At 37.7% G+C, this 57914-nt stretch overlaps 1 protein-coding gene across 1 annotated transcript; it reads right to left on the reverse strand.

The window, feature by feature from the left end:
- Positions 1-3714: 3714 nt before the first annotated feature.
- On the reverse strand, positions 3715-38920 carry LOC103718385 (pleiotropic drug resistance protein 2-like). The gene is made up of 21 exons (XM_039116559.1): positions 38741-38920; positions 38221-38598; positions 37967-38087; positions 37429-37517; positions 36675-36759; positions 36265-36555; positions 36070-36160; positions 29893-30793; positions 29586-29746; positions 29277-29380; positions 28937-29102; positions 28717-28851; positions 27872-28020; positions 26765-27097; positions 25113-25403; positions 24931-25014; positions 23564-23697; positions 23254-23481; positions 22356-22527; positions 4451-4705; positions 3715-4367 (listed from the first exon to the last, which is right to left on the reverse strand). Exons 2-21 carry the CDS (start codon positions 38574-38576, stop codon positions 4098-4100), a joined length of 4416 nt encoding a protein of 1471 aa, XP_038972487.1. The 5' UTR covers positions 38577-38598; positions 38741-38920; the 3' UTR covers positions 3715-4097.
- Positions 38921-57914: the final 18994 nt, after the last annotated feature.

The raw sequence follows: 57914 nt of genomic DNA on the forward strand, positions 1-57914 counted from the left end.
GTAAATGTTAACCTTCGGGTAAAAAAGCTCAGCTCAAGTCCAGCCCCACTTGGCCAGCCAACCCTTCATAGAACATTTCATGGGCCTAATGAGCAGCTCTACTATTAGTTCCACTCCTTATCCCGTTCTCCTTAAAGAGGCACCTCATGAACTTGAGTCAAGCCTCACCATCGTGCCACATATATTATCGCCATTTATGGTGATCTCATTATATATAATTAGTGAAACTAAAACTATGCAATAATTACAGGCAATTAAAAGGGTGCTGAAGACTTAATTTTTAAAAATCTTGCATGTCCTTGAAAACTGAAATCAAACCCTATATACAAGCAAAAAGGTCTAAAACTTCCATAATGTTTTCTTAAACATATTAATGAAATTGCAAGACTAGAATTGCATATTAAACAGCTTAAAAGGGATGCCCCAAAAGCGTTTCTTTCTCCCCTGAGAGAGAAAATGAGCCAGAGCACAAAGATTCATTTAAATAATTAAAGGATTTTTTACATGTATATCGTCCTAAATATATAAAATTGCATAAATATTCTTGTAAAATTACTATTAACATGTATATCTTTTTTTTTTTTACTTTTTATATATGTACTCATACCATCTAACGTTGTTAAAAAATAAATGGCTTAAAAACTAAAATAACTGAAATACCTTTACTGGTAGATATGCAAAAAAAAAAGTTATAAGGGTATACACGTAAATAGCAATTTTACGATAATATTCATGTAATTTCTCATATTTAAAAGAGTGTACACTCAAAAAATTTATCGAAAAAAAAACAAAATCCGGCTAGAACTTGCTACGTCTTTTATAATTGAGTTGGATCGACAAGTGAAAAAAATTGAGCTACATTGTCAATTTTCTTTTTTAATATCATAACTCGGTCAAGTTAGAATATTAGGTGATCATTTTGGTAATGTTATTCTCTATTTAATTTTGATATAATTATCATTATTGAATTTATAACATCTATATATTCTTCATTATTTTTAAAAGATTAAAGCATATCAAATTTAAATTAATTATAGATGCTTAGATTAGTAAAATATTTTTTAGTGATTTATAAATGTTGAGTTGTTTGTTTTTGAGGCAAGAATTTTATAAAAGTAATATAATTCATTCTATAAGAGTTAATATTAACATGGGATCATGTGATATGATAATATTAATCTTTTTTTCTATTTTTTATTAAAAACAACTAAATTATTATTACTGAATTTTGATCATTTTTTTATTGAATTTTTTTAAGTGTATACCCTCCTAAATATGCATAATTGCATAAATACTCTTGCAAAGATGCTATTTGCATGTATATATTTAGAAAGTTTGCCTTTTGCGACCTATCTGTAAGGGTATTTCAGTCATTTCAAATTTAAATTATTTATTTTTTAACGGCGTTAGTTGGTATAGGCATATATATATATAAAAAAAAGAAATATATGGGTATACATGCAAAATAAGTATTTTATGAGAGTATATGTGCAAATAGTAATTTTACGAAGGTATTGATACAATTTTTTATATTTCGGAGGGTATACATAAAAAAGAACTCATAATAAAATGTGCATCCTCTAGACCAGAGGGTACATCCCATAATAAACCGATCAACATTACAAAAGATTCATCTAGATAAAAAATAGTTAACGGCTGCTCTCTGACCTTCTAAGAGCAGATGATGTCCAGTCTTTCATGAGGAAAAGGGCATTGAGTAAGAGGTCTTCATGCCAAGAATATTTATTAGAGACTATCCTACAGTTGGGTTCTAACCAGATCCATAGTCTTTGCTTCTGCACTGTAGAGGCAGCGTGATGTAGGACTTATGCACTCCATCTTTTTGAGATTTTCTCCTATAAGAATTCCATCCTTAATGGTGAGCTAAACAAAGATTAAAATTTTTGTAGGCAAGGGGCATTTCCATAAAAATTGTGTACCAAAGTTATCCTGCCGTTGTTAAACATCTTGTAAGCACAGGTACAATCACCAACCACCTAGTATGTTCAATGTTGTCTCTTGTAGAAATTATTTTAGAAAGCTAGGAATCTGCTCAAAGCTATACGAGATGATTTAAGGTGAGTGATCTGCCTCGCAAAATACAATCGTCATATTTTAGACTTTTCAAACATGTTTGGTTGGGAGGAGTTGAGCTCTGGAATGAGAATGAGTAATTCTTATTCCAACCATTTGGTTGGGAGGAATTCCATTCCTTTTCCGATTTCAGACGAGAATGGAAATACCCTAATCCTCAAAACCTTAATATTGACTCTCTTCTAGTATTCAGATCCCATTCCAATTCTGATTCTAGTCACGAACCAAATGCATCGGAGAATGTCGCTCTTTCGATTTTCATTCCAATCCATGCCTATTTCAATTTCGGTCGCGAACTAAACACGCTCCTAACCCCTCTAATGGTGTTGCGAGGACCCATACTCATTATGTCATTCAATCTCATGCTTTTCTCTATGAACCTCCACTTTAATATTTAATCCCCTTGCTTCCTTGATGTTGAATAGAAAACTTGAATCAACTCTCTGAAGCCTTTTTGAAATAAAGTTATACAAAATGCCCGTTTGGTTATGCTACTTGCAATGATTGAGGACTTGAGCTAGTATGAAGCTTTCATGAATCAACCTCCCTTTCATGAAAGCAGACTGAGAATCTCCAATCAAATGAGTTATCAAGAGAAGGCCTGGACCTGAGAAACTGTTCAACGAAATAGGTCCGAAGCCGGAAAGAGTTTCATTATTCTAGGAGTCCAGTCAATGTAGTGTTGCAGTACCCGGATTTAGATCCTCAAATGGCCAAATCTAGTCACCAGTGATGGCAGAGAATTAAACTTATTTTTGGATTGATACCTGGTTTTAGGATACTCCCCTTCTGCGCTGCTTTCCCAGTCATTTCGGGGCCTCTTTAGATCAGAAGGTTCTTGCGGAGCTCACTAACCCATGGAATCTTTCTAGCTAGAGGCCAAGGTTTAGCGATTCTACTGGTGCTATTCTACATGCATGATCAATTAATTTACTGAGGGTTATTTCTCATGTTTCTTCATATGACAGCCAGCATCAACTGGTTTGTACGTGGAGAAAGAATTGAACTTTTCAAAGCTCAATAACTGTTAAGTTTGGTACCTTCATTGCAAAATTTGTCTGGATTTCTCCAATACAAGATCAAGGTACTGGTAGTTCTCGAGTAAAAGGAAGAACCTGACAGCAGAAATTCTGGGGAAAAGGTATTGGCCTACAACTGTATGTTGTGCTCTTTGCAATGCTGAGGACAAAACCATGGATCATCTGTTTGCTAGTTGCTCTACATTGGGAATACATACCCAAGCTAGAATCTCTTCAACAAATATGGTTTGGCTGGCAGGTTTCTAAGCTCAGAAAGGAATGGCGAATGGATTGTTTTACTCTTGCTGCAGTTGTACGTCGGACCCTTTGGCTGGAAAGAAAATAACAGGTTGTCCGACAACCAGCCTGAGTTCATAAGAAGGTGGATCAGATGATTGTTTTTTTTCTTCTCATTAGATCTTATTGAAGTTAAAATCTCTCTCTTCATTTTTCTGTGATTTTAAAGTAATGGTTTCGTTTATTTCCTCTCTTCTTTTTATATATTCCTTTTTCCATATGATTTTATTTAACTGTACTGCTGTTAGTGTTCCATTGTGTTTCTTGTACTTTTGCACTGCTTTCATTTGATTAATTAAAGCGATTAGGCTCCAACTGATCTTTCTATTAATATAAAATCACCAGTCCAATAATATCAATAATCTCCACGTATCTCTTTAACAGGCTAAAATTTCTAAAGAGAATAAGAAGCCATCCAACTCAAATGACTCTAAACCGTAAATATACACATCTTACAATGATTGCGTTTGTAATGTAGAGTAATACTCGCATCACGTACCGAGCTAGCGAGGTTGCCTAAAATCTAGTTGTCCCTTAGATGAAGAATACAAGTGATCAGCCAAAACACCATGAAAGGAAATGGCGATTCAACTGCTATGCAAATCAGTCATGAGGCACTTCCTTCATCAACCGATGAACAAAACTTGAGGACTGCTTACTCCATTCATGGTTCTTCATCGTTGCTCCCTACCGCTTCTGGAAGTTGAGAAATTTGATAGAATAGCCGAAGACCAAAAAGAACGCAAGGACGAAACCAAGATGGGCTAGAGCGACATAACCAAGGAAGTCGTGCTTGAAGCCTAGATTGTCCTTCAGGAAAGCTTTCACGGTTGAACTATGCTCACCAGGTATCCCCATTTTGTTTTCCTTGTCCCCAAGCTGTGATGTTACAACACCATAAATCGTCCAAGCGACGGGAGAAGCCCAGTAGTACCACCTCCACCATACCGGAATCAACTACATAAGGCAAGATATTATCAGATTTCAGTAGTAAATAGTTGGGTAAGCATCAGTAATCCTTGTTTTGAACTATCACTTACTGGTCTAAATATAAGGAATCCTGAGAACAAGTTCCAGAAGGTGAGGAAAAAGGAGGATACAATGCCAGCAACTTGGTGGTTGGGAGTGAGTGCTACGACCATCATACCGTAGAGTGTAAAGTAGATAAAGCACATGAAAATGAAGTAGAGGAACCAAAAGAAATTGCTGGCTCGCCAAGTAAAGCCAATCATTGAGAAGAGGAGCAGGGTATACAGAAGACTCTGTGCTGCTATGTATATGACCTCAATGCTCACCTGTGAACCAAAGAAAAGAATGCATTTTGTGTCTGTCACATATAGGAACCATAACCATTCCAAGCTGAAATACTGGCACACGTCGATGAACAAATAAGCTTTTCAAAATAAGTGCTAAAACTAAAACCATATCAGTATAATTTGAGAGAGAGTAGGAAATTCTGAATGTCAAGCGGTTGACAACTCCGCCTATTTTTAATGGGTCTTCAGTGATAGAGAACATCTTGCCTAGTTCTGATCTTCTGATTAGTAGAGCATTTGTATTTCATGAATTTACTAGAAGTTATGTCAGTCATAAATCATATATAAGCATGAAAGAGATGTTAAAACGATTTTCTACAATAACTAATAGAATTTCAGGAGATGAAATCTGGGGATATGGGCATAGAATGTTACCTCCTAAGTACATTTCATTAGATGGATTAGATTCATCAAACTTATTCTTAATCCAAAAATAATACTCAAAACATACTTCCAACAATATCATTGTTTAGCATCAGTATGAGAATTCACCATCAATCAATTAGTCCAATTGAAGGATTTGATATCAAAAGTTGCTCACGCACGCTATCCAACATTCAGAATTGCCAAACCTTGGATGGTTCATTTGTGACTTGGATGATCCATTATTGCTGCTCATAGTCGATAGTATATTTTGCTTTTTTCGTGACTCCAAGTAGTTTCCCATGACCTTTTGCACAGACGCCAAATTTTGATCATCTTGAATTTAATTCTTTTATCTAAATCTAGAAGATGGTATTTGTAATAAACCAATCTGTGCATATACACTGTATGTTATTATAAATTAATTACCACGTTACAAGGACAATCTAGACTTATACACGCCTAACTCAATAAGTTTATTAGGTCTAGTGGACAAGTCTCTATATTGGAAAGAGAAAGGATCCCAGGCATTAAAATGTTCATATTCCGATAATAGTGGTTTGACCTCTCTCTCTCTCTTTGTGTTCGTGTACACTCTTCTATTCACTCTTTCTTATTCACTTTGTTCTTTAAATTATACTTATTATTTCTCTTTATTCTCCCTCTAAGCTTTGAAAAGATTGATGATTTGTCCTTTATAGTTGCAGAGAGCTACCATAATTTCTAAATCTCGAAGCTTTATCATTAGAGAAATCAAAAACAACTCCAATAAATCTGGCTCTCAGATATTTCAGTCTCCACATTTTCACCATATTAGCCTAGGTCATGAATTGCCGAATCGATCTAAATCGGGTAGTTCGGTCCATACCGAACTGAACCGACACCAAGTCGGAATGGTTCACAGGCTCCTTGGGTTTGCTCATAATAACCTCCACCACCTCCTCCTATTCGATGCTTTGAGGCTCTCCACCCATGGGTCAATGCCTCAAAAAGCCTTCTAGGCTCGCCCCCTGCAGTTCGACGCTTTGAGAGCTTTTGAGGCTCTCTCTCTCTCTCATACAAGATCTGTAGCTGGCTGGCATCAGCGGTGGCCTTCCTTATTGATGTCTCCTTCTCCCACTCAATCGGCATGCTTCGTCCTCATCCATCTTAGGCCCCTAAGAACCCTAGCTATTTGTCGAATCCATCCGCCCTCACTCTCTCCCTCTTTCTGTTCTGCATTTGAAGCCATCCGTCAACAATGATGATGGACGACAAGTGACGATGATGATAGATGGTGAGTCTGTCTCTTCGCCTCTCTTTATCTCAATCTCTCTCTCCCTCTCCCCCCCGTCTCATTTTCTCCCCTTCTCTCCGAATAAGGTTAGGATTTTCTCTCCCCCTCCCTTCCTTCCTCCCTCTCTCTCTCTTCCTCCCTCTCCTCCCTCCGTCCTCCCTCTCTCTGTTTTAGTACATCCTAGAATGGCACGGTATGGATCCATACCGTACCAAACCGGTCACCGGTCAATACAAGCTCTGGTACTCGTTCGACAAACCTTGCTCTAAGTTGTATGTCAAATCTACCATTGATCTACTTGCCATGCTCCTCACCCTTTATACACTATAACTTTGCCAACGGTTTGTAATCCTAAACTCCTACTCTCTTTGTCCTCTAGAGCCAATCTGTGTAATTCTAGCACTAGAGACATAAAACTTGGAAGTCTAGAGTTAAGGATGGTCTTATCAGAAAAAGTTTAATAGCACAACTAATGGGTAAAGAAGTTCTAGCAGTAGAGACATAAAATTTATATCCACCACACACTATAAAATTCCTCATCTTGAATTTCAGATTCAAGTCCAACTTTAGGTACCTGAATTATGAGCAAGTGTAGGTGCAAATTTAGGTGTGAGCAAGGAAGGGGAACACTTAGAAAAGAACAATTAAGAAAGCATTAAGGATGCAGGTGCCAAACTGCAAGGCATTGAATAGGTTCTCAATTGATTGTGTAGCTAAACAGCAAATAGACTAAAGATATGAGGATATCAAATTTTATATAAGATCTAAAGCTTCCATCCACTTCATCTACCTAGATATATCTGCTCAATAGCTATTGCCATAGTGACCATGTAATGATTATGACAAGTGATCTCCATCTATCCACTATTTCTATCTTGAACAATAATATATGTGCTGTATATTAGAACCTTATTGAGAAATAATATCTTTGCCTTTGCCTCAATAAAAATTTATAGAGCACCGATCTTTATCAATAAGAATGTTGGTGTTGGAATACCCTAGGGTTATGAAAGACCTAATGCTGCCTGCAGGATTCTTCAAGGTGGAGATCAAGTGACAACAAGCACATATTTTATGCATAATTCAATAGGAGAACAAGAAAATAATAAACCATAAGAAAATCATGGAAACTAGGTTACATCCATAGGGCAAGTTGGAAATCTACGATGTAATATAATATAGAAATACAAAGTTTTCATAAAGGTTAAACCAAGAAAAATCACCTTTTACTAACAACCTCTATTACTACCATATTTCATCATGTTTACTTGAGAGAACCAGAAGAGAGACCGACACCAAGGGACCTTGCGAGAACTAGCAATACAAGAGAAGTCCAATCTGAAAAATATGAGAACTCAAGCCATGTGAATTGAAAAACCAACCCAGAAGATGGGGAGATTCACATAAGAGCAAGTCACTCTTCTTTTCTCTCCTGCTCACTTTCTTTTTATCTTCCATTCCCTATCCCTCTTTCATTTTCATTTTCTTTCTCTATTACTCTTCCATTTAGTCATGCCCCTAATGTCACATCATGGGCCTTGGGGCCTTGCACACCATCTCATGATAATGTGGACTGTACTCTCTCTTATAAAGTAGAGAGGCAGCGCCTCTCTACTTCTTAGTTGTACCTTGTGTATGAGTTCCTTTTGCACTCATGCCGTGCTTTGCTAGTGACAATAAGAGCCACTATTTTCAACATGCTTTACCTAGCCTTCTATTTCCAAACAACCTAAAGAATCACTAGAAGCCTTGAGTTGCCATCTCTCAAACAATTGGTCACCTTGGTTGTATTAGCTTGTTCAACCCTCTTGTGGAAAGTCCTTGAAATTCCTAAGCCTACCACCATAATTGTGAAGACCCGTGCGGGCGTGTGTTTAGTCCCACATTGGTTATTCCCTGGGTAGATCTTGGATACTTATACAGGATCAAGAAATCCAAATAATACCTTCTAGCTAGTCATTTTGGATGAGGTCTTGGGTTCTTACAAATGGTATCAGAGCGGATCCGGCCCTATAACCTATGTGAACTAGGGGACACTGCCAGCATGGATCTATTGGGGCTGGACCACGGGCTGATCGTGGTGTTTTTTGATTAGATTTGAATGAATTTGAAGTAGCCTGACGAGGACGTCAGGGCTTGAATGGAGGGAGTATGTGAGAACCCCGTGCGGACGTGTGTTTAGTCCCACATCGGTTATTCACTGGGTAGATCTTGGATACTTATACAGGATCAAGGAACCCCAAATAATACCTTCCAGCTAGCCATTTTGGGTGAGGTCCTGGGTTGTTACACATGGTTTTTAGGACTCTTTTTCTTATTTGATTAGAACTAGTATAGGCCTTACTGGATATCATCTCAAACTACTAGCCAAATCGAATTTGTGAATTGAAGGCTAGGCAATCTCTTAAGATGTCGCATTGCTGACCATCAAGAATCATGGGATTCTCATTTCCTCTTGCCCAGTTTGCCTACAACAATTCCATCAACTATTTTACCGGTTGTTCTCCTTTTCAAATGGTTGCAGGCAAGGTTCGCCGTACTGGTACCCGTCCGAACCCTGTACCGGTGCCGCACTAGTATAGGCGTACCTGTAGAAAAATTAAATGCGCACGCGGCCGAGTCTCGGTCCGCGTGCGCGTTTGGTTTTGGAAACAACCGCGCTTTTAAAGAAGGATTTAAATGCGCACGCGGCCGGTCTCGGGCCGCGTGCGCGTTTGAGAAATAAAACGGGCGTGCCCGTTTGAATTAGAAACGCCCAACAAGCGTTTTTGGTTTAAATGGGAACACGCCAGCGGGCGCCAACTGGCGCACGTTGCCCACGTTCGCGCGAAGAGCGCGGACGCGGACGCGGACGTGTCCGCCAAAAAGACCATATTGCCCCTATTATAAATTCCTATATAAACCCCCCTATTTCATCCTATTCAAGTACGAAAAATTTCAGAAAAATAGTGGAAAAATTTTGAAAAAATTCTTCTCCCTCTTAGCCACTTCCAAATTTTATTTTACATTTTTATTCAGTTTATTTAGTTCTTTTCATTCCGTTCTTTGCTGGATCTGCAAGTCTGATCGGGTTCGCTTTGACTTTTTCCGAGACGTGTCGAAGAAAAAGTTGTAGGGTCGTCGTATCTCCGAGAAGGATTGCCGGGTGACCCGTACGTAGGGGCAAATACTTCTTTGGGACAGCGTCTACGCGCTTCGACCTGCCTTCAATCAGGCTACTTTCTTCTACTTTTATTTTTAATTTAATATTAGTAGATTTGTAGGATTTGAATTTCTATAATATAAATTTATTAAATGCATAGATTTATTTTGTGCTAGAATAGATTTATTTTGCATTAAAATAGAATTATTTGGATGCCGAATAATATGCATGTATATTATTCCCTTTAAGATTTTCCATTAATTGAATTAATAGATTTATTGTTTATTTATATGATATATTGCTAACAATCCAAAGAAGTATATGCCTTTTGTTAGTAATATATAATTAATTAAATTCTTTATTACAATTGTGGCATATTAGATTTTAATTGCAATAATTGTTTTTGCTAGCACATCATTAATAATAAATTATTCTAAAGAGATAATAATTTGGTTAACCTCCAAGAGGTTTATTATACCTCCATTTGGACTCCTCAAGGAGTAATTTCCAGATCCTATTCAAACAGAAAATTCGGAAATTGGTTGATACATAATAATTAATCTATTGAATTGACTTATTAGATCTCAATCAATTATTTTAATAAAGGAATAAATCTTATAATTCATTGAATTGACTTATTAGATCTCAATCAATTATTCTAATAAAGAAATAAATCTTTTAATTCATTGAATTGACATCTTAATTACAATAATTGATTTGCTACAAAATTAGTAATTAATTATTCTAATAAGTAAATAAATCATTCTAATATATATAATTCATTGAATTGATAAATTAGATTTTAATTACAATAATTGTTTGCTAGAATTAAATTTAGTAATCAATTGTTACTAATTCGGAAAGGTCAAACGAAAAAATCAAAAATTAGTTAATCCGTTTAAATTTGCATTTAGGTTATTTTAAATATTGAATTTGTGTGATTTCTAGTGATTATATCCACTAACTAATAGTGTCTAAGAAAAGCTTGTCAAAAAGGCATACGTGCCTAAGAAAGGCTGGTACTTAAGTGAGCCTAGAGCTCCACCACCGATCTGGAGCTGATCTGGCTATTAGTTTTTTGGATATATCAATTAGACATCCAAAGTTCAATATAAATATTAGTGCAATCTTTTGATATAGATTTTTTGCCTTCAATCAGGTTTCTGTCTCTATTCTGTAACCCTGATCCTATGGCCTCAAACACTAGTGACCACCTTAGTGCCAAGCCTGAAAAATTTGATGGCCATAACTTTAGGAGGTGGCAGAACCAAATGCGGTTCTGGCTCACCACATTAGGGTTAATCTAGGTGAAAGTACTACCGAAGTTGATAATGGGTCCAACCCAACTACCTCTTCCAACACTGAACATTCTGCCTCCACTGGCACACCCTCTAGGACACCTGATGAGATAGATTATCATTGTATCCATAGAATCCTAGGTGCTCTTTCTGAGAGGCTGTATGATATCTATTACACAGCTAAGAGTGCTAAAGAACTCTGGGACACCCTAGATAGCAAATATGGTCTTGATGATGCTGGGGATAAAGAGGTTCAAGGCCTCCGATTTCAATAAGTTTAGGATGGTGGACTCAAAGCCTATGAATGACCAAATTCATGAATTTGAAACCCTGATCTACCAGCTTAGGGCTAATGGAACCAATTTGGATGAATCATTCCAGGTAGCCTGTCTGATAAATAAACTACCTACTTCCTGGTCTGATTTTGCCAAGACCCTGAGCCATACCCAAGTTCTCACCCTAACCCAAGTCTTAAACTCTATTAGGATTGAAGAGCAGCATAGGCTCAGAAATAATACCTCTACTGGACCCAAAAATAATGCATATAATGTAGAGGCTCCTCCTAAGAAAAATCAGAACCGACCCTTCCGTAAGAATTTCAAGAAGAAACCCTACAACCCTAGAAACTCTAACCACCACTACAATGGGAAGCCTACTCAATCCCAGGAGCAGAAGAAGAAGAAAGAGGAAGGTGGTGCTCGTTTCTGTTATGTGTGTGGTCGAACCAACCATTTGTCTCCCCAGTGCTTCTATAAGAAAACTGCACCTCTTCAATCTAAGAAGAAGGGTCCACACACATCCAGTGCTCAAGTCAACATGGTGACTTCCGGCGCTGGCTCCTCTGAGACAGCTTTCAGGTCTGTTTCCTTCACTCCTGAAGTTAACATGACTTTACAAGCATTTGATTGGTGGATTGATACCGGAGCTGGTATTCATATTTGTTCGGATTACTCCTGGTTTTCTTCTTACCAGATCTCAAGTGGAGGAGCTGTGATCATGGCAAACAGCTCGGAGGCGCGTGTGTTAGGAGTAGACGTGTGGACTTAAAGCTTACATCTGGGAAAGTCCTGTCCCTGCACGGCGTCCAACATGTTCCAGTTGTTAGGAGAAATCTCATTAGTGGTTCTTTGCTTGTCCAGCAAGGCTTTCGTCTTGTTTTTGAGTCCAATAAGGTTGTAATTTCTCATGGTGTAATGTTTATTGGAAAAGGATTCCTTAGTGAAGGATTGTTCAAGTTGAATGTAATAGCTCCTTCAATAAATGAAAATCCTTTGATTATGAATATAGAACCCCTTTCTATTTGGCATGGTAGATTAGGTCATGTAAATTATAATTCAATTAAGCAACTTATGAACCTAAATCTAATACCAAAAAGTAATCTCAAGAACCACGAGAAATGTCAAACTTGTGTAGAAGCCAAACTCCCTAGGAAGCCTTTTAAATCTGTTAATAGGGATCTGATCTATTAGAGTTGATCCATAGTGATGTTTGTGACTCTGGTAAAACTTCTAGGGGAGGTAACAAATACTTTGTAACATTTATAGATGATCTATCGAAGTTCTGTTACATCTACCTAATTAAAACCAAGGATGAGGTGCTCAGCAAATTTAAAATTTTTAAGATCGAAGCTGAGAACCAACAGGAAAAGAAAATTAAAATCCTTAGATCAGATCGGGAAGGTGAATATACATCAAATGACATAACTCAATTTTGTGAAGATCATGGAATCATTCATGAAGTGACTGCTCCCTATTCTCCCCAATCAAATGGAGTAGCACAAAGGAAGAATAGGACTTTAATGGATATGGTTAACTCCATGCTTATAAGCTCAGGAGTACCAGAGAATTTGTGGGGGGAAGCTTTATTTTCAGCCTGTTATATCCTTAATAGGATTCCCTCTAAAAATAATGATCTAACACCATATGAAGTTTGGAAACATAGAAAACCTAATCTTAGCTATTTGAAAGTGTGGGGGTGCTTGGCAAAAGTTAAAATACCTGATTTTAAGAGAAAGAAAATAGGGCCTAAAACAGTGGATGCCATATTCATAGGTTATGCAGCCAATAGTAATGCCAATATATTTCTAGTGATAAATTCAGAAGAAAGTGATATTAGTAACAACACCATCATAGAAGCCAGAGATGCAACATATTTTGAAGACACCTTTTCACTTAAGACTAGAGTAGATAGTGGTATAGCTAGTAGCTCTAGTAGAATAAGGACAAGTGAAGTAGAAGTAGAAGCAGAACCTAGAAGGAGTAAGAGATCCAGGGTAGAGAAAACATTTGGAGATGACTTCTATACTTTCTTATAGAGGACTCTCCAACTACCTTTGAGGACGCAATGAAATCCTTAGATTCACCTTTTTGGAGAGAAGCTATGGACAATGAGATGCAGTCAATTATCCAAAATCATACTTGGGAATTGACTGATCTTCCTCCTGGTTGTAAAACTATAAGGTGCAAATGGATCTTTAAGAAGAAACTTAGGCCTGATGGCTCTGTAGATAAATTTAAGGCTAGATTAGTTGCCAAGGGCTTTACTCAGAGACTTGGGGTAGATTTCTTTGATGTTTATGCACCTGTAGCTAGGATAACTACTATTAGGGTCCTTATAACATTAGCCTCCATTCATAGATTAGTGATTCATCAGATGGATGTTAAGACAGCTTTTCTAAATGGAGACTTAAATGAAGAAATTTATATGGACCAACCAGAGGGATTTAAAACCCCAGGCCAAGAAAATAAAGTTTGCAGACTAGTCAGATCTCTTTATGGTCTTAAACAAGCACCCAAGCAATGGCACTTGAAATTTGATGAAACCATAATGACATTTGGATTTGAAATCAATAGCACAGACGAATGTGTATATCAGAAGAGAGTTGGACACAAATTTGTGATCTTGTGCCTTTATGTAGATGATATACTGATCTTTGGGACAGATCTTCAGATAATTGATGAAGTAAAACAATTTTTAAGTCATAAGTTTGATATGAAAACTTGGGACAAGCTGACTTAATTTTAAATACCAAAATAATTAGAAGTGCAAAAAGTATTGAGTTATCCCAAAGTCATTATGTTGACAAGATACTTAATAAATTTAATTATTCCGATTGTCAGCCTGTCTCTACTCCATTTGATCCCTCTACTTATCTTAAGAAGAACTTAGGAACTCCTGTCCTTCAAAGCCTATATGCTCAAATCATAGGCTCACTAGGATTCCTAACAAACTACACCGGGCCAGACATAGCATATGCTGTAAATAGACTTAGTAGATATACTATTAATCCAAATAAAGATCACTGGACAGCATTAGAGAGAATTCTTAGGTATCTTAAGAGTACCAAGTCCTATAGTTTGCACTTTAGTGGGTTTCCTGCTGTTCTAGAAGGCTATAGTGATGCCAACTGGATCAGCGATACCTTAGATGTTAAATCCACCATAGGATACGTCTTTCTTCTAGGAGGTGCTGCTGTGTCTTGGAAATCCACCAAACAAACCTTAATATCTAGGAGTACCATGGAGTCTGAACTGATAGCTTTAGACACTACTAGCACTGAGGCTGAGTGGCTCAGAGATCTACTAATAGACCTTCCTGTAGATGAGTCACCTTTACCACCTGTCTCCTTACATTGTGACTGTAAATCTGCAAGAGATAAGTGCAACCAAGAAAATGCCAATGTAAAAATGAACAGGCACTTAAAAGTGCGTCATAAATCATTAAGATATAAATTGAAAAATAATGTTATTGCCTTAAATTTTGTTAAATCAGAAAATAACTTGGCTGATCAGCTTACTAAAGGCTTGTCTAGAACAGTAGTTCTAGAGTCGTCGAGGGGGATGGGGCTTAGCCCATAAAGATAGATCACCACGGTGGAAACCCAACCTTAAAAGGTTCAATGGGTAGAAACAAACCGGAGTGTGACTAAGAGGAGCACTATTTCATGTTTTCCTCATCCCTATGGCGCTAGTGCTCATAAAAGCAAGCGGTAGGATGAGTTCGTTTGTATAACTCTTAATGAGTCCGAGACCCAAGAGGCAGGAGCTTCCTTGCTAGCTTCCTTATTAGGACTCACCTATATGTGCAGTCGTGAGGCCGCGATTATGGAAAATGGGCGATTCCCTAAAAAGCACATGATAGATATCTGCGCATGGCCATAACAGCGCAACCCGCTTAGAACCCAGATCGGGCTATATTATGTGTGTTGTTGATTTAATCTGAGCCATGGACCGAGGTTCAAGGTTAAGACCGCCTTGGCTTCCATAGATGTAATCAATTGTCACTAAGTGAAGGTTCAAACCGAAAGGTACCTACACCTATTACATAATATAAGATATCCAGCATTTTGTTTTGATTTTAAAAATTATTTTTAAAAAAAAAATTAATTTTTGTGGGGGATTGTAGGAAAAATTAAATGCGCACGCGGCCGAGTCTCGGTCCGCGTGCGCGTTTGGTTTTGGAAACAACCGCGCTTTTAAAGAAGGATTTAAATGCGCACGCGGCCGGTCTCGGGCCGCGTGCGCGTTTGAGAAATAAAACGGGCGTGCCCGTTTGAATTGGAAACGCCCAACGGGCGTTTTTGGTTTAAATGGGAACACGCCAGCGGGCGCCAGCTGGCGCACGTTGCCCACGTTCGCGCGAAGAGCGCGGACGCGGACGCGGACGTGTCCGCCGAAAAGACCATATTGCCCCTGTTATAAATCCCTATATAAACCCCCCCTATTTCATCCTATTCAAGTACGAAAAATTTCAGAAAAATAGTGGAAAAATTCTGGAAAAATTCTTCTCCCTCTTAGCCACTTCCAAATTTTATTTTTACATTTTTATTTAGTTTATTTAGTTCTTTTCATTCCGTTCTTTGCTGGATCTGCAAGTCCGATCGGGTTCGCTTTGACTTCTTCCGAGACGTGCCGAAGAAGAAGTTGTAGGGTCGTCGTATCTCCGAGAAGGATTGCCGGGTGACCCGTACGTAGGGGCAAATACTTCTTTGGGACAGCGTCTACGCGCTTCGACCTGCCTTCAATCAGGCTACTTTCTTCTACTTTTATTTTTAATTTAATATTAGTAGATTTGTAGGATTTGAATTTCTATAATATAAATTTATAAATGCATAGATTTATTTTGTGCTAGAATAGATTTATTTTGCATTAAAATAGAATTATTTGGATGCCGAATAATATGCATGTATATTATTCCCTTTAAGATTTTCCATTAATTGAATTAATAGATTTATTGTTTATTTATATGATATATTGCTAACAGTACCGAGTGTCGGTACAGTACGGTATGCGGTACGCCAGACGTACCGACATTGGCGTACCGATACCGGTACCCATCGGTACGGTTACTGTACGCCTGATACCGACCTGTACCGACCGGTACAGCATACCATGGTTGCAGGTATAACTTTATGAATGCTCATGGATCTTTTTCCTCTGCCTTAACATTAAAGTTTTTGGTCAGGAGGCTGACAATTTTGCCAAACACATCCATGACATCCATGCTAATGTATGGAAGAAGTTAGATGAGCAAGCACACAAATACAAGCTTCAAGTGGATATAACTAGATGAGATGTGCATTTTAATTAAGGAGACAAGGTGATGGTTCGAATACATCCCAAGGTATTAGTTCCAGGGGCATTTCATAAGTTGCAGCCTAAGAAGATAGGACTATTCAAAATCCTGAAGAAGATTGGTGACAATGCCTGCATTCTTGAGCTACCAACTGACATGTAGATGAGCCTAATCATCAATTTGTCCGAATTAACAGCCTACTTTGGCCACCATGAAGACGTTTTATGAGGAGATTGATCTTCAACTTTCACCCATGTCCCTTCACCATTAGAAGTCGATGACATCCTTGATGATGTTGTTGCCTCCGCTCACAAACATGGCTATAGAAATTTCTAGTTCAATGGAAGAACAAGCTCTATGAACACAACATGTGGATCACCTACTTGCAAAAGCTCAATCCAAACCTTTATGAAGAGTATATGGATTCATTAGGTGTAATAACCCAGCCCGTTTTCGAATTGGGCTAGTGGGCCGTCCTGAAGAGGCTAGGCCCAATTGAAGCGAGCCCTGTTGCTCACGATGGATGAAGGAGAAGATTCCCGATCAGAGTCTTCTTCCTTCGATTCCAGCAAAAATCGAAGATATCTAGGCAATCTGAGTTCGAGTAGAACTCTAGGATTTCACCTATTTAACTCCACCATTGAAAGCTATCACTGGTTTCTCCAAGAATCGATGCCGATCTCAATGATTCTTCTCCGAATCTTCTCTTTGATTCATCGCCGGAAAGGGCCCCGAGAACCTCACTGGACCGAGGTGAGTGTCTCCTGCCTTTCTCTCCTTTTCTTAGGTTTATTGCCACTGTTCTTGGTGATTTGGACTAGTGAATCACCAGATTACCTTCCGAAACAGAGATGCCCTATTTTGGTTTCTTCTTTCGGGTTTTGCCATTGCCGGCCACCTCGCCGCAGGGTGCCATCACACAACAAAGGCCACGGCCTCCATGACAACAACCCCACTGCCCAAGCCTCCCTCTCCCTCTTTTCATCTCCTTGTGGACCCGTAACACCCGAGCAGAGCTTCTCTTTCTTCGGCCATCATTGCATGGCCGCCGTCACTAGCAATGACTGCGGCTGAGGGCCGTCACTAGGCTAGCCGTCATCATCAGGGTTGGATCGTCTTGGTGGCCGCGCCACCCCCTTGATTCGAGAAGAAAAAGAGAGAGATGGGCTCTCCCCTCTTTTGAGAAAGGAGAAGAGAGTCTTTTTCTTTCTAGGAGATCTAAGGAACCCAGAATTGGGTCCTATTGACCTGACCAGCAAACTTAAGTTGACCTCTGAAAAGATGCCCTAAATTGTCCTGGTGCCAAAGTTGTCTACTGGACCGATCATCCAGCCTTGTCAAGTGTCCATGGAACCCACTGATGATGAACAATGTTAAACGACCTTGGCCCCGATCGAGTCCATGCCCTATGATTTATTTGATCGAATCGCTCGAGCCTGACCCACCCAAATCGTCGGACAATTATTTTTGTTTATTACTATTTTAATTTGATAAAACCTTCAAACGGAAATTGATTTTGCTTTTAATATTTTTATAGAGTTAATTGAATTGCCTAGTGAAGTTTGATGGTCGAAGACAAAAGAAATAAGTAGATCTTGCACTCCTTATCATCTTTTAAATGATCATGTCTTTCGTGCATAAAATTTGCTTGTGGAAATATCATGCTTTTCTTAAAATTATAGATCAGCATATGTGTTATGAAAATCATGCTTTATTATGAAAAATAGTTTCATGAATGATTTGATGAAAACAACTTTGTTATGAAATATAAATCTGATCATACCATTTAGTATTTTTTATCTATATATGTGTATGTTTGAAAGAAAAAGATATAAATTTTCTAAAAGCTCTTACATTGCTATGACCGCCTCTAGAAATAGAGGTCAATCGACACCTTGGAGCTAGCATCCAACAAAAACAGTTCTCTACCAATAGGTTAAAATTGGTAATGAATATGAACTATGATATCTTGTCGATTACGATGATGGCCCTATAATGGGTTAAAGTGACCACAGTACAAATATCTATGATAGGTTTATATGACAAAGAACGATTACGATTTATTTGCAATAACGAACTTGGTACTATGTTTATGAAAGATGGATGATTTGTTCATGCATGATTTGCTTTATGACCTATTTTTAATATACTGTATTATGAAATGCTTTTGGAATATCTGTATTTTTCTTAAATGATGCATTGACATGAAAAACATATACTTGATCTGGTAAGACTTACTTTACACTTGTCGCTCATATACCTCTATTTTTTTCTCTCTCCAAATGAATAAGAATGATAGAAACGAAGGATGGTCTAGGCTTGAGGTTCGTGTTAGCAAGCTTGACAATTTATAGAGCAGAGCAGAACTTTAGTTCTTCAGTTGATTATGAATTTGAAGTTAGTGATTTTCTTAATTGTAAAGATTATGGTTTGGGTTTTATGTTTGAATTTAGACTCTCTGAACCAATATTGGTTTTATTTAATGGATAATGAAATTAGGCTTTTAATTATTACATAGTGTTTGTGATGAATTTGAAAGCTAAAAGTAATATTGGCTTCGTGTTCTCGTAGGTTGTACCCCTTGGTAGCACGACCATGTCATGTTCCGGATCTAGGGCGACATTAGGAGCTGAATTTTCCAAGCTTGGAGGAATTGATGCAGCATGGAAGATTCCAAATTGAACAAGCAATGCTGTGGCTAGTTAAGGAAATTCATAGTTTTAGAACAGTTTTAGAATTCTTTTTCAATTAGAATTCATAAAAGGTTGACCTATACCCTAGATCTTAGTTATAATTATTTTAGGACTACCCTGGATCCTGTTTTAGGACCCTTTTTCTTAATTGATTAGAACTAGTATAAGGATTGACCTATGCCTTATAAATAGGCCTTAGTTGTATTCTTTGATATCAAGTAATCATCAATAAAGTTTTTTAAGTTCTTCTGCAATTTCTAGCTTGGACTAATTCCCTTTTTGCTACAGTGTGAGACCATACTTTATGAGAGTTAACTGTTGTGAGGTTGGAAACTGCGAGCATTCCCTGGAGAGGTTGGAGGCCAAAGACTCTCAAGCAAAGTTAGCCGGACCATCCCGAGCTGAGTGATTCGGGCCATATCGAACCGAACCAGTCAAAAGCCAAAATGCTTCAGGTGGCTAGGATGGTTCAGCCCTTAATAAACCCCTAAGCCCCCTTGCAGTCCAGATCATCGATTATTTCTCTCCCTCTCTTGTGCGATCTCTCTATCTCTGCAGCTTTCTTCAATGATGGGCTCCACCTAGTGAACAAGGAAGAAAGGTTAAGAAAGAAAGAAAGAGGCTCACCATCACACCCTCCTCCAATAAGTTTTCCATCATCCATGGCCTCTGCCGCCAAATCCATGTTCCACAGGCCACGATCTCGACCGTCTTTGATGATGTTGGGAATACACGACACTTGCGTGGTGCTAGTATTGGCATCATCATCACTACTACCTATCTAGGAGGGTCTTTGCGGTAGCAGGTCACAACATTGGAAGGTGGGTCCCATAAGATCTCTTTCTCTCTCTCGATCCCCCACTCCCCCCTCTCCTTCGTCCTCACCCCCTTCTCCCTCTCCTTCCCTCTCTCTGCTTCTCTCTCCCCCTGTTTCAATACGCTCTAGCATGGCACGGTATGGACCCATACGGTACCATCCTGTAGCCAACCGATACAAGTCACAGTATCGATTCGGTTGTCCTCTCAAGGACTTGGCATGAGGATATCAATTATCCCATCTTTAATTAATTTTCTGCTTCTAGTTCAAGTTTCTACTATGCTACTTTGATCTCATGTGGGATAAGGAATCCTATAGGGTCCCTTGAATGCATTATAATTCCAATATAAACTTATCGAAAATATTAATACTAATAGATGCACAAAAGAAGAATGGGTAAATCTATGAACATGATGAAAACTTCAACTCCAACCACATGGAGGGCACTCATAACATGCTTGAAGGGATTATGTGCAAGAAAATGCAATGACTATGGCCCCGTTTGGGGGAGCTATGGACAGTAGAGCTTTTGAAAGTAAAGCTTTCTGAAGTAGAGCTTTTATAAAAAAATATTTTCTATTTGGTAACTATATTTTTAAAGTACTGTGGAATATTTTTAAAGTACTGTGGCACTTTAATATGTGTTTGGTAAACAAATTGAGAAAGTACTTTTGGTATGACAAAATGACCATAAAAAATATTGCAAAGTATTATACAATAGAGCATAACAAAATATAATATGTATTAATACATAAATATATGATATAGTATAATATTACTATAATGTAATATAATATTATATTTATAGTTTAATACAATAATAAAGGTATAAAATATTATAATTATTGGCATAAATTAATTTTTCATAATATAACATAATATTAAATTATTTAACATAACATATTAATGTATTCTGATATAATATAATATTATATTATATTTATAGTATAATACAATAATAAAGATATAAAATATTATAATTATTAGTGTAAATTAATTTTTCACCCTTCTACAGTTTTTCAGAATTATAAAGGGACAATTTGTGTAATTGTTATATTTTATCACGAGTATTTTGGTAAAAATACAGCTTCCCAATAGGGCCTAAAAGTGATTTGCCGAAAAACTCCAAAATGGAGCTTCTCCCAAAAAGCTGCATTTAGCTTTCTGGATAAGCTAAAACAGCATTCCAAAATTTTTACCAAACTCCTGTTTCATCTAAAAGTGCTTTTAGAGGGACAGAAAGTGCTTTTTGGCCCTCCAAATGCTCTCCCAAACGAGGCCTATAACAAGGACTTCAACCATGAATGCCAATGGAAGGCGTTATTAGTAACCTTAGAAGGTATGGTGCAAGATTTGCCGCCCGCTATGAGCCTCCAAACCGATATCAAGGCTCACACCAGTCGGCAATCAACACAGTATGGTATGAATCTGTACTATGCCATTATAGGATATACCGAAACAGCGAGAGGGAGGGGGAGAGGGAGAAGGGGAGAGATACGCGGGAGGGAGAGGAGGGGGAGAGAGAGGGAGGAAGCGAGGGAGGGAGGGAGAGAGGGAGAGAGAGGACTTCCTAGGTCGGGAGAGTTCTTCCAATGGAGGAATGAGTAGAGAAAGCATTCCATGGTTGGCAAACAAATGTGCCACACCCTCTCAGGCCTTGGCACTACCCTTGTCTATCCTTCGGTGTCTACCTTATTGACGAGGTCGTCTACAACCATAAACCTCAAGCGGCTCCACTTTTTATTTGTGGTGATGCTAGTAGCAGCAGCCAGGCAATGAACATGAAGGGCAGACAGAGAGAGAGAGAGGACAACCTAGGGCTTCGGTGGGGTGGGGGGGGGGGGTGCGGGGTGGCCTCAAGATGCTTTAAAGGGCCAAACGAGGCATGGGAGGGGCCGAACGCAGGAGGGGGTGTTGGGAGAATTTAAAGGGCCGAACTGACCCAACCACCCAATCCATTCCGATTCTTGATTAGTTCGACTCGGTATGGCCCAAACTGTCCAGTTTGGGTTGATTTGGCCTTCCTTGGTACTGTGCTTAAGGAAGAGAGCACTAAAGTCCTTTTAAGTATAAAGGTAAGTTTGCAGGGATAATGCATGTTCAAGAGGGAAGTCCCATTATACTTTTTGTTGATAGTTTCTTTGTGCACTTCTAAAATGTGTTCTAAATCTCCTATTTTTTGAAATCTTAGACCTAACTCTTGTAATTTCAATAGGCTTTGCAAGCACTATACTGTAAATAAAATTAGATGGAAATTAAAAATATTGAAATGAAATATATTCTTATATTAAATTATTCACCCACAAGATTTTAGGCTACGAAATTGCTTCCCTTATTTCTTTCTATATGAAGTTCAAACTACGATAGAGTAGTAAAATTTGAAACAACAATCAGAAAGAGTAAGACACATTTACTTCACCATAATATATCATGTAATCAAGAAATTAACAAGGGTTGTGGACATACTTGAGCAAATGCATAGGACAACGGTGAGTACATGCCTGCTGCTCTTTCACGGTAGAATACTGTCCTCTCAATGGCCACAACAGGCTGCACTGTGGTAGCGTTGGAGGCTCCCAGGAAGAAAACAGCGGCATATATGGCTCCAAGTAGATTGAGCACGTCTTGTTGCATGCTTCTGTTTATGTGAAAAGAAGATCGCACTTAGAATCAGAGAGTATGCATAATTCTAACACTGCACAGAAGATGACACATTACAGATACAAATTACACTGTAGAAGTTAAAAGAAATAGTGTTGACGTGGTTGACTTCAGAATTGCGCTGTAACCAGCTGGTTAAAACTGAAGGATGAACAACTAGGTTTCTGCACATGCAATCAATGCTAAACTCAGTGATGGTAATAAGAGTTTAGTTGAAGGTCTGAGAGAACAGGGAGATAAAATTTTGAAAGGATGTTCTAGAAAAGGATTAGTCAAAGCAAGGCCATTATGAGAGTAACCTATGCAAGTAGATATGAACCTTTGAAGGAAAATTTTTGCAAATACTAGAACTGAAGGGTTCGGTCACATTTCGATTTTATAGGCCAAGACATTCTAGAATGGTCTTCCTTAATTTTCTTCAACAAGAAAGATAACAGATTCATATTTAGTTTCAGAAAATGAGAACCAGTCGCTCACAAATGCTAACTGGCAGCTCAATAAATAGGGTAATCATTTGCATTTTATTATGCTTACAATTGCAATTAAAAATATGTGTATTTAAAATTGAAACAGATGGATCTCATTTGTTCGAAATAGTCATTGTTCTGCAATATATAGCATTTCCTATTAACATTGTTTATCAAAGAAAACTGTTAAGAAGCTGCATCAACATTGATAAAAGAGAGAGAGCTTCACAACTTACGTTTTTTCACCCTTGTTCCAAAACATTGTGCCAAACAGAAGGCCAATTACAAGTGTCAAGAAGAACCGGATGGCATTATATTGTGGGTTTCTCCAGTAAGACCAGTGCTGCTTCCAGAAGCAAGCCATACACTGAGTAGTAAAGTTCTGGGAGTACTTGGTAGGAAAGGAAAGATCCTTGGAACCTGGTGTAGGAATGCTCAGTTGCTTGATAAGTTCCTGATTTCTCCTGAATAATATCAAGAAAAGGAATGTGAACGGCTGACTTTGGTATAAGTTTGCTTACAACAAATAATAAAACATCCACTTACTGATAAAGAGAGGAACTGGAATAAATTTCAGCAAAGTCCACGTTCATGCGAGCCTCAACTGAAGGGGAACTTACTTCCAGCATCCATGTTGCAGGATTATAACCTTCAGTAATTTTGGGAACACCTGGGATTGCCTATAGGAGAATTTTCTTGGTTAGTTGAAGCAAATTGGATCTGAACTCTATGGAATTACAGTCATTCGGACTGTGTATGCCACTGTCGTTTTTAAAGGAGACGAGAGCATCACTAGATTCAAGGCATATAGTTATGTCCTCATTGTGTACCATTCCATATATCAAGAGCAACTCGAAGATCAAAAACACAATCCATGCATACTCCCTAACTGGAAATGAGAAACCCAACAAGCCAGAGAAAGAAACTGGAGACCTAGACAAACCAATCAATTTACCACTTTATTTCAGCTCAGAGTTGCACATATAATGTGATGCAACTGGATTTTCTAGAATGCTTTGAAAAAGATAATAGAAAGCAAAGTAAGAAGAATGGAAGAAGAAAATATATTAACTTGAACATAGTAGGGAAAAAAAGCAGCAGCAGAACTCCAGAATAAAAGAGAAAATATACTTTCAGTGAGGTGAATTTGTAACAGAGAGATTGAACCTCGAAAACTGAGCCCTAATCAAACTAAACTCTACTATTATATGAAAGGCTATTTTTCAAGAATATGATGCTGGACTTTTTCCTTGGGCTATAAGGAGCCTATTTTAGCATTCTTAAAGTTCCCAAGAATTTAGCCCATAAATAAATCATAATTTAATTAAAGTAGAGCCTGTTCCAACATAAAACTCTGTAGCAAGGTCCGCCGTACCGGTACCGGTCGGCGTACCGGTGGCGTCCCGAACTGGTACGAAACCGGTCCCGTACCGGTGGCGTACCGGTCCGTACCGATGGCGTACTGGTCCGAACCGGTCCCGTACCGGTCCGTACCGATCCCGTACCGGCCCCGTACCGGTTCTTCAACAATAAATTACCGGTACCGGATTTCACGCTGATCCGGTACCGGTCCCAGGCCGGACCGGTACGTACCGGCCCATACCGGCCGGTACGGACCGGTACGGCAGACCATGCTCTGTAGTGTTATAACAATAAAAACAATGAATCATGGAATGCAATTATAACAAAATTGGGTAATATATGGTTTTCCTTTTTCCAAAACTTCAACAATGAAGTAACCTGAGGTCCTAGGTGCAGAAAATACCAGAAAATTAAAATTGCCTAAAACTGCAAAATATGACTTGTGTATTTCTGCAATCCCTCATCAAATGAGACATCATTAGAAAACTAAGTTTAATTCATCATTAGAAATCTAGGTTTAATTATTGTGTACTATGGAAAATGAAACTCACTTCAAAATATTCTATAAGCTTGTGAGAATAGCGACCAAGTTCTCCAGCATATATGACTTGTCCTCCCCTCTTCATCAACAGTAACTGGAAAAAAGAACAATATCAGGCTTCTCCAGAATGTTTTTTGGTTCCACAACAGTAAGAAGGACCAGATTTTGCATGAAGTTATAAGTATCAGGAACCTCATCAAAAGACTCAAATATATCTATGCTTGGTTGGTGGATTGTGCACACAACAGTTCGTCCCGTATCCACTGTATTCCTGACTGTCCGCATAACAATAGCTGCAGCTCTAGCATCAAGGCCAGATGTTGGCTCATCCATGAAGATAATGGATGGATTAGAGACCAATTCTACAGCAATAGTAAGCCTCTTTCGCTGTTCAGTAGATAAACCATCAACCCCAGGAAGGCCCACCAATGCATCTCTCAATAGATTAAGCTCAACTAACTCCATTACCTCCTCGACAAACATCTACATTTTGAGACAACAAAAACTTTGGAGTTAATCTTATCTGAGAAAGGAGGAAAGAAAAGGATATAGTAAGATAACTAGAAGTTTAATTACATATTTATGATTTAATGGGTAACATCAGCATGAAGAAATTCTTTTTCTAGACCACTACGAGAAAGAATATCTGTGGTAGTGTTCAGATAGTGATGCATGATCGAAATAAATAAATCGATTATCAACCTACTCTGTATGAATAGAAAGTTCAGATAATCCATAAGCATTAATCTCCCAATTTATGGTATAGCCAGGATGGTCCTTTCCCTAGGTCGCTGCATGAAGCAAGGAAATTACATCTTCATCTAAGTTCTCCCTGCCAAGGGCAAGATATTGAGTATCATAGGGGAAATATGAGAAGGGAAATTCTGCAAGTATTTTTTACCATATCTCCTAAGTCAATAGAACCTCTTGTACCACCCTCAGACCTAGTCAAATGTTAATTAAACATGATGTTGATCTTGGAAATACAGATACTTCAAATCATATGTCATGTCCATTTTGTATTCATATTGGATATCGATGGTCGTCAAATACTTCTCAGAGACATGTCCAGTACTTTGAGCTAAGTATCCTACTTTCAAAATAAAAAAAAGGGTTACTTCCCGAATACACTTTAGACACTTCCTGCTAGATCCAAAAGCGAGGGAAGGTGACATATGGAGTCTATCATATTAATTTTAAAATAGAAGGTATGGATTATAGTATAGAGAATAATGACTAAATGAGAAGCTTGTAAAAGTTTGCTATCGTAAAAAGTATGGACTATATTATTTTGATTGCCTACTATGCTTTATGAATGTTTATGTATATACATGTGCATGTATTTGTGTGTATCTTTGCGTGTATGTATTTTATATGTATGCACGTACATATATACATATGTATAGATATAACATACATACATATGCATACAGACAACACACACACATATATGCCGTGATGTGTTCTATCTGTACTGTATCCTACTTTTTCAAGATATATTCATATCCCTTATCATGCTTTATCAACGTTGATGTTGTAAAACAAGATTTAAACTAATTGTTGCTAAAAAATACATGTGATAGATAGCGAATATGCACTCTCCACAAATTTAGACAATGATCAAAGAAGTATAAAAATGCAAATTGTATATCCATGAATGAACACAATGATGGTAGGAATTATAACATCGCGAGTACAGAATGTATATATAAATTGGGCACAAATTGGAAATTTCCATTCATGAAAGAAAAGATTGATGTGATATTTAGATAAAGCATAAAATGGACTATCTGCCAACTTTGAGAAGAAAGATAATCGCAAAATCCAGGTAGTAAAAAACGTGCCTTCCTTTGTTGTTGGTCGATATCTGGGGAAAGACGCAGCCAAGCTGAGTAAACAAGTGATTCATAAACGGTGACATGTGGTGAATGAATATCATTCTGTTCACAGTACCCACTAACCCGAGCAAACGTCTCTTGCTTTTTAGGGTAACCAGAAATGATGATACTTCCTTCAATATAACCGCCAGTTTTCCTTCCCGCCAAGACGTCCATCAACGTAGTCTTTCCAGCTCCACTGACACCAACTAATGCTGTCAGAACACCAGGTCTGAAAGCACCACTCACATCACATAGTAATTGCAAACGATTTTCTTCAACTCCTTGACTCTTCATCTCCTGATAGAGTAGAGAAAGATAAGCATGAGATTTCCTTTTTCGCATTGCAATTTTCCAACCACAATAGTCAGAATTGAGCACATAAATGACAGGAGTAGGGTTTTTCTGGTTGAGTGAATTGATTGTTCTCAAATCCCTTTACACACGAAAAGATATATAAGAATATAACCTATTGGAAATCAATTGACAATTCAGTGGCCTTGATGTCTAATATAGAGCAGTAAGCAAGGCATAACTTCTTAAACAAAATTTACAAATTTTACAATGCTTGTTTCTTTATGTTTTTGTTCACGTAGTCATGCAAGATTTTAAATACCATGGGATAGGGTCATCCCGGTGTATCCATGAAATGACACGCCCTGCATCATGACACTCAGGATGGTGGATTCCCATCCCATCCTAGTCCATTTCTCAACTTGTCTTGTCCCGACAATGGGAACAATTGGAACTGGTATTTAAACCTTGTAGATGAACAACCTTTTCTCAAAAACTACGCTCTTATTGTGAAAAATAAAAGGGTCCTCTTGCACATGTAGAAAAGAAAAACAGTTTGGAAAAGTACTTAGAAATAATCACAAATCAACAGATTTATAAGACATGGAAGTGGAAATGTAGGCAGCAGCACAGGGAAATGAAAATTAGTCAGATTTGATATGTAAATCGATCACCCATGAGTTGGGGTGAGGAGATGGAAAAAACAAAACAAACTAACTCAAAGCAAACAAACAGAGCCCTTGAAGAATATTTGGTAGTGTGTTAGGATTACTGACTTACAGCAGGCATGTCCACATAGTAATTCACATGGTTGAAAGTAAGAGAAAGAGGCTGGAAAGGCAAAACCATTCCTCTCCTAGCTGGATGGTCTGCATTATTTGCAATCTCAGAACTGTTCCTCCTTACAGACGTAGCTACGTTAGTACCATCTGCAGTAACAACAGCAGAATATATAAAACTAATAGATGGTAAAAAACATCCAGTTGAAAAATGACATACGTATCCATGTAAACTCTTAAGTAACTACAGATAACTACAAAGCAAAAGGGACCATTACATGAATGAACCCAATAAGGGACTGACTTATCTCTATGCTAGACTTGGTCTCATCAGCCATATGGAACAAAAACAGGACACGAGACTCCGACCACTGCAGGGTTTGGAGAGGGACAGATGTATGCAGCCTTACCCCACGTGTGGATTGATTAAAAACCTAGAATATAGTGGAGAGACCTTACCATTGCACCAAGGCCTGCCCTCTAAAAAGGATATCCTGGCACATGAAGCTCCTACAACTACGGGGTCTCGAAAGGGTCAGGCATACACAACCTTACCCCATTGTGCAAAGAGGCTATTTCCATAATTCAAACCCCTAAAACGCAAGTCAGAATAGAACAACCTTACCATTACACCAAGGCCTGCCCTCTAGCCATATGGAACAAATATTTGTTATTTTTGTACTCATATTACTCAAATGACTTAAATTATTATTGTTTGTGTACATCAATATTTGCTTCATGCCAACTTCATCTGGCATTTGATCAGGAAACATTAACTTTAAACTGCACATCCAAGATACTATAAAGAATGAAGCTGCTATCTAAATCAAAGTGTGATCAGCAAACCTGCAATAACAGGCATAGTAGATGCTCTACCACTCTCTGTAAATTCAGACATCTCTTGTGCGATTGATGTTGAGCCCTTTTTATTTTTACTATCTGAATCGTCATCAATTGTGACAGTTTGAGAATTTCCAATAGCTACATAGCGAAAATATTGTAGACGTGAGAGTCTTAACCAGGCATCAGAAAACTTAGAATAATAAATAAAAAAGTGATGACTTACGATTCAAGTAAGTTAGTGCTAGAATAAACAATGCATTGAACAGAAGAGAAAACCCAAAAAGGGCAGCAACAGCAAGCCAATACCAATAGCCATTCACAAACATGCCTCTAGATTTAAGAATTGCCTGTCCTACTGTTGATGCATCAATACTGGAATCAGTGTTTGGCTGTAAAAGAGAAAAGCAAAAGCATGTAAAATTGGAATATGGCCTGGCATTGAGAATGAAATCTTAGTTTACATACTGTAGGTACATCAGCATCCTACAAGTAGATAATGACACAAGCATAACTATAGCATTCAGACAAAAAGGACTACATAATAGGAAAAGGAAAAAAATTACCTTGCTCCATCTGTGTGCAAGAAATTCATTGATAGCTACAGCATTCTGCCCATACATCATAGGAGAAATCCAGTAGCCCCATATCCACCATGATTGGATATCATCTGCTCACAGACAGAAAAAGAATGAAGCAGAATACAATCCACCATCAAGCTTACTAGTAAAAGAACCAAATCAGTGGCATAACATCAAATGTTAAGCTCTGCTGTAGGTGATGAGAAATGAAAATGTTTCTTACAAATATACTGAAAAAAATACAGTTAAAAAGGGAATCCAAACAGAGACTTATTTGTTACAAATGATATACACCTTTTGAGATGACAAATCCTCCAAGCACAAAAACAATGAGCAAAGCAAAAGTCCCAAATGTATTGGATATAACCATTGTTCTTCCAACAGCACCAAGAAAGCGAAACAGAGAGAGTGCCATTTGATGAATAAAGAAGAATGCCAATAATTGTCGAAAGAACCTGAGGAAGTTGGAAAACTGTCAACATATTGTCTACTATAACTTATACACTGCATCATCACAAAAAGCTGAAGACTAAATCTTCCTGTACAACGCAAAAGATGACAACCTGTGATAGAACTCAGGGAGAAACTTAGAAGTGCTTACCGGCTGGCAGCAGGCGCAAAACCAATCACATAATATGTGAGAATAACCCATATTCCCGATTCTAATAGTGAGAGAGGAATCTTGAGGAACCAATATGATAATCCGAAAGCCCAGGGAGGGAAAAACAAGAAATCTCTTTGTTTATAGAACACTGGGAGCTTCATAACAGTCATTGCCAGCTCTGCAAATCCATTGAACATCACAGTAATCAAACTGTAAAATAGTACACCAAAGTACTTGTTACCATCAGAAATTGCTTCATGGTGCATTTCTGTTCTCAGAAACACAGTCATAGCTATCAGTGACAGGACAGTTATCTGTGTAGTCTTAAATACATAGATAAATGAATTGCGTTTCATAAGTAACCATTCCCTTGCTAAACATGCTTTGAAGAGCTCCCAATTAGAGATGCCATATCTTTCTGTTGCCAATGCAGCAGGATGTGTTTTAGATTTATCATAAGGAATTTTGAGATCTTCTGAAAGCTTCTGCCCCATATGAAATGACTTGAACAACTGTGCAAACTCAGCAACTGAGATATACCGGTAAGTTTGGTTCTTGTTAAACCAGTACTGTTCTTGATCCTTTTTTGACGTTACCTCTTGAAGAAAGTCTGCGACTCCTTTTCTTTCAGGACATTTGAAACCAACAGACTCAAAGAACTCAAGAATGTTGTCACAAGGACCTTGGTAGACCATTTGTCCCTCAGATAAAAGCACAACGTCATCAAAAAGTTCAAATGTCTCAGGTGCAGGTTGAAGAAGAGAAATGATCACTGTTCCATCCATGACATGAACCATCTGCCTAAGGAACTTAACAATCTGAAAAGTGGTAGAACTATCAAGTCCAGTAGATATTTCATCCATGAATAGTGCCCTTGCAGGACCAGCCAACATTTCTCCTGCAAGTAAACAACAGAGAGCTTCAGAGTGAGCTCATTGAGATAGATCAAAGACAAGCGTACATCAAGAATCCCCATGCAAAACTGAAAAGGAAATAAAATCATTAACTTCACTGAAAGATTATGTCATGGAAAGGAATTCATGAGAAAGATTATTCAATAACGTTAATGACAAATTATGGAAACCTGATGCCCTGAAAATGGAAGAAACATGTTAATGAAAGTAACAAGAATACTGGAGCTGAGACTCATGCACTATGTGTACTAAACAGAAAAGGAACAATCATGGATAAAGTTCTCATGTTTATCAACATGTTAACAGTATCTTCTTGAACTATTTCTTTCATCAGATATATGATTCTTTTGGTCCTTCTCATATTCAAAATGTTAAAAGAGCAATGGTTGTCTCAGAGAGATAGGAATCAACCAATGTGCGGAAGTAACATATTATTTTCTTCAGATGAGGGCACAACATATTGTATTAGAACAAAAAGTTATATTATGATGCTTATGCTGCACATCATCTTTATCGGTAAATCTTTAGCTATGGCTCTTCTTCTATATATTTCAAAAGTGAGTCAAACATTGTCCAGATGTCCTCATAATTGTAATTGAACCCATTAAACAATGGTTAGTTATCCAACATTTGATGCAAGCAAGCCTGCATGAAATTAAACTAGCACGTCAGAAACTTGAACTAAAAGCAGAAAATAAACCTAAAGAAGGGATAATTGATGGCCTCATGCCAACTCCTTAAGGATCCTCGGTCTTTGACCTCCAAGTTCTCCATCGAATGCTCGAAGCTTCTAGCCTCACACCGGTCACCTCTAATGTTATCACAGTCTCACACCATGGCAAGCAAGGAATCAATCCAAGCAACAAATTGAAGAAAAAACTTCAAAACGTTATTGAAGGTTATTTGATGTCTAAAGAGTATAATTCCAAGTCTGTCTATAGGAGAAATCTCCTAAAGCCGATAAGCTTTACTGGTTCCCATGGGATATAAATGTCCTAAAAAGTTAAAGAGACAAATATTAAATAACCAGCTAAAAATAAACGAAAGCCAAATTAAAAATTTGCACAAATAAAAGAAGAATCATCCTATAAATTATGGGCCACAAAACGACATTTTCATAACTTTCTAGAAGTTCACCAGCACTAGCACATCTTTGATAAAATCTTCTAACCACCATTTTGCATGATTCAACATGCGTTGGAAAGCTAACTCAATGATAGACATCATGGAAGTGACTTTATACAAAACTTCGAATTATGTTGATGCTAGTGAAGCTTGCATTTGGACTGAGAATGTGTCAGATTGCCTTTTCCAATACAGATGGAGAATGGTGTTTTCATAATTTTCTAGAAGTTCACCAACACTGACACATCTTCGATAAAATCATTCATAACTTCCTTATCTAGCCTCCATTTTGAGTGATCAACATGTGTTGGAAAGTTAACTCGATCCTGGACAGCTTGGAAGTGGCTTTATATGAAAATTGGAATTATGTTGATGCTAGTGAAGCTTCCATTTGGACTAATATGCAGTAGATTGCCTTTTCCTATATGGCTGGATATGTACTTCAAAATATTGACTTTTCATCTTTGACGATCTTCCATCATATATGTTGCACTAATAAGACTTCTTTTTGGGCATCTGGATCCTTGGTTTAGACAACTAATAAATATGGCGATCCATGGTTGCATCAAATCCCTCAGCTTGAAAAATTCAGCTCTAGATGAATTGACATGGGGTAAGATATAATGGTCTTCTTTCTCAAATTGTCTTACTTTAAAGACGGAAGGCCATATGATGGTAGGAGCTGGAGGCTTCTTCTCGACTACAGGCTTCTTTGGATCAGCTTAACTTTCTTCTTGATGGGAACAAGAAGCTCCTTGACTGCTATACTTGTAAATAATACTTCAGACCCAACATAAACGATCTATACTTGTAAATAATACTTCAGACCCAGCATAAACAATCTTATTATCTTCGTAACTTTCGCAAATATGCTCTTGAGTGGAAATCTCATGAATCTTCAATAAGTCCATGATGCATCAATCAAGGCTTTGGATCTTCCAAGATAATTTCAGAATCTTAATGATTTCCTTCTATGTATGTCTCTTACCTTGCTTCGAGGAGCTTCTTGTAAGTCTCGATATTGCAGCTTCTAGGATGGTATTTCTTTATTATTTCACTTCTCATCATATCCCATTTTCTGATGGTTATCTTACAATTCCAACAATGGTCTTCAAGTGTTCTCCATGAAATCTTGGCTTCAACTTTGAACTTGCTCTTAGCAAATTCCAAACAAATTGATCCATTCATGTGATAGGAAGAAAGTAATCTTTAATAGAAAGGAGCTAATCAAGAAAGGCATCTAGATCCAATTCTCCTAGAAGTCTTCTACTTTGAGTCTAACTATGGTATGAGTTATTAGTTGTCTGATTGATTTTAATGTTTGCCATCTCCGTACCAGACACTTTATCAGTACCATGCTAGTACAGCGTCGATATGCCTAGTTTCGAGATCAGTTCGACATAGCAAGACTCAGTATGTGCCTCATATTGAGTTTCGGTTCAGTAAAGGTACGGTATAGTCCACCCCGTATGGGGCGGTAATACAACCGCGGTATGCACTGACACTGCAGACCATGATTATAGGGGTGGAACGACCTCTCAATCTAGTTTATTCCAGGATGGGCATTGTCATCTAGGCCTTTCTCGTTGCTCTGAACTCCCCTACACCAAGGATGTTGTCTAGGCCAAGAGCCATAGTTTGTTTCTATTTTGATTTGGTTGTTCTTTCTCATTTTTGATACCAGCAAGATCTAGCCAAACGATAAGAGGGTTGAATACAATTCAGCAAGTAGGACTTGCTCCAGTTCCTTATGTCCAGAAAGAGCTCTTTAAGTGTTGTGATGAGACCGCGTTCCATCAGGTTTTCTTAAATTAAGATAAGTTTCTAGTGCAAATTGAGATCTTTGAGCTAGGATGAAATATTGTCAGAGAGTGGACTCAATTTGTCAAGAAGTGAATTGTCTATGGTAGGATCAATTTTTGAGCTTTTCTACTTCTTGTTCCCATGAATCTACTCTAGGTTTGAGACTAACTCCTATTTGGTTGCTCATGTTGGATCAAGTATTCATTCTCTTAGTTCGGCCTAAGATGGTAAATTTTCAGTAAAAACAATGCTCCAAAGGTATTGGAAGTTGACTTCGGCTTAACCTAAGAATTTCCAAGTCAAACCTACTAGGGAAACCGAGTCTGACTTGTAGTATATGGCCCCATACCTAAAGCAATTCAGAATCAAGATCAGATGGCAATAGGTACGCCATCTGAATCTTATCCCTAACTGGCTTGGATTGGGCCTAGGTATTGGATGGTATAAGGGCAAAAACCAGAGATGATGCCAAAGATGAAGAAGATGAGGGAACAAAAGATTTGGTTCTATTTTTTTTGAACCAACTAGAAATCGACTAGAAATTTGAAAGAAACTAGGACTTTTAAATCAAAAAATTTTTAGATCAGAAAAGGAAGTTCTGATGCTCTTAGGAATTATACAAAAATTCAAATACTACGCAGCAAGAAGACTTGCATTAGTAACAAGTTTGATAGAATCAAGGTTGGAGTCAAAGTTGAAAATAAACTCCTTTATTTTACATTTTAAAATTCTAAACTGAAAGGGAAAGATTGGGATCTGATACCAAATCTGATACAGGCAAGCTTGCACAAGATTAGTAGCACAGGAGAAACTTAAACTAGAAGTAGAAAATAAACTTGAAGAAGGGATAGTTGATGGCCTCACGCCAAATCCTTGAGGGTCTTTGGTCTCTCACCTCCAACCTCTTCAAGGAACGAAATGCTTAAAGCTTCCAGCCTTGCACTGGTCATCACTCACGCAATCGTGGTCTCACACCACATCAAGCATGGAATTGAAGAAAAGCTTCAAAACTTTATTGATGATTACTTGATGTCAATAGAGTACAACTAGGTATCTATGTATAGGAGAGATCTCCTAAAGTTAATAGGTTTTCCTAGTTCCTATGGGATATAAATTTCCTTAAAAAATAGATATAAATATTACATAAATAGCCAAAGATAAATTTCTAGCTCCTGCAGGACTTATAACTCATCTAACATAAGTTTCTAGAAGAAATAAACATAAAAGTTTGGAAAAAAATAAAAGAAGAATCATCCTATAAATTATGAGCCATAGGATGATATTTTCATAATTATCTGGAAGATTGCCGCCATTGACACATCTTCAATAAATCATTCATAACTTCCTCATCCAACCTCTATTTTAAGTGATTCAAATGCGTTGGAAAGCTAACTTGATGCCACATATCATGGAAGTGCATTTAAATGAAAATTTGAATTATGTTGATGCTAATGAAGCTTCCTTCTGGACTGATGTATGCTGGATTGCCTTTCCTAATGCAGCTGGATATGAACTTCAAAATATTAGCCTTTTGAGCTTCAGCTATCCTTATATGGGTTGCTATGAAGATATCTATTCCTGGGTATCTGGATCCTTGGTTCAGAAAGCTGATAGATATGGTGATCGATGGTTGCATCAGCATTACCTGTCAACACTCACAAATTTTGCATAAAGTTAATTCAACATATAAGCATATGTTGTCGGTATGGATACAAATTTATGAGCTTTTAATGTAAGAGATGTAAGTTCCAAAAGTGTAAGCCCCATCCTTACAATCAGCTGTGTGTGGAAGAAGTAGAAATTTCAAACAACCATGGGATTCAAATTTTTAAGTAACAGATAAACTATTATGTCCGGAAGTGCTTGACTTCTGGATGCACGCATGCACTAATGACACCAACAATGACAAAAACAACAACAATAGTGTGGCATTCAAAATTTCAAGTAATAGATAAACTATTATGTCTGGAAGTGCTTGACTTTTGGATGCACACATACGCTAACAACAACAAATAGTAGTAGTAGTAGTAATTTTTCATTGTGATGACAAGGTAATTAACAATTAAAACTTGCATGAAACATTTTGTTTTCTGGCAAATGGATATGGTTCCATCCTACAAATTCAATGAGAATATGCTCTTAATTGCATATAGCACTTCTAAGTACATCAATGAAACAGAAGAGCATATGCTGGTTAACATTAAACTTTTTTCTTGATAGCAAAATTAAAGATTGACTGGTCACCTACAAATGTATTAACAGAATCAGGAAATATAGTTTTCCCGAAAGGATAAGTGGTTATTCTTTATTTAATATGCATAAAGAGAAGTACCGGTTGTCACACGCTTCTTTTGTCCACCAGATATGCCTCTTCTCATCTCATCACCAACTAGGATATCTGCACAGATATCCAAACCAAGTACCTGGATCATAGTACTTTAAATAATTAGAATCACCGGACATGACTCATACAATTACAATACGGAGCTAAATTTAATTTGTACATGCACAAGATGGAGGACCAAACCTTAAGAATGTAATCTGTTACAACATTGGTTTCCTGCCCTTCCACTGCAGTTGCCTTCATGAAAGCATCAATTTCAGGATCTGGTTTAATACCTGCAGCCCTCTCTCGTCTTGACAATTCTGAAAGCATCTCATATCTGGTTCCCACACCTAAACACCGTCCTGAGAAATCTATGGTCTCTCGAACTGTCAGCTCACCATTGTGAAGGTCTTGCTGACTAATGTATGCACTTGTTCTCTGGGGGACAAACTCTGATAACTCATGACCACAATATGTGATTTTACCAGATACCTGTTAACAAAGCAGTAATAATAAGCACATTTGAGAACATACATATGAATGTATATATGCATACATGATTACAATCACTTGCATAACCTTGCATATAGGCAAATACAAATGAGACATACCCTTAGCTTTTTATCAAGCTTCCCAGCAAGGGCCAGCAAAAGTGTTGTTTTCCCTGAGGCCGGAGGTCCAAGAAGCAGTGTCATCCTGGATATATATTGAATACCAAAATATGTTTTACTGAGATATTTTCTGATAAGTACACAACGGTCCTATCTTATCAACAAAAAATTGTACATTTGTTCTAATGATTAGTCATCAGCATGCGAACCACACTGATGCTTCATTTAGAAAATAAAACAAAATAATTTTTTTATGCTTCCTATGATATAAGACTTTTCATGTTAACTCAATATGGATACGGACTTCTTATCTCTTTCTACCAGCAGAAGGGAAGAAAATGGGTATTGTTGAGCATCAGATCCTTTTCACCTAAATCATAAGAGAATCTGCTGCTATTTAGTTTTCCCATGCGCTTGTCTGCTAGAAAGTATCTTTCCAGAGAAACAAAAAAGAAGGAATAAATGAAATAAAAGGGGAAAAAATTGGACTTGGAGGTAACATCTATGAGAGGATTGACCACACAAGCATTAAAGCATGGACAAAAATGACTTCCAAAGTGTTAAACCTCTTTGGGAATCTTTTACATGGTTCATCAAGCAAAGTATAATAGATAGGAAACAGAGACCGAATACATGTCCTTTGTCTTCAATCCTTTTACCTTGCCTTTACAAATAATAGTTTTAGCATTTTTACCAAAAGAAACAGATAAGGATCTAATACAAAAATGTGATCTATAAACTTATGTAAACATACCTCGAAGGCTTCAGGATTCCACTCACATCATTAAGTATCTTCATTGTCCTTTTCTTGGATTTAGAAAGCCGCATGAAACCAATAATTTCCTGCATTAAAAATAAAAACTGAAATGAAGGATACATCATCACAGAAACAAAGATTTTCATTTACTTTTGGATTAAATAAAGAAGCTTGTTTTCCATACCTCATGTACAATATCTTTCTTAATTATGCCAATACAGTACTACCGAAAAGTAAAACGAAATCAATATTGCATCCCTTGGACATGATCATGGCTCTGATGAAGAAATTATATTACATAGATGGAGTCAAAAATTTTGAACACTAACTTGCAGAGCCATTCAGAGGTTTGTTGGGGAACAGAATTTTAGTTTTCATTGCCTAAACAACTGAAAACAGATGAAATTTCTTCTAGCCAAAGAGCGAAAAATGGCAAATACAAATTAATAGCTGTGAAGTGGAATGCAGGCAGCCTTCAAATGAAACTAAAGTTTGGAAGAACAAAAGATTTACAGACATTAGATACATGGAATACCTCTATGATGTTCATGGTGCCATTCAGCAGAGTAGGGAGCGCTCTGCTGCCTACATAAACATCTGCCTCCACTGACAAATTCTCATACCGGACTTCGATTTTAGGAAGTTCGAGCCCGACCCTGATTCATTTAACATCGAAAACTAACACATCATTAGAACAAATTCAAAATTCAAAATTAAGAACGGCCAGTTAAATTAGAAGCAGAGAGAAAGAACAGATGGAAACGGACAAGAGGTAGAATTTTCCATTACCGGTCGATCCGGTCTCTAAGCCGGAGAAGGAACCGCTCGTTGTCATCCTCCACCACCTTGAGGACGTGCTCCACAAGGAGCTTCCTGTCCTGAATTCCGAGCTCGCCGACATCGACCTCATTGCTGACGATCTTGCCGTTCTCGATCACCTGCCGGATGATGGCTTTTCTCATCCGGTCGTAGGTGGGGAGCTTCTCCAGCGCGGCCCATTTCAGGTTCTCCTCGTCGTCTCCCTCATTGAGGTCCCGCCGGAAGGCGTCCGACGGGTCCCGGAAGCTCGACGCCAGCCAGTTTCTCCGGCCACTGCTCCTCCGGCTGCTGTTCTTGCTGCTCGACCTGCTCAAATTGTCCGCCATTGCCAAAATCCTCCCAAATTCCCTAACCAAATCAGGAGATAAAAAAATTTTGACGTAAGAACTCATTCTCCAACATTTGAATCAGTGTTGGCGACGTTTCCCTCCATTTCGGAGTCGATATGAAGCAGCCAAAAAAGAAAAAAAAAACACTAGCATTCAGCTACCTCTCCTCCTCTTCCACTCTGCCACCTGCTGGAGGCTGCCGCCGGAGTTACCGACGGCGCTGCGGAGTGCTTATGTTTCAAGCACAGCAGGGGGCGGGAGGAGTCGCCATTGAACTCTAGATTCCAAAGGTGAGGAGTGGGAGAGGGAAGAAAAAGGAGGAGGAGGAACTCCTGGAGAAGAGAGGAGAGAGACGGAACTAGTGGAAGGCTTATATAGAGGGAGTAGAGGGAGAGGGCGCAAAGCGGTGGAGGGAAAATGTCATAAAATATTGAGATGGAAACGTGAGGCTGCCGTTGGAGCTTAGTCCAAGATTTTTATTTTTTCTTTCTTTCTCCATCTCCTTGATGTTTCCTTCCATGATGCGGTGGCGCTCCGTCTCTCCGGAACTCTCGGGTTTGCAAAGCTTGGCACGCTGACAGGTCCCGTGGAGGGAGGTGGAAAAACAAAAAGATTTTTTTTTTCTTTTCCTTTCCAAGCAACTCACACATCCCAGACCCCAGAGTACAATTAATAAAATTAAAAAAAATATAAAAATAATTTTAAAAAAAATAACATGAGGACTAAGACAGTGTGGCCTACGAGAGACCATTCACATCTAAGAGTATGTGAACATTGCGTAGCAGCAGGCTCGAACTCGCATCGAGATTCCGGCCCTATATCCACTCTATCACCATATCCGAGTACCTCTCAAGCAGAATACGGTCCGCACCCAGTACTTATCTCGTATAAGTAATTCCTATCATGTCGCCCTGAGCTCAGCACCAACCACAGATACGTCGAAAGTCCACCGGCCCCGAATCTAATTTGAGTTGAGATATAGTTAATCCATAGGTGTGTACGTACGAGCATGGAGTGGCCTATGATTTGCACCCAACAAATGATATACAATTGTCAAATACGGTGATCTTGTATATGTTGTATAATTTATTTTGTTTTATGATCATCTATCTTTGGACGATATTAATATTGTAAGCGGCATACCGCAGATGTTCCTAAATCGTGTGCATATTTCCGTACCCACAAGTTAAAATAGTTATAAAAAATATATGGTATATAAATAGGTAGAAAATATAAATATAAATATAAATAATTTCTAATGGAAGAGAATGATAGATTTATAAATATATAATTTTATTTTATATTATTGCTGATAAGAAAGTTTATTTGACTATAATCTAGTTTGGCCGGTTAAATGGATTCTTTTAACAAAAGATATCTTTTAAACGCTAAAGCGATGCGTAGCTAAAAAGTACGAAAAAAAAGAAAAATTCTTCACACATCTGAATTTTCGTAGTCAAACAAGGGTGGCCATAAGTTTTTTGTGGAAAGACTTTGGTACCCTTCAGTGGTTAAAAGAAAAACCTGCTCTGGTGTTGAAGAATAGATTAGGAGACTCATGATTATTGCCCTAATTACTTTTATTTTACCATTTTACCATCGAATTTTGTTTCGCATGCTACAGTCCAAGGTTGTATCATTGCTGCAAAAGAAGGATTCATGTTCCTTCATGCAGATGTGAATCCACCATCGGATCATGCAATGGCAACTTAAAAATCTATGCAGGCGGATGAATGAAGAATTCAGAGTGCTTTGAGATCTACACAGAACATGATCTAACAGTCGACGTCGTAAAAAAATATTAATCATTCTTTCACATAAAAGATACAACCCAAACTGTTGCAAGAGACGAGTATTCGATTATGAAGAGTATTAGCCAATATTCCAACTCTTCTATATATAAATCTTCAGCTCCACGAATGGTGGCACTATTTGGCCTCAATCATTCTAGGTGAGATTTTTAGTAGGGTTGGAGTGGATATAGAGTAAAGAATGAGAAATAATCGCTCTAAATTTTTTTAAAATAATATTTTTATCATTTTACTAAATTTTTTTTTCCCTTCCCTCTAAGGCCCTTCATATCCTTTTCTTCGCCAATTTACTAGGAGAGAACGCCACATAGTTTGCTTGAATCGCAATTTATTTGTGATATCCATAAATTTTCAAATAAACTGGGAGCCATTAGCAAATCAATAGATAGATAGCTGAATAGTTCCACGAGTTTCTATATCATGAATTATTAACTTCTAAAAATTCGGTGACTATGGTTAGGAATTACTATTTCACAGTGAAAGTTTGGGGTGGTGATACCATTTTAGAACCGCCAAGTTCACCAATTTGCTCACAAGAAATTAGGCTATCTAGAAAATTTTGGTTAAGTGAAACTCAACCAAGTAGAGTTAAACGATAGGCACCCTGGTCTAGCATGTTTGTAAGGTTAATCTAACTAAAGCTACAATGAGAATTTCTCCCCATCTAAATCTAGCTTAAAAACCTAGCCCAACTCCAAAGCCACCCAAATTTAACAATTTTTGTTGGTCCTAGTTTAAGAAAAGGATAAATGATATTTTTACTCTAGTAGGATGAAGTGTTTTGACATCTAAGGTAAAACTTTTGTTGTTGACTTGTTATTTGCTATTTGCCCTTAGTAATGTTGTGAGAAGCTCTTTCTTACATTTGTTGTTTGACTTATTATTTGTTGAAAAACCTTTTTTATGCATAAAAAAGTTTTTTATATGACATGACACAAGCGAGTTTGTGGAACTCATGAAAAGTATTGCCAAACATGGGGATTGGTTTAATATTCCTCCTCCTTTGACTGACACAAGCGAGTTGACCATAAGAGAATCACGGCACCTCTCTCTCTCTCTCTCTCTCTCTCTCTCTCTCTCTCTCTCTCTCTCTCTCTCTCTCTCTCTCTCTCTCTCTCTCATTCATTGTGAGGCTAGCAATTTAGATAGGTCATCTTATAGACTTATATTCCTCCTCCTTTGACTGAGACTAGAAAGTAGAAATATCACTTCTTGATCTATATTTATAAGTACCTAAGTAGGATTAACAAACTTATATCCGAGATAAACAACAAAAAAGAATGGTACAACATAATTTAGTGCGGAATAAATACCTAGGGTTAAAGGTAAACACTAATGTTGAAGATTAAACACTTAGAAGGGGGATTTGCTCGCTGACTTCTTGGCTGTTAGACGAGAGTAAATACTCAACATGCAATAATAATGACTAATTTTGCTACGATAAATATAAACTATGAAGCATAAACACTAAATCTAGTACAATGAAGACTAACATTGCCTGAGCAAACATGAAATTTCTGGTAACATGATGGTTTAGACAAAGTTGTCTCCAAGTAAATAGCATGAAAGAAGGGTAACAAGATAAATTTAGTACAATATAAACACCTAATGTCAAATAGTAGGCATTAAAATTGAAATAATGAACACTTACAATTTACCGGATAAGCAGAAAAAGGGAGATATGCTCTGATTTCTTGCTTGCCAGATGTACACTTAAGGTGCAATAACAAAGGACAAATATTTATAGAATAAATTAAAGAAATCCTTGCGAATAAACACTAATTCCGGAGAAGTAAATACTAACATGAACAAAGTTGACGATCAATGTTCGGTAACATGACTGACTAGCCCAGGCTGTTTGAGAGTGAACAAAAAGGAAGAAGGGTAACAAGATTAGCTATCATGTAATAAAAACTTGGTTTTTAGTACTAAACACTAATGTTGAGGCAATAAACACTTACAGCGTAACGAATAAGTGAAAAAAAGGCTGATTTCTTCTCTACCTTCTTGCTACCATCACCACCAATTCTCTCGAATAATCGTATGATAATAACATCTTTTATCACAATAATAAAATATTATCATAATTCCTATTCTAGTAGTTTTAATATGATGAAATAATAATTAAAATTAATCATAATATCATATATCAATATATAACACTAAAGTATAATATACATTGCAATAATAAAATATAACATAATTTCAATATAAAGATATACAAACATAATAACTGTTGTTATAATATTATGAAAATAAACATTATAATATATTATATTATAATATTCATTATATTACATAATATAATACTAGATTACAGTATTTTATACTATACAATATGATATGATATGATATAAATTACAAATTTAGTTTTCAGATGTAAACAAATTCGACTGACGTACCTTGCAAATGCAAATACAACATTTTCTACTTGTAGCTGCATCTAGAAATAAGGGGTAATGGTGGTTTGCTAACAGTATCATGCCTTGTTAATTTGAATATAAAAATTGCGGGTAGTTCGGATATAAAAATTGTGGGAGGGTGGTGTTGCCATGGGGAGCAGCTGCTCAAAGCCTTTATGTTCCCGAGAATGATCGATTGAGTGTCCTCCAATGCTTCTCCATCTGAAACACTTGGCTCATTTGAGAGAAGGGAAGTGGATGAGGGCCATGAGACATGGAGTTTTTTGTTATTGTTTAGGATTTCAAACTAGTAGTTGGAAGATTAGAATAATTTCATATATATGCTTGTACCATGTCCACAAGTATTTAATTTCCACAGGTTTGAACCCGAGCAGTCCCGGTGAACTTGAAGTATTTCATTTTTTTTAGGGGGGAGAGTGAACTTGAAATATTGCAAGAGTATTTCAAAAATCTTTATTAAAAGGAAATATGTGCAAGCTAATAAAATTGCAAATTATGGGGAAATGCTCAAGAATTGAGTGGAAACAGTACTCGCAGGAACAGGTCGCCGCCCGTGGCCTGACTTGTTGACCAACGTAAGTAGGTCTAAGCTAACTCTCCCTCTCCCTCTCTCCCTCTCTCTCTCTCTCTCTCTCTCTCTCTCTCTCTCTCTCTCTCTCTCTCTCTCTTCTTCTCTTTTCTTCTTTTTTTTCATAAAAAGGGTAGATTTGTGCCACCAAGGTGGTAGCCTAGTGGTACTGGGCAGCAATTCTAACCACAAGGTTCCAAGTTCGAATCGCTGCGGCGATGATTAAATTGTGGACCGGAGTTCACTACTTTGGCCACTGTTTGGACTTATGGTGTAGGACCGCTCTTGAACCGCTAGTAGCCGGGGTGGTGCCGGATGTGACGTACTCACACGTGGGACTCGAGCCAGAGCTCAGAGGAGTAGCTGAGCGGGACTTACGGGTGGGGAGGGTATGAGTAAAACCGGTCGGGGTGCCCAACACAGCCATTTCTGCCCGCATTGAACATTCTCCTGGCGGGGCGGGGGCCCAGTGGGGGCTGCTACGCGGGGGTGGGCTTGTCCCTTCCTTCCCCTATCCCTTTTTACTAGCAAAAAAAAAAAAAAAAAAAAAAAAAAAAGAGTAGATTTGTTATAGGGAGGGTCATATTGTAAATAAGTTGATCTAATCAACCTATTATAGGGAGGAGACAGATGATGTGTCTATCTCTAGTGATGCTTTGCAAATAATCCAAATCATCAATTTTGAGGACCAAATTCAAAGTGGACCGTGTAATGTGATAGTACCTAGCCTAATCAATTAAAGCTTTAAATACCAGGGAAGAATAAAAAAACTACTTTGGTACGACTGTGGTTTCCTCCACATAGAACGTTTGGTTCTCGTAGAATTGCAAGATCTACTGGCCGTTAGACGTACATATCGGTCTTCTTATGATCTAGATATTCCAAATTTTGACTTTTTTATATGATATTTTGGAGGTTTCATACGTAAATCATGTGGAGGGGAAAAAATAAATAAATTAAAAAGTAAATATCTACAAAACCATAAATTTTGTTATTAGATTAGTCATTTTGGACTTATTGGAGAATCAACAAAATTCCGCAGAAGAGCTTGGGATCAGTTGATGATCGCACTTTCTTGGCAGATTTTGCATAAAAAAAACTTTTTCATATCTTGCTCAAAAGAAATTCAACTATTCATACGATACTACGCAAAACACTTCATACTTTTGAGCTTCTAAAAAATATCTATCCAATCAAGTGGCTGGATAGCCCTAAGAAGCTCTTGTATACTCTTTCGCCTCCAATATCATCATCCTTTTGTACTTTTAGTTTGGCAATTTCTGCATTTTTTTTCTGTACTCAAATTCTTTTTCTAGTAAATTTGGGGAAGTGTTCTCTCACTTCCTTCATTTCACCTAAACGAAAGATTAGTCACTTCTGAACTTGGTTTTTTTCCTTTTTTTTTGGATAAAAAGGGGGCCTGGAACCCAAGAAAATACTTCATGAGCATCCGCAAAACTTGGATGCTTTATTTCATGGCATACAATTTTTCAGTAACATTTCATAACGAACAATGGCATAACTTGGAACCCAAGAAATGGAAATACACACTATTTTAGGTTAAAAGATAAGTTCTTCTTCTTTGCAGCGGCAGCATCATTAAATTATTCATCAACTTAATTAATGCTTGAGAAGCAATACAAGCAAGATTTAAACTCAAAATAATAAGATGGGTGGAACCATTGAACTATCGCCCAATCTGTCAAAATTAACGTGTTATCGTCCAACAAGAAAACGTGGTTTTGAAAGGAATGCTCTTTTGTCAGTTTCTATGATAGAGATTTTTTTCAGAGAAAAACACAATAGTAGTAAGTCAGCAAGGGTCAGTCTCAGTGGGATCGAACATTTAATCCCTGAAACATACGCCATCTAGAATGTCGTGCTCAGGTTGTCTTCCATGGACTTTCTCCATTTACGTTTGGCTCAAGTAATGCTAGTTAGTGCTTATGAACGAAAATTATGCAGGGTAGTGAGATCGATGCATAACTTGGAGAAATTAATTGATGTGATGCATGGGAGCTGGTTAAATAATAAATTGTCAAACCAAAATTGAACGGGTCTAAGAAAATATTTCATTTACAAGAACAGATGCCCCAAAGCATTTTAGTTGTCTCCCTAATTGTCCAAAAAAAAATTTTAAAAAAAATTGTAGCAGTTTCAATGTTAACATGAAGAGCTCATTCATGAGGTCATCCCATCTTAAGTTTTGGCGTAAATTTAGTAGGATTGGTTGGAGCCAAGTGACAAAGTGTCTGTCTTGAGCAATTGGTGAATGATTTTTCCACCCATAAGTGTCTAGAAATCAGTGCAAGAATCCCATGAACGGTAAAAGTCGTTGTTATGGTGGAGGGCCAACGTATTCATTCATTTAGAATTAATACCACCATATTTTTGTCATCAGCTTCTAGAAGTGGGCCAACCATCCACTTCATGTGAACCTTTCAAATGGGTCACAAGCCATCGTTAGAAACTTAGAACAGTCCTACACCACAAACTCGTCTTCTTTTGAAGCTTGTGTCCGTAATTTTCTTTTCTTTTTCCTTGATATTTTCTATGATAACTTTTTACATGTAATGTGGTCCTATAAGATTTGGCTGCGAAACATGCATGCACATAATTGAAATATCTATAAAAAAGGACACAAGGTTCGATGCAAAATTGCTATTCATGATCCAGTAGTAGGACATGATGAAAAATGGGCATCAAGATGTGAATGAAAGTGTTGCAAATGGTAAAGAATTAAAGTAGCAAGAATCTACTTGTAAGTCACTAAACTTTTGGCTTACAATTTCGGAGTGCAACCAAGAAAACTGCTCCTCCTTTTTTTTCCTCGAGTTGGGTAACCCACCACAATTCCACCCGAGGTGCTTTGTTTTAAATATTGACCTCAGATGCTAATTTTCTCAATCCTAATAAAATGCATAATGTCATGGGCTTATTTAGAGTTGGACAAGTTTTCTCACTCCTAATAAAATACATGATGTCATAGGCTTCTTCAGAATTGACCTGTTTTTTAAATTAACTAGATCTAGCTAGATGTAAAATGGTGAAGAAAGTTGATTAATAAAATATAGGTTCAAGGAGCAATTCTACCATTAAATACCTATCATATTGCTTCCCCACAAAGAGCTTTTGTCCTGCATGCTTGACAATATGACAATATACTGAAAATGGACAATTGACATGGCAGTCATGACAGGTTCAGCCATAGCAAATGAGGAAATAATGAATCCCGTTCAGTGCCCAGCATAGTCAAACAAAAGAGAGTTCTTGGACAGAAGCAAAGAATTCTAACGAAAGGTTCAACCAGAGAAAAGTAGATCACTTAGTAAAGAAAAGTAGTAGTTAACTATTATCCTAACTGCAATGGATTTTATTGACAAGATGCATAGATGTCCTAAATTTTCAACTCTATTAGGAAAGAACGTAACAGCAAGATTTTCATTGGCAGAGAGAAATAGCAAGATGACTCTGAAGCCAGCTCTCCTTTTTCTTCTGCTCCTGGAAACACATAGTTTCCTCCCAAATCGATCCCTTCATTTCTAATAGAACCTGCTGCATGCTTTGCCTCCTCTTTCCTCTATATTCTCAACTTTGTATTTGCCTCTTGGATGACCTCCTCTTGAGTTCTTCTGGATGTTTCACTTCATATCTGATGAAGTAGGTAGGTTTCTATCTCCTTTTTCTTCTTTTTTTTTTTTCAAAAAAAAAAGGATGATACTAGTGGCTGCATCAACTTGGAATATCTGGTCCCTCCTGGATGCCTGGTAGGTAAGTAAAGAACTGTGTCATAACTCTGGTGAACTTGTCAAAGTCATCCACTTGGAAGTCCATAATACAATATATTTCTTTGCTGCAGTTATTTTCGAAGTAAATTTCCAGTCATGCTAGAGTGCTTGGGGAGCCAATTGACTGAAGTGTCTTTTTCCTCCTCCTTACCTTTCCATGAGCCTCAAGGTCGAGAGGCGTGAACGCAACATGATAGATAACCACTTGTAGTGGCCTAGCGGGGCGCCTGACCCAGCTGGGTACCTTTTGGTCATCTAGAGATCATGCCTCCATCACTGACTAAATCAAACTTAAAAGCACATCCCTTGTAGTTGGAGAGTCTTGCTTGTGGAATTAGAAATCTACTGAGCTTGAATCTGCTGGGTCCAATTTTTCCTTTTTGAATGAAAAATGCTATAGGTTTCCCCTCAATCACCATGTTAGTTCCTTGTGGTGATCTGTAGCACTAGTGTGCCATGACACGATGTACCCACCCCTTGTGATTTGCATAAAGTTCTTGCAGCACAACAAACTCATTGAGCTCATACCATCAGTAAAAAAATGTCCCAAATGAGAATGCTGAATATTATATAGTTCATCATAAATCTTGCTTCGTTAACATTAGGGTTGCAAGTGGGCCAGGTTGGATTGGGGCATACTTAACCCTAACCTGACTCAATTTCGTGTTCGAATCTTGATTTTAGACTTGGACACAGCTTATTACTTGATCAGGTCAAAGTTGGGCCTAATGAAAAGATTCTAAACTCAACAAACTATTTGCACTAAGTCAAGGTCAGGTTAACCAAGACCTAATCCTAAATATTGGACTAGGTCGGGATTGGTCTATAAAAACATTAAACTACTATTTTATAGCTAAAACTATAACAATAGTGATAAATACTTACAAAATTATTTAAAATTTTTAAATATACTAAAGAGTTAGTTTAAAATGATTTTTTATTCAAAAAACTTTTTTAGTTTGATCCAAGAAATTGATCATTCTCTAAGGTACAGGTTTACAAATTGTAACTTCAAAATAAATATTGATATACCTAGGAATATCATAAATAAAAGTCATCAAATTAATCAATGAATGTTTAAATAAAATTGAGTGACAGTAGATCAAAGGAGATGGGAGGATCATTGAGATGAATAAGGAAGCATTGGTTTGAATAAGATTTAGTTGACGAATGGAAAAAATAATTATATGTAATTATTTTCAGGTTTTATATAATGGAAAAAGTAATAAGATTTATGTAATTATTGGTGGAAAAGGAGTTTTATATAATTTCGATTTTCAGGTCTGGTTAGATTTGGTAAGGCCAATCTACTTTTTATTAACCCAAATTATATGTATACGCAGTTATTACTTTTTTTTCTTTGCCGTTAATACTGTTGAGATTGTGTTCTTGATTTGAGTGTTTCATTTTTTTTTTCTTTCTTATTCTCTGCTTTGCAAATGCAACAAACACTTGTATTTATATGGAAGAATTTGAAATAGCCATTAGATGGCATTTAATTCTTCAATAGATGTAGTAACCCAACTCTCTAGGCTAATGGGCCGGTCTGAAAAGGCTAGACACATTTGGCCTTTGATCGCAATCGACCGATCGTGGTTGGCCGATCATGGAAGGTGGAGAAGAAAACTCCCAACATCCCCGATCTTGTCGGACTCTAAGAGTCCAATGAGGTGATCCAACCACCAGCCGGATAAGATCGAGATCCCTTCTATTTAAGATCCCCTTCTCCTTAGATGAATCCATCGCAAATCCCTTGAAGCAAGTCGCCGGTTTCAAGTTCTTTTTCCCTATTTTCTCCCTCAATTCATTGTCGGAAAAAGATGTTAAACCACCTCGCCGGACCGAGGTAAGTATTCTACATCTTCTTCCCTTTCTTCTTTAGGGTATTAGACCTCGTTCACCTTAATTTGGACCGATGAATTGCCTAAAAACTGTCCAAAATAGGGGTGTCTTATTTCAATCTCTTCTTTCCATGCTCGTCGGCACCGACCGCTAGATTAGACTGGGCTTCAACTCGGTTGGTCCCCTGTGACCGTGCAGGTGTTGGCCTAGGTGATCGGTTGTGATCTTGGTCGAGATTGGTGTGGATCTCATCTTTATTTTTTCTATTTCTTCTGTAACAACCCAGGACCTCACCCAAAATGGCTAGCCGGAAGGTATTATTTGGGTTTCTTAATCCTGTATAAGTACCCAAGATTTACCTAGCAAATAACCGATGTGGGACTAAACACACGCCCGCACGGGTCCTCACATACTCCCCATGTTCAAGCCCTGACGTCCTCATCAAGCTAAGGGTTCAAATCTATTCAAATTTAATCACAAACACCACGATTGGCCCGTGGTCAGCCCCAATGGATCTGTGCTGCAGTGTCCCCTAGTACACATAGATTAAAGGCCGGGTCCGCTCTGATACCATTTGTAACAACCCAGGACCTCACCCAAAATGGCTACCCGGAAGGTATTATTTGGGTTCCTTGATCCTGTATAAGTACCCAAGATCTACCCAGCAAATAACCGATGTGGGACTAAACACACGCCCGCACGGGTTCTCACATCTTCCTCTCTTTTTCTTGTATTGGCTGGCTACCGTCGCTGGCAATGATCATTGCTGTGGGCCGCCGTGGTCGCCACCACTAGGGCTGGATCGTCCTTGGCCACTGCCCGCTAGATCCTCTGTTCTCACCATCGTGAGACAGGGAGAGTGGGAGAGGGAGAGCTTCTACAGCTCTCTTGTTTTCTCTCTCTTATTTCTTCTTTCTTCCTCTCTTTTGCCTTTCTTCCTCTTTTCCCTATCATGGTTTCTTTGTCTCTCTCTAGTTGACCCAGGTAAGTGGTAAAAGGGACTTAAAGGACCTAGTGATGGACCCCTAGTGGATGCTAGTAGGCAGTCTAGGTTACTAGTCTACTATTTGATTTTCTTCTAATAATCGAGTTTGATTCTGCAGGAGAGTTATCTATGCAAGAAGGTTCTGATCGGAGTACTTTGCACCCCAACTCGTAGATCATGAAGTGGGTTAGTGTGATTGCTGTGCTCAATCATTTTTCGATGGAGGTAGGGATTCCTGTACTTGGTTACCATTATAAATATATATACATGTTATTGATTTGTACTTCTAGATTTGCATCATGAGTTTTGCATCAATAGATTTGCTATGTGATAGTATGTTTTATATGATTTCCAGTACTTGTATGGTTATCATATGTATTAGATATTGACAATATGATTATGTGAACAATGATACCTTGAATTTGAGAGAAGTTGATTGTATAAGTAGAAATTGATTTGACAAGAGTACATATAAATTAGACGGATAAGATATGGTTTAGACTAACCTTGTCATGGAATAGCTCCTACGAGCTTATGCATCGGATAGCCTCTACAGGCTTACGCTTGTAATGGCCTCCATGAGCTTATATATAGGATAGCCTCTACCGGCTTATGCGGGGGATAGCCTCAACAAGCTTATATATCGGATAGCCTCCACATGCTTATATTAAAGATTTTGTATCAATCTTGGACTGGGTCATAATTTTGGTTAGTCCAAAGCCAAAAGAATATTGTTATGAAATCTAAAAATCAAGTTAATGAGAAAAGAATGATATGACATAAGAAACTATTGTTGAACGGTTGGTTAAATTTGAGATATATATATATATGTGTATGTATATAAATACTTCTTTGGTAAGATGATAATAAGGGCTTATATGCATGTTATTTGTATGAGATTTCTGAGTATTGATATAGTAATCATTTTATTTGTTATTGTTCATTTAAAATTATTACTTATGGTGTAGCGATTTGAGATTCTTACTGGGCTAAAAAACTCATATCCTTGCATTTTTTTCAGAGCCATAGGGGGCATAGTTTGGAATGGGAGGGACAAGGAGTTTGTGCAGCTAGTAGTTAGTTGGCTCATTATCTCTTTTATTTTACTAATTATTTAATATTAGTAGTTTTATTGGATTGATTTGATTATTATTGGTTTTATGTGGATATTGTTCATCTTAGGCCTTACATGATCTCTAGGGCTTTCCTTTATGAATTATGTGGTCGTGTCACATGTCCGACCTGGATGATCGGTTCAGGGCGTGACAATAGCATCATTAATTTATAGTCAACTAGCCATTGGGAGGCTGACGCACTACAGAAGGGATCATTTCGGCCGTTCCAAGGATGACTCAAATAGTCTAGAAGACTGCTCCCAAACCCCCGGTGTCAGGAGGGATTACCCCCTCGAATCCCCCTCCGCTAACCTGATGGAATAAACTACCCGGACCTATAAGGCACGACATCTGAACTGGATTAGACCAGTTCGGCATGCCTGCTTCTTGGATCAGTTCGAAAGAAGACATATCTAACCCACCTCAACCAATCTGTAGTTGGCAGTTAGGGTCGTGTTATCAACACTTGGGCTAATATCATTAATCGTGCTAACCTTGGTATGGAAGTAATGCATGAACGTAATACTCCCAACTTTTCTCTAGACCTAGATGCTGTCGAAGTCCATCTACAAATGGATAAGACTTTTGTTCACTCAAAATACTGTTTTCTTTTGTTACAGTTTTTAACAGTATAACAAGCTACAAGAATGCTCAATTTGATTTTGCAGCGGAACTTTTCTCAATGTTTCTTTCCATTATGAATAGCAATTGTATGGCCAATCATTGTGAAAATAATGGTAGATGCCCGAGATTCTTTTCTTGTTGTTCGTGATTACTCTTAAATGGATGGGGAAGGGCTTTCATGAAGGAATGAGTTGAAAAAGCCCTGCCCCTCATCTGCTACCGTTGTGGTGGGCGTCCCGTTAGCAGCTAATAATGAGAGATTAGCTCAAGGAGTACTAAAAAGGTGCTAACGGCAGTGAGACTTCTGCAAGTTCTTTTTTAAGTAGGTGTACATAACTGAACAAAAAATTTCTTTACCACCACTTAAGAGATATTCTAGTATGTATTAGTTTTTATTGATGATATTCTAGTATATTCCAAGGCCCATTAGGAACATGAAAGATATTTGAGAATAGTATTGCAAATGCTAAGGGAGTAGAAAGTGTATGTAAAGTTTAATAAATATTAAGTTTGGTTGGGAAGCATCTCTTTTTTTGGCCATACAATCTCTAAGGAAGGCATCATTGTGGATTCAACGAAGGTGGAGGCAATCATGGATTGGGCCTGACCGACTAATGTGACTAAGGTCTGTAACTTCCTTGGGCTCGCTGGATACTATAGAAGATTTGTGGAAGCACTTTCTCACATGGTAGTGTCTATGACCTAATTGACTCATAGGGGGGCCAAATTTGAAAGGATAGAGGAATGTGAGAAAAGTTTTCAAGAGTTGAGGAGGCGCCTGTATCAATCCCTTTTTTTACTTTGCCATTTGGAAGTGAGGGTTTCACTGTCTATAGTGATGCCTCCAAAAAGGGGCTTGGATATGTTCTATTATGGAATAGAAAGGTAGTGGTATACACCTTCAGACATTTGAAGCCATATAAGAAAAACTATCCAACCTATACTTTAGAGTTGGTTGTAATTGTCTTTGCTCTAAAGATTTGGTGACATTATTTGTATGGAGTACCATGCAAAATTTTCATGGACCACAAGGGCCTCAAGTACATCTTCACATGGAAGGAGCTAAATTTGAGGTAGAGGAGATGGTTAGAGTTGTTAAACAATTATGACTTGATAATTTGTTACCATCCAATAAAAGCAAATGTAGTGGTAGATACCTTGAGCAGAAAATTCTTGGATAGTATAGCAGCTTTGATCACTCAATGGAGGCATACTCTCCAAGATTCAGTAAGACTCAAAATTAAGGTACGGCTATACAATTCAAAAGCTCTTCTCAATACTCTAAAGTTGCAACCAACCTTGATTGAGAGAATCAAAGCATCCCATGGAGACGATCCAGAGTTGTAGAGGATCAAAGAAAGGGTACAATCTGGTATGGTATTCGAATTCAGAATTCATGTCGATGGATCCTTAAGGTTTGGCAATAGGTTGTATATCCTGAAGAATGCTTCTCTAAAGAAAGAAATTTTGTTAGAAGCTCACAATTCTTCCTACACCGTGCATCCTGGAAGTACTAGAATATATAAAGATTTAAGAGAAAAGTTTTGGTTGAGTAGAATGAATGGGAAAATAGCTTAGTATGTAGCTTAGTGTTCGACTTATCAGTAGGTAAATGCTAAATAACAAAGGCTAGCCAGACCACTGCAACTCCTCTCTATTCGAATCAGGAAGTAAGGCTGAAAATAGATCGGATGATCTATGATCCGACCCATTAAACCTGATCCGACCCGATTTAAAAACCCATGGGGCCAGGTTGGGTTCTAATTGGACCCGTTTTATTTTTCGGATCAAGTCTGGATTTACTAAATTCTAATTCGACCTAACCCGACCCAACCCAACCTAGATTTTTTGAGTAATTTTGAATTTCCTACCCTATGACCCAACCCGAACCAAATACACCATTAGGGCCCATAGGGGTGCTTAAGGGTCTCTAACTCTATATTATTCTAATCTCCTTTTGTGTTTGAGGATGAGAAGAATGAAAGAGACTATTTTTATGTATTGTCGAATGACATGAATTTTACATTAAGGCTTATTTTGGTTACATTAAATGGAAACATTGTTCTCTTAAGTAGAAAGTTCAAACTAATGAAGAAAAAATAGAGTATAACTTTGCTTTGTGGAAGAAGATGGGTTCATGATAAGTCCTTTGTAGCTGTTGAACTTTATCATGTATCATTATTAAAACTATATTTCTCATCTTAGCCTATGTATGCTTTTCTAGTAGTATGTTTAGGAAAAATTATAGTAGATGCATTCTAACAAATCCAGGGGATATCACTGTTGAGTAAAAAGGATTAGCATAGATGCAATTCTTTTCTACTCAAAAAAAAAAAGTATTGCATACATGAATAGAAAATTTTTCTTGTAGCTAACAAGGTTGAGCCTATCATTATTAGATTAGTTTGTAATAGCATCAATCCTTGATGCTTTGGCACTTTCACTTGTATGGTCCTGCACAACCCGTTTTCTATAGTTTACATTCATTGCAAAAGAAATTATGCATAGAGAATGACAAGTATAGGGATCCAACCTCGATCCGATCCAAACCCAACTCAGACTTGATCCAAATCTAAATTTTTTGGGTTGGGACTAAGTTATATCTAGATCCAACTCGATCCAAATGACCCATTGGCTTAGAAATTTAGCCATGAACCCGACTTGATCCGACCTGACCCGATCCTATTTTCTATTGGGTTAGTTTTGGGTCCAACATTATTGCATCGGGGTCACTCAGGACCTAGTCTGACCCAACTTATTTGCACCCATATCTAGAAGTGAGAGCATGTAATGATGAATTTTGTTTTCGGACTACCAAGGACTCATAGATGGAATGATGCTATCTAGATGATTGTGGGACGACAAATAGATTTAGCACATTTCTTGCCCAACAAAATCAATTTCACTTTGGAAAGGCTCGTCAAACTATGCATTGATGAAATTTTAAGGCTCCATGATGCTCCAATGTTTATTGTATCTGATAGGGATACAAGATTTATCTCTCTTCTCGGAGGAGTTTATATCGAGCCATGAAACTAAATTGGAACTCCATACAATCTTTCACCCTCAGACAGATGGACAATTGAAAGCACAATTCTGACCTGGGAAGATTGAGAGCATGTGTATTGGATTTGTATAGATCCTAAGAGAAGCATTTACTTTTAGTAGAGTTTGTGTATAATAACAATTATCAGGCTAGCATCTAAATAGTTCCACATGTCAAAAACACATATACTTTTCACATGTCTAAGAAAACCAGTTTGAAATGGATTTATTTAATATTCTGTAGTTTGACTATGATGCGGGTCTAGCCAAAAAAACTAATCGTTAGCCATATATCATAAACTAGTTCCTTCTAGGCCTAACCAGTTAGGATTGATTGCTGCTAGTGTGAGGACTTGTGCGAGCATATGTTTAGTCTCATATCGGTTTTTCGCTGGATAGATGTTGGGTACTTATATAAGATCAAGGAACCCAAATAATATCTTTCGGCTAGCCATTTTGGGTGAGGTCTTAGGTTGTTACAGATGGTATCAGAGCAGACCTGGCCTATAACCTATATGGACTAGGGGACACTACAACACAGATCCATTGAGGCTGACCATGAGCTGATCGTAGTGTTTGTGATTGGATTTGAATGGATTTGAACCCTTAGCCTGATGAGGATATTAGGGCCTGAATGGAAGGAGTATGTGAGAACCTGTGCGGGCATGTTTAGTCCCACATTGGTGTTTCGCTGGGTAGATCTTGGGTACTTATACAGGATCAAAAAATCCAAATAATACATTTCAGCTAGCCATTTTAGGTGAGATTTTGGATTGTTACAGGTAGAGCCAGTTCCTTTCGGGTCAATTAGTCAACATTGATCACTGGTACATGCTGATAGCATATTCCATACTTAGAAACTAGTCTCTTTGCTTTGTCATGAGGTGAAATATGGCCATGTGAGTGAAAGCTAGTACTTTCAGAAGTTAGTCTCTTTGCTTTGTCATGAGGTGAATTATGGCCATGTGAATCAGAGCTAGTTCTTTCAGGCCTAGCCACTTGAGACTAATCGGTAGCATATGCTAATGGACAACATGCTCCGTATTTAGGGGCTAATCTCTGCTAGACCTTATCATAGGGCTAGTCATGGTTGTAGTAGCAAAAGCTAAGAGAGAATTGATGATTTATCTACATTGGTTTGGAAACTTATTTCTTAATCAAATGTATCGATTATTTTGAAATTTACATTGATAAGTATATTCTGTATTTGGTAAAATGTTGTTGGAAATTTTATATTATAAAAATTAATGTTTTATGCATATTATGCTTGATCCAACTAAAGATAAAGATAACTTACTGAGCCCATAAACTCATTTTTTTTCCTACATGTTTCAAATGTTGAGAAGTAAATTGGATTAGGGCTGAGTGGAAAGAAATCTAAGTAATATCTTCCAGCTAGCCTTTTAAAGTGAGGCCCTAGGTTGTTACAAATAGTATTAGATCGGATCCGGCCCACAAACCATGTTGACTAGGGGACACTACAGTATAAGTCCATTTGGATTAATCACATGATGATCATGATGTTTATAATTGAATTTATGGTACTTATAATTAGATTCAAATGGATTTGAACTCTTAGTCTAGCGAGAAAGCCAAGACTTTAAAGGAGAGAATATGTGAAAGTCCATGCGGGTATGTCTTTGTTCCACATCGGCCACATACTAAATAAATCTTAGATCTTGGGTATTTATACAGAGCCAAGAAACTTAAATAATATCTTTCGGCTAGCTTTTTTAACTGGATGAGGTCTTAGGTTATTGCGAAGCTAATCATTTCTTTTTAAAGAATCTGGTTTAAGAGGCAAACCAAGATATCTGCAAGAAAAATTTTTCGGTTTGTAGTTCAACACAACAGTCAATCTCTCTCCTTTTCAGAATCATTGCCTCCATATATCATGAAGTTTTGTCAAAAGATATAAAAAGTTATGAAATCTGGGTGCAGTAGTTGTTGTTACGACCAGCAAAGTGAATCTACTAAAGTATAAAAGAAGCCTTGGTTCATAGGCTCTAAACATGTGCCTGACAGCTAAGTTTTATCATATAACTCACACCAAAGTCCATCATCAATCTTGCATTTCCATTTCAAATTATTTTCTTTCAGATCACATTAGCACGCCATTCTTGCTTTGCAAGTGTGGTGAAGCTGTTAACACATGTCGGCCGTTTGTTGACCCTAGATGGCTAAACAAATTAACTATAGAATCCAGGAGATAATTTTTCCTACTTGTTTAGTTTTTCTCTGTCTGTATCTTCCTCATGCAACCGCAACCTAAGCAGAATAATCCAATAATCCTTTCTTTTGCATATCATTAATATATAATCTCCTACCCACAACAGTCCTGCTTATTATTATAAAGAGCTCACCTAAATCGCGCAGCTTGAATCTCTCTCCATTTCAAACTAATAAATAAACGAGGTTTCAATGACTCCAACTTTGTTTAATATTTTTATGCTGCCAGCATAATTCTAGCTGCTCTCACTGACCAGCGGACACAAACCACGACGTTTCAATAACGCTAGGTTTAGCTATAGAAACAAGCAGGCTACACCACAGAAATATGAAGTATTGAATAAATGCTGCTGTGCATCTGAAGTTGGCTCTTTTATCACAAACTGACAGCACGAGACTTTGTTATCAGCTGTCTCGCTGAGATCGTTTTAAAAATATTCTTCGGCCTTTTTACGTAAACAATAAAATAAAAACTTAGCCTATTTATTAGCCTGCATGCCTTCTTCTGTTAGCTCATTGGTTAGAGTACTGGCTCTTTTATCGCAAACTGATTGTATAATACTTTGTTATCGGTAGTATCGTTCAGATCATCTTAAAGATATTCTGTCTTTTTTACTAAAAAATAAGGAACTTAGCCTGTTCATTGGCCTGCACGTCTTCTTCGGTTAACTTGTGTTCCAAATAAGTTGTTTGTTTCTGACAAATCCCATACTTTGGTCATATCATACAGACTAGCAAGTTTATAAATAAATAAACAAACAACGAGGCAACCCAAGCTCCGATGCTATCTTGTTATAAATCAGCGGCCTCTAACCAATGTTCTAGCTCTAATTCCTACGGAGACATGCCGACATCTTTGGGATCTTGTTTACTCCTTGTATGGTATGGCATCTGCTGTGTCCAAA

The sequence above is a fragment of the Phoenix dactylifera genome, unplaced genomic scaffold (genome assembly GCF_009389715.1).
Source record: "Phoenix dactylifera cultivar Barhee BC4 unplaced genomic scaffold, palm_55x_up_171113_PBpolish2nd_filt_p 000112F, whole genome shotgun sequence".
NCBI classification, from domain to species: Eukaryota; Viridiplantae; Streptophyta; class Magnoliopsida; order Arecales; family Arecaceae; genus Phoenix; species Phoenix dactylifera.

Excerpts from the sequence above, each read along its gene's own strand:
- LOC103718385 (XM_039116559.1), bottom strand. The coding sequence starts at position 38,576 with ATGGCGGACAATTTGAGCAGGTCGAGCAGCAAGAACAGCAGCCGGAGG. Across the intron at positions 36,760-37,428 it reads GGAATCCTGAAGCCTTCGAG|GATGACACTGCTTCTTGGAC; the intron begins GTATGTTTACAT and ends ATATATATCCAG. Across the intron at positions 36,556-36,674 it reads AGCTTGATAAAAAGCTAAGG|GTATCTGGTAAAATCACATA; the intron begins GTATGTCTCATT and ends CTTTGTTAACAG.